This window comes from Mustela erminea, chromosome 10, assembly GCF_009829155.1.
Source record: "Mustela erminea isolate mMusErm1 chromosome 10, mMusErm1.Pri, whole genome shotgun sequence".
NCBI classification, from domain to species: domain Eukaryota; kingdom Metazoa; phylum Chordata; class Mammalia; order Carnivora; family Mustelidae; genus Mustela; species Mustela erminea.
The window spans coordinates 80,990,857-81,059,445 of NC_045623.1; the positions used below are offsets into that span (position 1 = coordinate 80,990,857).

The 68,589-nt window shown below is 51.5% G+C and overlaps 3 protein-coding genes across 6 annotated transcripts in view; 2 read left to right on the forward strand and 1 right to left on the reverse strand.

Annotated features, from left to right (window-relative positions):
• Nucleotides 1–3,472: 3,472 nt before the first annotated feature.
• On the forward strand, nt 3,473–42,980 carry EPHA10 (EPH receptor A10). Of its 2 annotated transcripts, XM_032302584.1 has the most exons (17): nt 3,473–3,648; nt 5,578–5,642; nt 6,368–7,046; nt 12,913–13,068; nt 13,634–13,984; nt 26,557–26,690; nt 29,222–29,393; nt 33,120–33,228; nt 36,366–36,427; nt 36,593–36,718; nt 37,376–37,561; nt 38,022–38,083; nt 38,296–38,499; nt 38,784–38,933; nt 39,121–39,314; nt 40,168–40,323; nt 40,451–42,980. In XM_032302584.1, exons 1-17 carry the CDS (start codon nt 3,543–3,545, stop codon nt 40,563–40,565), a joined length of 3,027 nt encoding a protein of 1,008 aa, XP_032158475.1. In that variant the 5' UTR covers nt 3,473–3,542; the 3' UTR covers nt 40,566–42,980. The 2 variants fall into 2 exon arrangements, with proteins under 2 accessions (XP_032158475.1, XP_032158477.1); XM_032302586.1 differs by lacking the exons at nt 36,366–36,427; nt 36,593–36,718; nt 37,376–37,561; ... (4 more) ...; nt 40,168–40,323; nt 40,451–42,980 and adding an exon at nt 33,505–33,621.
• Nucleotides 42,981–47,843: 4,863 nt separating this feature from the next.
• Nucleotides 47,844–63,085, reverse strand: CDCA8 (cell division cycle associated 8). 3 transcript variants are annotated; one of them, XM_032302488.1, is made up of 11 exons: nt 62,986–63,085; nt 62,706–62,818; nt 62,458–62,586; nt 60,621–60,661; nt 57,221–57,293; nt 54,974–55,056; nt 53,484–53,548; nt 52,324–52,419; nt 51,096–51,222; nt 50,240–50,326; nt 47,844–49,213 (listed from the first exon to the last, which is right to left on the reverse strand). In XM_032302488.1, the coding sequence occupies exons 2-11, from the start codon at nt 62,800–62,802 to the stop codon at nt 49,169–49,171; spliced, it is 843 nt and encodes a 280-aa protein (XP_032158379.1). In that variant the 5' UTR covers nt 62,803–62,818; nt 62,986–63,085; the 3' UTR covers nt 47,844–49,168. The 3 variants fall into 3 exon arrangements, with proteins under 3 accessions (XP_032158379.1, XP_032158378.1, XP_032158377.1); XM_032302487.1 differs by having other exon boundaries at nt 62,706–62,843; nt 62,986–63,081; XM_032302486.1 differs by having other exon boundaries at nt 62,706–63,084.
• Nucleotides 63,086–63,096: 11 nt separating this feature from the next.
• Nucleotides 63,097–68,589, forward strand: part of C10H1orf109 (chromosome 10 C1orf109 homolog) — a 5,565-nt gene continuing 72 nt past the window's right edge. Inside the window, exons 1-5 of the mRNA XM_032302489.1 lie at nt 63,097–63,554; nt 63,731–64,005; nt 65,941–66,120; nt 67,682–67,800; nt 67,962–68,589. The exon at nt 67,962–68,589 is cut by the window's right edge and continues 72 nt beyond it. Coding sequence (XP_032158380.1) covers nt 63,731–64,005; nt 65,941–66,120; nt 67,682–67,800; nt 67,962–67,999 — 612 coding nt within the window. The 5' untranslated portion in view covers nt 63,097–63,554 and the 3' untranslated portion in view covers nt 68,000–68,589. The remainder of the gene's footprint in view (nt 63,555–63,730; nt 64,006–65,940; nt 66,121–67,681; nt 67,801–67,961) is intronic.

A 68,589-nucleotide genomic window follows, 5' to 3' on the forward strand; every position in this document is an offset into this window, starting at 1 on the left:
AGAAAGTAGAGTATCATAAAATCTAAATGGTTGTATTTGATAATGAAAGGTTTCTGCTGCTTAATTTTCAAAGTCAATAAATTAAATGTTTTATCTTTCCTTTATCTTAGAAAAATACAATTCAAACATTTGTATATAACCCCCATCTTATTTTTGCCTGTGAGTGTATTGTCCTAGAAAATAATTCACCTTGGGTGAATTATTAAGCTTTTCTCAAGCTTGGAAAAAGGTGATAGAATGGAAGAGGAAAGAGACAAATTAGAAATGTCCCTTTGAGCAGTAGTGAGTAGTGCTCACCAGTGCTCTTTGCTCCCTCTTTGTCTTCTTTGTCGAGGACAGGACTTGACCCTGATTTCTCTGAAGAAATCTTAGTCTTCTCCATGGAGGAGATGACCTTTTCTGTTCAGCCAGGATGGATGTACTTTCTGGATTTGTGCAAAAAGAAGAGATAAAATGTTCAGCCCTTTAATTTGTAACCTCCAGTAGCTTGGAGATGCTGTAAAATTGGATCTGCTCCTTGGAAGATCACTTCAACTATTTGGATGTTGAATGAACCTGCTCAACTCCAGCAGATAGTGAAGTAGAAAAAGAGAGAAGGATTCTTTCTCTACTACCTCATACGGGGTTTGGGAGGAGAGGAAGAGAAAATAGGAGTCTCCAGATGGGTTCCAGGTCCCTCCACTCCTACTCCATGGAGTAAAGCTGCTTGTCTTCTGGAGGCTCACATGGTTGGATCTGGGTTATAGGCTGGAGCAACACACAGCAAGCCCTGGACTGAGGATTGGAGCAGGGCAGCAGACAGGTCCCAGGTCCGGTTAAAATGGAGGGTCCAGACTTTAGTGGGTTTGGTACCATGGACAGAAAATTTGAAAGGCTGAAGCTGGCCACTGTCTCACAGTTCAGCCCTTCGCCAGAACACCACCCCCGCCTGACTCCCGACCTCACTATTCCAGGAAAGGATCTAACTTAGCTCTTGGTGGACTGGACCCCAGCACTTAAAGTTAGTAGTAAAACCATGGCTTAGTTTCCTTCTAAGGCCCTTTTGAATATCTTCACATAGGTGTTTATTCCACTGTCACCTAGTAGAGAGTCTGCCTTGGAGTATCTCTTAAAGTTTTGCTGATTTGCATACATCCTCATACATTGAGGCTTCTCCATTCTGGTTTTATTATAAATGAATTGCTCAAAGGAAGAAACAAAAGAATTGTTCCAATTCTTCTTTTCCTCTTCTTTCCCCCATTGCTGGGCTCTTGATGTGGCAAATTCCCCAAGGCGCAAGGAGCTTGCATGTATGTGTGGTGGAGGTGGTGGTGGTGGTGGGGAACCAGACTCCTGGCAGCCAGAGGTTTGTTGGGGCATTCTATATGGCTTTCCCCCAGATAATTTCCCCCATATGCTTGGCTCCTGGAAGATCCTTTCGAGGCTCACGAGGAGTTTGCATTTTGTATTAGCACATACGGGTCAGAAGCTCCGGTTTGAAGTCCCTGATGCTCGGGTAAGAAGCCATGACTGGTTCCTTAAGACTGCATAGGGGATGGGGCCTTGTTTTGAAGAAAAGGGTGAGGGGTAGTGGAGTGAGGACTCATTTTGAAATGAAAGGAGTCCTGGGTCTCTAAGCAGCTTCTAAAAATACCAACTCCCAACGCTGGGGGGTAGAGGGGGAGGGGAAAACCAATCGTGAGAAGAATGAAGATGGAAAGAGGTGGGGGTGTGAGAGCCTTCTTCAGGTAGATCGATTTCAAAGACCCCGCCTGCATCCAAGAACCTGCTGGACGCCACACCTCCTTCTGCTTCCTCAGCCGGCTTGGGGGCTTGGGTCTCTTGCGGTTTCCGAGCCCCAGCCTCTCCTGATAACCTTTCTTTCTACCTACAAAGGAGTCCAGCGCCTCCCAGCCACTCCTATTGGGGCTGTCCAGCAAGTATGTCTGTGAGTGAACAAGTGTTCGTATACACATACTAGACGCGCATGTGTAGGCACACACACACACACACACACACACACAGAGAAATGACTTACGAAAGCGGCTTGTAAGTGAATAGAATTCCACGATGCCACGTGGAATTAGATGCCACGAATTTTCATAATTCTCTGTGCTCAAGGAGGTATGGACTGTGGCAGAGAAAGAGATTCACCCAGATATTTTCAGCACAGAGCATGGCACTCAGGGAGTCTTGGTTGGGAGGGTAGGGAACACACATATACAAAACGCACAGTCAAGCCACGCAGGTCATGGAGACACAGCACTCAATGATTTTCAAGGGTTTTCCAGGTACTTTAGCTTCCAAAAGCAGAGGGGCTGGGTCCCCCAAGAAAAGAGCACTGAAAAGCTACAGGGTGGGTGGAGCTTTGTCTGCTCAAGTTCAGCCCAGATGGTGGCGCTCAATAGCCGCCTCCTTCGTCCTGGAGGGCTTCAGCCCTTCCCACCACCAACGCCTTAAACCCTCAGCTTGCACATAAATGACCTTCACTAGATAGAGGTCGTGTTCCACGTTTTCTTGCAGCTTCTCCAGCGCTGGTTGAACTCTGTGAGGCTTGGTCCGCCTGTCTCGCAGGCGCCTCGGAATCTCGGCCACTGAGCTCTTCACCAGTACCCTGGGATGGGCGGAGAGGGATTGTCAAAGGCGGGGGTGGGGGGGTTGGGGGGGAACTCCAGGCTCCGAGCAGACCCGGGAAATGGGTAGTTGTGCAGAGTGCTGCCTGTGTGCTGGCAGCAAGACCAAGAACCCGAGGAACCAAACGTTCATGCAGTATCTACCACCAACCCCATCCAGGCGTCCACATGTTTTCCCAACCTTGGAAGCGCTGCTGGTAGGGTGGGACTCCGTCTCCCACTTTGCTCTCCTTTCTCGAGTAGCTCCCAGGGTCGGGCTTGGCCCCTTCCTGCAGCCGGTGTGTGTGTTTGTGTGTGTGTGTGTGTGTGTGTGTGTGTGTGTAGGGAGGGGAGAGAAGGGGGCGGGACCGAGCCGGGGGACGCCAGGAGCCGCAGACGTAGGAAGAAGCCAAGAAGCCAAGAGCTGGGAGATTGAGGAACTCCCCTGAGCTTGGGGTCAGGACATCAGGCTTCAAAATCCCTTGCAAGTCCTGGGAACAAGGGAGCTTCCAGGCTAGCTTAGAGGCTGCAAGTGTCGCTGCCTCCCCGAGGTTCACCCGTCCTTAAGCCACGCCCATATTGTCTACTTCTCGGGAATGAGAGGCTAAGGTTTCGAGCTCTGGGCCATCGCCGCGGGCTCATCTTCCTCCCCAGGAGCCAGGCTAGCGCTCAGCGCTGCCCCACCCCCACGTTTGGAGACTGGCGGGACCCCTTCCTTCCCCCTTCCATTTAGCTGTTCCGCCCCTGGCCTATGAAACTCCACCCCTCTACCTTCTGCTGGGGAGGATTGGTGGACCTCCCGCGGCGGTGCCTGGTGATTGGTCCCCGTGGATGATGGTAACCAGCGAGATCCCGCCCCCAGAAGGCGCTAGGGTCTGGGGGCACTGCTCAGCGGTGCTGGGGCTGGCGCGGCTTGAGCCGCCGCCGCACTGACAGCTCGGTCTGCGGACCATGGAGACCGGCGCCGGCCCATATCCGCTGCGCCTGTTCGTTTGCCTGATGCCGCTCTGTCTGGCGTTGCTTTTGGGACCAGGGAGGCCCGGGACCGCTGAGGAAGGTGAGGAGAGTGGTGGCTGTTCTTGGAGCTTGGGATGCCAGAAGATAAGGGGCTGGAGAACCGGGGTTCTGAGGAAAGGAGTCGTATAGAGAGACTGGAGTCAGTATTGGGATTTGAAGCAAGCGGGCAGCAGGAAGCAAAGAACTAAAGAGACAGAGAAAACGGTAGCTAAGCAATGGGAAAGAGAGGGGTATTGAGGAGATCGGGCTAGAGACCTGCGAGGCCAGGGAAGAAAGAACCCAGGAACCGTGGGAGCCAGAAGCGGCGTTTCAGGGGCCGGTGAGACGGACAGGCTGAGCGATTGGAGGTGGGAGGTGTGGGGGCGGGGAGATGAAGAGAGCAGAGGAGACAGGGAGATGTGGAGGTGAGATCGAAGTACGGGACGACGGTATGGAGCCCGAATAGCGAGGCAGGAGGTGGGGCGCTCTGATCGGGAAGGGGTGGCTGGGGTCGAGAGCAACCCGACTTGCTGGCGGGGGAACTGTCCGCAGTGCTGAATTTGGAGCGTTGACTACCCGACGCGGTCCGCGTTGCTGGGCTTGGGATTGCTTGCGGTACCAGAGCCCGCGTCTTGCCTCGGATTCTGGATTTGGGGGAGCTGCACACTGAACTGAATCCAGAGGCGTCATATCCAGGTGCAGAATCCCGAGGAGCTGGAATTTGAAGCGCTGATCAGGGGGTCGGGGAGCCGGATCTCTGAGGCTTTCCACTATGCAATTCTGATATGCTGTCAGTTATACCCAAATCGGGAGAGCTGTCGGCGGTCCTGCTTACAGTCTCCGATGCCTCTGAAGCCAACCCTCTTAGAGACCCTCTCCTTGGAGCCCCGCCCCCTTGTTTAAGCTCCAGCTTTGTAATCTTCCAAGACTTCAGGATAGCCTGGGTTCCTGCCTCTGAGCTGTTGTTGTGCCGTCCAGACCAATGCTTCTTTGGGACTGACACTGATAGCAGAGGAGAGAAGAGATTTTTATTTCTCCTGCTACTGGCAGAGTCTCTCCACTCATTTCCCCCAGAGGCTCTGGGAGTCAAACTAAGAAGGTTCAAGCCTCTCCCATCTTTGGTGACTTCAGATCTCAGAAGAGCCCCTGAATATGAGTGAATTCAGGATGTATGCAGAAATCCTTTAATATATTCACCTTCTCCCTCTTCTTGGCACTCTAGTTGTAATTTAGGGAGCCTAGGAAGGCAGGAAGAGGGCTCACTGACACCACCACCTCCATCTCAGAGACAATCTTAGAGTACTTCCATGAACTTTGTGGCAGGCTGAATAATGACTCTCCAAATATGTCCACACCCTAATCCCCAGAACCTGTGAATGTTATTCCAAAAGGCAAAAGACTTGCACATATGGGTAGGGATCCTGAGATGAAGAGGTTATCCTGGATTATTTGGATAGCCCCGAGGTAATCACAATGGTCCTTAGAAGAGGATGCAGGAGGAGTCAGAGCCAAAGGAGAAGGCAATTTGATCACTAAAGGAGATTAGAGAGATGCAGTTTGAAGATGGAGGAAGGGACCTCAAGCCAAAGAATCTAGGGGGCTGAAAAATTTTAGTGGAAATGGATTTTCCCCTCTGAACCTACAGAGGGAGCCAGTCCTGCTGACACCCCGACTTTAGACAGTGAAACTGATTTCCAACCTCCGACCTCCAGAACCGTACAAAAATAAGTTACTGTTATTTGAAGCCACTGAGTCTGTGACAATTTGTTACAGCAGCTACAGGAAACTAATACAGGTTCCTTCCCCAATAGTCATGGCTACATCTTTCTGGATTTGAGCTAACTCACATCCCACCCCCTCATGGGAAGATAAGGAATAGGAAAAATTGGTCTCTGTCCCCTCAGCAAATTTACAGTGAACTCACAAAAGGGTTCCTCCCACCTTCCTGACCTTCTGGTTTTCTGACCTCTCTGTTCTTCCTTCTCTATAGTTATCCTCCTGGATTCCAAAGCCTCCCAGGCTGAACTGGGCTGGACTGCACTGCCAAGTAATGGGGTAAGTGTAACCTTTCTCTCCCTGTGCCAGGAATCTTCTGGTGGTCTACTCAAATCCTTTGGTTCCTTGTGGTTACAGCAGCACAAAATGCTCCTCAGAGCATGTGGTCTTCAGCAGCACTGGCTTCATGCCAGAGTGGCCTATTAGGAAAGGTTGTTTTTAGTCAGTCCAAGAAGAAAAGAAAAGGGAAAAATATATATAGCAAGGGTTAAACTACCTGTGTGTAGCAACATAAATGTGTCATCTATATGATCCAATGCTGGACAATACCTTGCATGTAGTAGACCCTCTAAGCAGTGTTGATTGATGGATTGACAGAACAAGCAAGACTTAATATCCTAAAAGAGGCTTAGAAACTAGGCGTGGGGGTTGGGAGATATGGCTCTGTGACTGAAGCCTGGTCACTGAATGGGCACCTGGTGGAGAGCCAGGAGACTTCAGGCACCATTCCCCAACTTTGGGGCTAAATCACGTTCATATCCAGTCAAATCACTCTCTCTCACTCTCTGGAGCCTCAGTTTCCCCACATATAAAATTATAGATTGTGCTTCTTGTCTCCAACGTCTCTCCCAGCTCTGCATCTTACAATTTCAGGGGTCGGAGGTGGAGGGAGGGAGAATGAGGGATGATGGGGAAGGGGGTTTTCAGCTTTCGTCACCGCCAGGACTCGACCTCCTGGGGGCGCCTTGGCTCTGAGCTTCCCGCATCTTTGTTCTCCTCCCCAGTGGGAGGAGATCAGCGGCGTGGACGAGCATGACCGTCCCATCCGCACATATCAGGTGTGCAACGTGCTGGAGCCCAACCAGGACAACTGGTTGCAAACTGGCTGGATCAGCCGTGGCCGCGGGCAGCGCATCTTCGTGGAGCTGCAGTTCACGCTGCGCGACTGCAGCAGCATCCCGGGCGCCGCTGGCACCTGCAAGGAGACTTTCAACGTCTACTACCTGGAAACAGAGGCTGACCTGGGTCGCGGGCGTCTCCGAGCAGGTGGCAGCCGGCCCCGCAAGATCGATACAATCGCGGCAGATGAGAGCTTCACGCAGGGCGACCTGGGAGAGCGCAAGATGAAGCTGAACACAGAGGTGCGAGAGATCGGTCCGCTCAGCCGGCGGGGTTTCCACCTGGCCTTTCAGGACGTGGGCGCATGCGTGGCGCTGGTCTCCGTGCGCGTCTACTACAAGCAGTGCCGCGCCACCGTGCGGGGCCTGGCAGCGTTCCCGGCCACCGCGGCCGAGAGCGCCTTCTCCACGCTGGTGGAGGTGACGGGAACGTGCGTGGCGCACTCAGAAGGGGAGCCCGGCAGCCCCCCGCGCATGCACTGTGGCGCTGATGGTGAGTGGCTTGTGCCCGTGGGCCGCTGCAGCTGCAGTGCGGGATTCCAGGAACGTGGTGACATCTGTGAAGGTATTCATCGGATGAGGGGGGTGTGGCGTGGGAATGTAGCGCGCAAGTGGCGACAGGGAGAGAGTGTGCGCTGGCTGAAAGAGGCAGGAGGGGGAGTGGAGAAGCTGTGGGCTGTGAAGCCCAGAGTCCTGGTCTTCTGTGGAGCTTTCCAGTGAGTCCAGCCAGGACCATTGAATGAAATTACTAGGAAGTAAATTTGACTCTATATAGGGGGGCATTAGGGGCGTGCGTTTCAGGCACTATGATCAGCACCTCACAAAGAACGTCTCATTTATTCCCGACAATAAAGTAAGTCGCCAGTATCCCTGTTTTGTAGATGGGGAAACGGAGGCTCAGAGAATTATTAACACCTCATTTGCGAAGTTAGTAAATAGGGAATCAGGATTTGAATCCAGATTTGCCCAACTGTCAAGTTCCTTCTATTACACCATACTGCCTCCCTTGGGCATAGGGAAGAAGGATACAGCAACCCACGTCTACTGGATGACGCATTGGTTTCTTTATAGAGTGACCTCCCATTCCCTGACCATACGCAAATTGGAGGCTGGCTGTGGGATTCTTGAGCTGGAGAGAGAGAAAGAGGTCAGGAGTTTGCACTAGATGACCCAACTCTCTGAACTATGAGTCACTGTGCCCCCAAGGGAGACCCTGGTCATGTGCAGGTTTGGTTGGGTTCTCAGGTTTGTAGGGCACCAGGACCAGACCTCTCCTTTTCTTGCTGATCTCTGGCTCTGAGGACTAAGGGTAAGGATGGAGTATGGATGCTTGCCCTTAATGTAAAAAGAGCAAGGGATGATTCTTCTAAGCCACATCCTTTTGTGGATGGCAGGACAACAGAAATGAGTCAGGTATAGTTTCAACTCTTCAGCAGCTCTACAGATGAAAATGTAAAAATTGAAAAACCACGACAAGGTATTACGTGATCTAACAGAGGGATTAATACAGTGGTGGGAAGACAGAGGAAGAAATGACTAAAGGTATTCTGTCCTTTTTTCAATCGTCCATTCGTTTTGACCTGAGAACTTACCAAATGCATTTAGGAGGGCTTATTTTATTTAGATGTTGTCACCATCTCTTTCCTCAGGGAGAACTTGTGGATTAGTAAGGGACTTGGAGGCATGAACCTTCCCAAGCTCTCTAATTAGGGTTAGGATCCACTTCTGCTCTCCAGCACCCATTGCAACCTCTATTTCTTGCTTTTTTTTTTTTTTTTAAATTGAAGTGTAGTTGATGGCAACCTCTTTTTCTGCACTCACCCCATGGTACACAGTGATCTACTTATGTGTGTTTCCACCACTGGACTAGAAAATGACCTCAGGCAATGACTGAATCAGTCTTGCCAGCCTCAGGGTCCATAACAGGATATGGCAGGTGCCCAGTAAAGGAGTATTGGGTGAAGGAGTGGTTACCATAGAGTGTGACACATATGAACAGAGTTGAGGAAGCCTAGAGAAGGGAGAGGCCAATTCTAAGTGTGGAGAAGGCCTTTCTTCCAGGCAGCTAAAAGCATTCTCAGTTAAGAGATTGTCTGCAGAAACATGGAGGTAGGAAAGAATGTAGCATGATTGGGGCTAGGAGCAAAGGGCCTTTGGGGGTGTAAGGGGTGTTGGGGCTGGAGGGGGGGGCAGGAATAGATCATGAAGGGCCTTGAACTTTAGAATAAAGAACTTAGATTTTATGCTGAAGACTGATGCGGAGGATATAAAGCAGGAATCTGACATGTTCAGATTTATATTTTCAAAAGATCACTTGAGTTGCAATTACAAAGAAATGATTGGGGGAAGGAAGGATTAAAGACTAGAAAAAGATGGCACAGTAGTCCAGGAGAAAGAGCACAAGGTCTGAACTGAGGCAGAGATCACTGAGACATGAGGATGGGTGGGAAAACGAGTCGCATCCACAACCCCTGGTGACCACGTCATGAGGGAGGAGAGAAGAGTCCTTTTTGATCTGTATGCTTCTAAGAGGACTGAGTGGACAGAGGATCATTCACTGGGGTAGAGAACACGGGACACTGACGGACCCTGAATTTATGATGTCTGTGGTGCGTTCAAGGGGAGGTAGCTAGAAAGTGAGTCTGGACCTCAGCAACAGAAATATAGGTACCACTAGAAGCCGTGGGTGTGGCTGGGACCGACCAAGGTGAGGTAGGAAGCAGGAGGGCCAGTGATGGAGTCTCACACAACAGCAGTACGTAAGGGGGCGTAGAAGAATTGAAACCCATAAAAAAGGACGTTGAGGGAGAATCAGACGTTGGAGGAGATCCAGGAAAGTGTGATCTCATGGCAGCCCCGGGCACGTGGAGGGGTCCAGGAAGGAACAGCTTATAGCGTGGGTGAGCACTCAGGTAAGGCGAGCTTTGGACAGTGTCTGCTTGGTGGCCCAGGCAAGAGCAATGGAGAGAGAGAGAGAGAGTAATGGAGAGACAGACAGACAGACCGGGCTCAGTAGGTTGGGGGATGGAGGAAGATGTGGAGTGAGAGTCAGGGAATGTGCAAAACTCCTGGAAGGCTGGATTTGAAAGGCGAGGAGAGGGGGTGGTATCTTAAAGAGGAAAACGGATTGAGAGAAGATTTTGGCTGTAGATAGGAGCCTTGTTTATCTGCTAAGGAAGGAGCGGGTGGGGGGGGGTACCAAGTGGGGTGTGGTGGGAGCAGCCTGCCCCAGGGGGATGTATTTTATTACTGACATGGTTTAGAATTGCTGATGCTAGCTGCTAATAAAGATCAGGCCATGTTTTAGTCAGCTTTATTGTTTTTAAAAAATATATATTTCTATTTATTTATTTGAGAGAGAGAATGTACTCACGGGGAAGGGGGGACGGGGAAGAGGGAAAAGCAGACTCCCGCTGAGCAGGGAGCCCAATGCAGGGCTTGATCCCAGGACCCTGGAATCATGACCTGAGCTGCGGGCAGATGCTTAACCGGCTGAGCCACGCAGGCACCCCAGTTTTATTGTTTTTTAATACTCTATAAATAATACCCTCACTGTGTGCACCCGAAATGGACCACTCTTACTGCAGCACTCCCTTGTTCTGTCAGTGGGAAGAATAGGTAGAGAAGGAGTGATGTAAGAATTAGGAGCCATAAGACTGATGGGATATAGTCTGGGAGGCGGAGAAGGGGCAGGACCCAGAGTGAGGAGGCTGGAGGCCTTCAAAGGGAGGTGGCCCATCCCTTCCTGTAGGCCTGGAAGGAAGGAGGAGAAGGAAGGTGGGTGTAGATGGAAGTTTGTGAGTTTGATGGCCAGACCTTGAGGGAATTACCAGCTGACAGCCTCTCTTCTCCCTGTGAGGTGGGAGCAGGGCATCTGGGCCAGTGGGCAGTAGGATCCTGGTCTGTTTTACGCAGTCTATCTCCAGAGCACCTGGCTCATAGTAGGTGCTTAAAAAAAAATCATCCGATGAATGGATCAGGGTCTGGAGGAGAGGGTTTGGATACACATTGAGGGCAATCGTGCAGTCACACACACACACACACACACACACACACTCAGAAACCCAGTCCCACTTCTGACTTAAGCTGAGACTAGACAAAAGTCACTTAAAATGGCATCGGCTATGCCTTGAGGAACAGGCAACTGCGGAGAATGCCGGGGAGTGCTTCACAAGGGAGGTATTATTATTTTGAGCTGGGGTCTGGAGAAATATAAGAGTTTACCAGGAGAGAAGGGGTTGGGGCACCTGGGTGGCTCAGTTGTTAAGCGTCTGCCTTTGGCTCAGGTTCTGATCCCAGGGTCTTGGGATGGAGGCCATGTTGGGCTCCCTGCTCAGCAGGAAGCCTGTTTCTCCCTCTCCCACTTCCCCCTGCTTGTATTCCCTCTCTTGCTGTGTCTCTCTCTGTCAACTAAATAAATAAAATCTTTAAAAAAAGGATAAAAATAATGTAAAAATTTGTAAAAAGAAAAAAAGAAAGAAAGGAGAGAAGGAGTATAAAACCTTATAGGACAAGAGTCAGAAGTGTGAAAAGAAGAGTTTAGTGTGGCATGGGTGGGGTGGTTGGCACTGAGGAGTTGACCCAAGCAGACAAGCTCTCTAAGTCTCCACAGGGCACACGGATGCCCTTTGATGGGGTGGCATGAGGGGTATTCCAGACAGAGGAGCCAATTTGGACTCAACATAAGGAAGGCCTTTCTCACTGCCAGTACCATTCAGCAGGGGCACAGAAGAAGGTGGGCTCTCCATTTCTAATCAAAGATTGTGGCTCCTGCTAGGAAAGCTGCTGGAGGACCTGGTCAGGGGAGTGGAGCTAGGTGATCTCTGACACTTGATTCTGACCTTGAGGAAGAGAGGGAGGGGCCAGCAGTCTGGAGGCTTTGTGAGCCTGCCCCTCAAAGCGAACCTCCTCTATGGCAGGCTGTGGGTATTACCCCCACCTGGCTGATGGTTTCTTGAGGCCAGAAAGGCATAGGGAGTGGCAGAGCCAACACGGGAACCCAGGCCACCTGAGTCCCAGCGGGGGCTGCTACCACCCGCCAGACCAAGATGTTAGTGAGTCCATGCTCTGTTCTGAAGGCAGATAGTTCCAAAGCCCCTGGAGCTTCAGAGACCCTGCCCAAAGCTCTGCTGCCCAAGCAAGACTGAGCCTCCAAGCCTAAAGGCTTCCAGATCATGGAGACCCTCAGCCCACTCCCCTCTTCCTCACACAGCCCAAACATTCTTCCTGAGGGCTCCTGTGCATCCCTTCTACTGTACCATGTCTTCTTGGGGCTTCTTGGGGCCAGCCTTCCAAAACCAGCTGAACTAGAAAGAAGGCCAGGTGGGTGGGGGCAGAGATCAAGGTGAGAACCACTGGGACTCCCAGAGGAGGGCCCCGGAGCCACTGCCTCCCTCCCGCCTGGCCCAGCTGGTGAGCAAAGTTTTCAAGTGGGCGTTAAGCAATTTCCACTTCAGGCCTGTGATAGAGGAACAGTAATTACTACCACGGTTGTGATCGTGTTGTCTTTGCTGGGCTAAGCGGCTTACACTTCATCTCAGCTAATCCCCCACCAGCCTTTTTGAGGTGGGTCGTCTACACAAGGCTCAGAGAGGTCAAGAGATCTGCCCGAGGCCACCAGCAACTAAGGGGTAAAAGCCCAGCTGCAAACCCAGGTTGTCCAGATACAAAAGCCTGTGCTCTCAACAGCCTGTGTCCTGGATGAGGCCAGAGAAGCAGAGAAGTGAGAGAAGCAAAGTCACTGAGGAGGGTGTCAAGACTAGAACTGGGGAAACTTCACCCTCCTCCCTCTACTCCCCTCCATCTGTCTGGCTCCATTTCTAAACTGCAACCAAGGGTGTCAGTTGAGGATCTGTGATGATGAACCCAAATGCAGGTGGTGGGATGTTGGGCTCCGACAACAGCGTGAGTGCGGCTGTGCGCGCATAACGAGAAACCTGTGGGTGTCTGTCCCTGGGGAGCTGTGACACACCCCTCGGAGGCACCTGTCTTCTGGCCTCACATCAAGACTGGAAGAGTCTGGCTTATTTTCTTTCCCCAGTGGGCATTAGGGTAGGATCGTGTCTGCTTGGGTTGGAATCCCACCATTCACCAGCCATGGGACGTTGGCCAAGCTACTGAACCTCTCTGAGCCTTAATTTCCTCATTTTAAAAATGAGGATAAAATACATGCCTCACAGGCTGTTGTGAGGGTTCGGTGAACTACTGAAAGTAAAATAGTGTTGAGCACACAGTAAGCACTTCTTAAGGGTCGGCGTAGTACTGGGCGGTTGGGTCCGGAGCTGCTACCGCTTGGGGCAGCGCTGGAAGAGCGGAGACCTCCTTTCTCCGCACAGTTCCGGGACCTAAACTCCCCCTAATGGGGCAGGCAGGACAGTGGGGGAGGGAGGAGCTGTGGAGGAGATCCCTCCTCACGTGGCTTTGCCCCGCAGCCTGTCCCCCAGGGTTTTACAAGTTGTCCTCGCGCCGGCTGCTCTGCTCCCCGTGCCCAGAGCACAGCCGGGCCCTGGAAAACGCCTCCACCTTCTGCGTGTGCCAGGACAGCTACGCGCGCTCGCCCACCGACCCGCCCTCGGCCTCCTGCACCCGTGAGTGCCCCCCTCCAAAGCGTTCGGGGGGGGGGTGGGGGGCGGATCAGGAAAGGCCTGGTGGAGCGGATGCCGAGGGCAAGGGGCTGGCACTGGAGAGCGTGGGGAGCCTGGGGACCAGCGACCCAGACGGCGGGGTGGCGGGAGGGGACCCTGGGATGGGGTTGGGGCCGGGGCCTGGGATTGGAAGAACCAGGACGAGGGTCCCGAGACGGAGGTCAGTCTTCTTGGCTGGTCCTGGAGTGGACTGCCCCTCGTGCCCGCCCCCCACCCCGCCCCCGCCGTCACCTCACCGTGCGCCCCAGCCAGGAGGGGACCTCCCGCCCCGCACACTCTGTTCCGTCGTGCATCCTCATCCGCTTCCCCTCACTACCCTCCGCGCGCTGGCCCCCACGCGCCCCTTCCCTGTCCCTCCCGCCTCACTGGCCCCACACCACCCCGTCCCTCCTCCCCACTCCCCCCAACCTGCGTCTCCTCCTGCCCTTCCCCCTTCACAACCCCCCGCCCCGCCTCCCCCCGCTCGCCCCGCTGACTGCTCCCCCTGCCCCCCCTCCCGTCCCCTCAGGGCCGCCGTCGGCGCCGCGGGACCTGCAGTACAGCCTGAGCCGCTCGCCGCTGGCGCTGAGGCTGCGCTGGCTGCCGCCGGCCGACTCGGGCGGCCGCTCGGACGTCACGTACTCGCTGCTGTGCCTGCGCTGCGGCCGCGAGGGCCCGGGGGGCGCGTGCGAGCCGTGCGGGCCGCGGGTGGCCTTCGTGCCGCGCCAGGCCGGGCTGCGGGAGCGCGCCGCCACGCTGCTCCACCTGCGGCCCGGGGCGCGCTACACCGTGCGCGTGGCGGCGCTCAACGGCGTGTCGGGCCCGGCTGCCGCCGCGGGAGCCACCTACGCGCAGGTCACCGTGTCCACGGGGCCCGGGGGTAAGGCCGCCCGCCCGCCCCGCAGCCTCCCCGCACCGGCCGCCCTCGCCCTCCGGGTTTAGAACGCGCGCCCCGCGTCTGTCCAGGAGGCGAGGCCCCCAGCCAACCTCCGGGACCGCGGGGACCCCCGCTGACTGCCGGCCCTTCCCGGAGACCCCGGCGGGGGTGGGGAAGGGAAGGAACTGAGGACGCGGTAACTCGAGCCGTGGCGGGCGCCTCGGGGGAGGGTGTGAGAGAACCCGCGGGCGCCCCGGCTCCCGACCCGGCAGAGAGCCCGGCACCACGCCCCCCTCGCAGCCGCCCTGCCTCTCCTCTCCCAGGGCAAGCAGGCGGACAGCCCGGCAATCTTTTGCCCGCCCTTTTCAAACATTTCAGCGGGAAAAGCAGAATCGTCCCTCCTCTTGTTCTGTCTCAGCAAAAGGGGTTCTGTCGTGTGTCCCCCAGCCTCCATCCCTGCCGCATCGGTCACCTTCTTCCCTGGTCTTGGCAGAGAGCAAGGAGGCACAGCAGGGTCAGACTCTAGGGACGCCAGAAGTCACTGGCCAACCCGTAGCAGTCTCGTTTCTGAGTCTGGGATAGAGAGGAGGAAAGAAAGACCTACACTCCTTTCGTGCTACACCTTCCCCTTTACTGAAACTGACTTTTCATTTGTCTTTAATCCCAGCTGGGCTACAACACCTTCAAGTAATCCTTCAAGTATCCTTTGCAAGAAAGATAAGTGAGTGGTAGGGTTTCGGGGTCTTTTCCTGTCTGAGACCCGACTGGTTTGTCCTTCCCTGTCTTCTCTGGTAGCTGTGTTGCAGAAAGGTCTGAGGCCAGGATAACTTTTATCCTTGTGTGAGTAGCTTGAGTGTGTGCATTTGTAGAATTCTGTCACCTACTAGTGAAAATAAAATTTAATCACTATTGATCTCTTTTCATTGAGTTTGGCTGGTACCTAGCAAAACTTTTGATCTGCACACAGTTTTTTATTCCTAGAAAAGAACTTTTTTTTCCCTGTTATTGCTTTGACTAGAATTTCTGATAGCTCCAATATCTCTCTAAGAATCTCTCTAAGCCTTAGGTTGTACATCTATTTTCTGATTCTTAAATCTTGTCACACCCTTTATCATTTTTAGCTCTTAATCCATTTTCTCTGCCTTTTGGGAGAGATTTCCAATGTGTCTGGTTTTCTGGAGTAACAGTTTTGTTCTTTTTTAACTATCTCTACTGTGACTTAACATTTGCTATTGCATTTACATTAAAAAACATTCAATATAGGAAAAGAAAAAAGCACCCATAATCCTGTTACCAAGAGCTATACAACTATTAATATCTTGGAGTATATCCTTCCACATTTTTTCCCTATCTCTATATCCATATCTAGAACCATCTAATATAAAATCCCTTTCGTATAATATATGTGATATGAGATTTTTATCTGGTGTTTCATATTAGCAATCCTGTTTTTGATATAGATGGATTTAAAAATTCTGTTGAGGAGATGCTGTTTCCATTTTACTAATAAAAATACTAAGCTTCCACTGATTGAGTGCTGCTCTGTGTTTGGCATTGACCCTGTGCAGTATGATTTTCTACATTCATTCATTTAAATGGAATGATAATCATCTTTCAAATAATGAAACTGAGGCCTGAGAGCCTCAGTGAATTGTCCAAGTGAATTGTCCAAAGTCACCCAGCTAGGAAGTGGAAATCCTGTGCTTTAGCTCCTTGGCCATATAATGCTTTCACTTTTTACTGAACTTAAAAAAAAAAATCAGGAATGGATGCTAATTTTATAAAATGCTTCTTAAGCATCTTTCAAGATGACCTCATGTTTTTTTCTCCTTTGACCTATTGGCATGATGAATTCTATTCATGGATTTTTCAATGTGAGCTCTTTTTGCATTCCCAGATTATACCCTACTGGATATGAGTGTATTATTCTTTTAATATTTTGCTGAATTAATTTGCTTATATTTTACTATTTTTTTCACATACATTTACAAGAGAGATTAGTGCTTTTTAAAAAAATCGTATTCTTTGTCAAGTCTTGCTGGCTTTGGAAAAGGCATCAGGAAAAATTTCTTCTTTTTGTCTGTTCTGCAACAGTTTAAATACCATAATTATCATTTTTTGAAGATGTACAAAACCACTTTCGGGGCCCTGTACCTTCTCTGGGGAAAGCTGGATGATATTCTCAACCCTTTCCATACTTTCTGAATTAGTTTTGTTAATTTGTATTCTTGTAGCAAATATTTTGATGACCTTTTTCTTATTCAGTAACTTAGAAATGTACATTTTAAAACTTTCCTCAGGGGAACCTGGTTGGCTCAGTCGTTAAGTGTCTGCCTTCAGCTAGTTCATGGTCCCAGGGTCTTGGAATCAAACCCCACACCAGGCTCCCTGCTCTGGCGGGAAGCCTGCTTCTCCCTCTCCCACTCCCTCTGCTTGTGTTCCCTCTCTCATGTGTCTCTCTGTCAAATAAATAAATAAAATCTTTTAAAAAAAGAAAAAAAGAACTTTCCTCAGTATCTGTAGCTAACTTTTCTTCTTTCTTTATGTTTTATGTTTGATATTTCCTTTTCATTAATTATCCTTGCTAGAAGTTTATTTTACAGGTTATGATAAAGAATCAGGTCTTGAATTTATCAATTTCAGTGTTCTGTATTTTTGTCACTTATTTTTTGGTTTTACCTTTATTGATACCGTCTTCTTATTTCCCTGAAGTCTTTTTCTAGGTGAGTTTAGTGCTTAGTTTTGTTTTCATATTTTAAGCCTATGAATTTTCCTCTGAGTATAACTTTGGTCACATCCATATGTTTTTATACCTAATATAACACATTCTTAGTATGATCATTTTGGGGGGGATATATTCACATACCCTTAAATTTCACCTATATTTTAAAATGTTCAATTCAAAAAAATAAAAAAAAATAAAGTGTACAATTCAGTGCCTTTTCATATATTCACATAGTTATGCAACCCACACTATTTAATTCCAGCACATTCTCATCACCCCCAAGAGAAATCTAATAATAGTTACTCCCCATTCCTTCCACCCCCTCTAGCACCTAGTAACCGTTAATCTACTTTCTGTCTCTATAGAATTGTCTGGTCTGGGCATCTCATATACACAGACTTAAACACTATGTGGACTTTCGTGTCTGCCTTTTCTTGTTCTTCAGCATAATGTTTTCAAGGTTTGTCCATGTTGTAATGTGTATCACCACCTCATTCCCTTACGTGGGTGAGTAATATTCCATTGCATACCACAATTTTGTTTATCTATTTATCAGTTTATGGGCAGTTTTTCTACTTTTTGGCTATTTTGACTAATGCTGCTATGAATAGTCATGTACACGGTTTTGCAGAAACATGTTTTCAGTTTTCTTGAGTGTAAATGTAGGAGTGGAATTGCTAGGTCCTATGAAGTTATAGACCGAATTATATCTCCCCTAAATTTGTAGGCTGAAGCCCTAACCCCAGTGTGATTGTCTTTGGAGACAGGGCCTTTAAGGAAGTAAGATTAATGAGAGCATAAGGCTGGGGCCCTAAGCGCAGAGGACTGGCGTCCTTCCAGAAAGGGAAGAGAAACCAGAACTCCCATGCTCTCCCTGTGCCTACGCAAAAGGAAGGCCAAGACAGGACACAGCCAGAAACAGCTGTCTGTAAGTCAGGAAGAGAATCCTTAACTGAATACTAAGGGTACAAATCTGTAAACCTCTCTAGCTGGGAGTTCTAGCCTCTAGAACTGTGAAAAAAATCCATTTTTGTTGTTTGTGCCATGGAGTCTGTTGTGTCTGGTCATGGCAGCCTTAACCGACTAAAACATACAGTGGCTTTTCATCTTTCGAGGAACCGATGGACTTTCTGTGGAAGGGGCGCAGTCTTCCAAAGCGGCAGCTCTACCCCACGTTTCTGCGGGGGAGGGGCACAAGGGTTCCAGTCTCTCCACCTGGCCCTCGAGACCGGTTTCTGTCTTTGTTGGTTGCAGCCATCCTCGTGGGTGTGAAGAGGTATCTCCTTGTGGTTTGCGTTTGCATCTCCTGACTAGCGACCTTGAAAGTCTTTTCATGTGCTGGGTTTTCTTTCTGTCCTTGAGTTATGAGCTCTCTCTCTTTTTAAAAAATCTATGTATTCTGGATATTAGGTCTTTGCATTTTTCTAAGTTTTCTAAGGCCCTTCTAGTTTTCTAAGACTGCTGTAACCAAGTACCAAACATTAGATGGCTTAAAACCAAAGCAATGTGCTGTCTCACTCTCAGAAGTCTGCAGTCAAGGCAGCTGCGGAGCCTTGAGTGCTCTGGCTGCTCTGGGGGAGGATCCTTACTTGCTTCCAGGCTCCTGGGTTTGCTGCCAGTCCCTGTTCCTCGTTGGCACATAGATGCACGTTCCAGTCACGTGACCTCTTCTCCCTGAGTGTCTTCGTCTTGTCTCCCCTCTGTGAGGGTCTTCCTCTGTGTCCAAATTTCCCTTTTCCCAAAGGACATCATTCATAGTGGGTGAGGGCCCACTTGAGTGACCTCATGGGAACTTGATTACCATTGGGAAGACCCTAGTTCCAGAGGAAGTCACATTCTAGAGGGGCTGGGACTTCAACATTCTTTTTGGGGGACACAATTCAACACATAATAACCCTGACCAGATATAGGACTTAACAAAATTTTTCTCCTACTCTGTGGATTACCAGTCACTTTCTTAATGAATTGAGATATAATTGACAAATAATATTCATTTGGGGTGCAACATCATGATTTTTTATTTGTATATGTTGTGCAATGATCACTGTAGGAAGTCTAGGAATGTCCATCACCGCACATAGTTAGACATTTTTTTTTCTTGTGATGAGAACTTTTAGGGTCTACTCTCTTAGCAACTTCCAAAGATGCAACATGCCTGGGTGGCTCAGTCAGTGAAGCGTCTTCCTTCGGTTCAGGTCATGACGCCAGGGTCCTGGGACTGAGTCCTGCTCAGCAGGGAGCCTCCTTCTCCCTCTCCTCCCAGCTGTGCTCTCTCTCCCTATGTCAGTCTCTCTCAAATAAATAAATAAAATCTTTTTTAAAAAATATTATTTATTTATTTATTTGAGAGAGAGAGAGAGCATGAGAGGGGAGAAGGTCAGAGGGACAAGCAGACTCCCCATGGAGCTGGGAGCCCGATGTGGGACTCGATCCCAGGACTCCGGGATCATGACCTGAGCCAAAGGCAGTCGCTTAACCAACTGAGCCACCCAGGCGCCCCCAATAAATAAAATCTTTTAAAAAGATTGCTGCTAAGCTGGGAGCCCAACGCGGAATTCTATCCCGGGACCCTGGATTCATGACCTGACCTGGGTCTCTCACCGTGAGTCATGTCTTTTGAGGCTCCGAATTTTACGTTTTGGTGAAATCTGGAGTTATCTTTGCCTTTGGTTTCCTATCTAAGAAACCACTACCTGGTTCACGGTCATGAAAATTTAGACCCATGGTTTTGTTCTCGTAGTGCTGTTTTGCCTGAATTTATTTTAGAGAATGTGTTTCAATTTCTGGATGATTTGCTTTTTGTTTTTGTTACTGATTTTACTGCTTAGAGAAAGAGGTTTGTACACGTTTTCCTTTTTAAAGTCACCGCTGAGGTTTTCTTGGTTGTGAAAGGTAGGGTCAACATCTTAATTGCCTCCTGGCTCCTTAAAGGCGATGTCTATCATTTCCATGCTGCACGCTTGCTCTCAGGGTTTCCATGAACCAAGTAAACTTACTCTTCATTTCTACTGCCTTCATCTTGTCTACCTGATGTTCCCATCCTGCATGTGATTCGGTCAAAATTCCTTATGTTTGCAGCACCTTTTCTTTTAAATATTTCCGTTTTGCTTATGCACCTGTGGTTTCCCCACAGGCCTTGCTCACCCTCTCTGCTTGTACCCACCCCCCATCTATTTTTCTTCTCTGCCTGTTGTCCCTTGGTGACCTTCTGCTCCCCTTTTCAGGAGGCTGTGTTTTTCTCTCCTCTCCTTGCAGACGCCAGACAATCCCTCACTTGTTTCTCTGTCACACTAAATCCCTTGGAAGAAGCTGCTCCTCCTGGAGCTTCAGAATAATTTTGCTATTCATTTATTCTGAAAGGTTTTCTTCACAAGCCCGATTTCTTGGTGTTTTCTGTTTCCCTGTTCTTGAACAAGGAGATAACTAGCGTCTGCCAAAAAAGCTCAATGTGTGACTTGTCCCCTGGGTTGGTTTGTAAGGCTTTCAGGTGCAAGTAATGATAAATCTCAATCCAGCTAGTGTTCACCTAAAAATGATTTCTTAAAAGATTTTATTTATTTATTGAGAGAGAGAGAGAGAGAGAGAGAGAACAGGGGGAGGGGCAGAGGGAGAGAGAGAGAATCCCAGGCAGATTCTGTGCTAAGCACAGGGCTCCACACGGGGCTTGAGCTCATGACCCTGAGCCAAAATCAAGAGTTAGACACTTAAATGACTGAGCCACGCGGGTGCTCCCTAAAAATGCTTTCTCAGCTTACCTGCGGGTGGAGGTAGAGCATGGTTACTTCAGCAGTTCTCCAGGGTCCTCAAGAACCCAGGTACTTTCTGTCTTTCTATACGCCTTCCTTATCACATTGGGCTGACTCCCTCGTGGTGGCAAGTTGGATGCAGCAGCTCCGGACATCACATCCTTACCATCCAGAGCAGAAGAACTGTTTCTTCCTTGTAGGTGTCATTTAAGAGCAAGAAACCTTTCCCAGAATCCATCCTCCCCTTAGCTGATTTCTCTCGTGTTGGCCAGAACTGGATTACAAGCCTGACCCAGTCACTGGCCTAGAAAATGAGTGTGCGCAGATATCTTAGAACAATCAGAATTCACCTGAGTCCCACGGGGGGGAGACAGTGTACCCTGAATCAAAGGTTGGGCTCCACAGGCAAGGAAGGGGGACATGGCTGTTGAATGGTTTTCCAGCAGCATCTGCCGTGCTCTTGGTCCTGCTTGGACACTGGCCGAATTTCCTCACTGATCTGCAGCGGGAGAGCAGGTTCCTGGGCTCGGTTTTCAGCTCCATTCTCAGGATTTATCAGGCTTTCATCTAACATATCTCGTGGGGTTGAAATGGAACCTTCTCCTACCTCTGTATCCTGGCCCTCTGATGCTTTCAACAAACGTAGTTCCAAAAACGGACATTCCTAGTCTCTTCCTATCTGTGCTGTCTGTCTGTATCTGCAGGGGGTTGTGTCTCCTCCTCAGATGCTTCCTCACTCCTCCCCTCTTGAACCCATGTCTTCTCTGCGAGCTACCATCTCCAAGTAGATTTAGGCTGAGAGGCACTCCTGGGGATAGGGAAGAACACTTCTCCTCTGGAGCAACCATGCGGGAGAGTGATGGCTGTGCATTGTCCGGTTGACAAAGACCTTGCCTTTTTTGAAGGGTCAGACAGTGGGAGGAGGGATAAAAGATCTTTCAAGTTATTTTTAGGTTGGGAGGCAGGGTCACTCTGTGGGCAGCATAACCTGGGGGTCCACTACAATTGCACTTTCAATCTAGTTCCACTGGTTTTTCTCCCAGGTGGAGCTGTGCCCCTCCACCCGCCTCCCCCATTCTGGCAATCAGCTGTCAAGACTAGGTTATGGCGACGTTCTGGGTTTTCGACTCTTTCTGTACCTTTATGTTTGAGTTAGAATTTGGGAGAGATGGGAGGTGGGGACTGCTAGATGGTTGCCATTTAGAACTAGAAGCCATGTTCATGCACTTTTTAAAGAGTGAGTTACATACATCCTGTCTCTCCTTCCTTGGCCCCTTCCCCCGGTATCTGCTTCCCTCAGTCCCCTGCAGTCACCAAGACCCTCCACATCGTTAAAGCCAGAGGGCACTTTGAATGGTGGTCTTACCCTGTCTCTTCTCAGCATACGACACTGCCGCCCGCCATCCACAGGTTCCTCTTGTGGGTTAGCTTGCACAGCATGCATGCTCTGTGTCGGGTATTGTTCTTTTTTTTGTTGAAGATTTTATTTCTTTATTTGAAAGAGAGAGTGAGAGCATGAGAGGTGAGAGGGGAGGAGGAGGTCAGAGGGAGAAGCAGACTCCTTGCGGAGCTGGGAGCCAACCCCACGTGGGACTTGATCCCGGGATTCCAGGTTCATGATCTGAGCCGAACCAACTGAGCCACCCAGGCGGCCTCTGTGCCAGGTATTGTGCTAAGGTCTTCATGACTTCATAAAATTCTCACAGCCAGCCTACTGAGGTCCTCATTCTTCCCATTCTGCATGTGAGGAAACAAAGGCTCTTGTTCATGGACCAATAGCTCATGACCAGAAGAGTCAGAAGGGAACCTTCTTAAATGCTCTTTTTCCTGGGCTTCTGGGATCTTATTTGCTCCTGATTTTCCTGCTACCTTTCTGGATCCTCATTTTTGAGCTTCTCCCTCTTCCTTTATGTGCCTCTTGAATTACATGCTTGTTTCCTAAATGCTTTTCTTTCTCTTTCTCTGATGGCTCTTGGGTCTCCGTCTCATTCCCAGATGACTTCTGTGAGCCCCGAAACCACCTATCCAGCTGCCTGTCCGGTATCTTCTCTTGGAAACCCCTCTGCTCAACACACCTAAAGTGAGGCCATGATCTTACCTCCCAGTAACTTGGTGGTCCCTGCCTCAGATCAGGCATTATTACAACTTTTTTCTTTAAATTCAGTACTGTCTATTCAACATGATCTAGACACATGGTTCTCAAAATTGTCTGCACATTGGAATCACCAAGAAGATTAAAAAAAGAAAAAGATACCAATGTCTGAGTCCCTCTCTACAAAGATGATTTCATTGTTTTGGGTTGTGTGACCCAGGCATCAATACTTTTTTACTGTAGGAGGAAAAAGCATATAAAATTTACTACCTTAGCCATTTTTAAGTGCATAGTATGCAGTAGTGTTAACTATAGGCACATCCTTGTGCAACAGATCTCTGAACGCTTTCATCTTGCAAAACTCATACCCTGTACCCACTGAACGAAAACTGCTCCTTGCCCTCTTCCCCTCCATTCTACTTTCTGTTTCTAAGCTTGAAGACTTTAGATGCCTCATATAACTGGAATCATGTAGTATTTGTCTTTTTGTGACTGACTTATTTCACTTGGCGTCAAGTTCATTTATGTCATAGCCTGTGATAGGATTTCCTTTTTTTTTTTTAACTGAATGATATTCCATTGTATGTCTATATCACATTTTCTTTTCTTCCCCCTCCAGTTTTATTGAGATATAATTGACATGTAACTTGTGTAAGTTTAAGGTTCCAGTGTGATAGTTTGGTGTATGTATATATTGTAGAATGATTACCATGATACATCTGTCACCCCACAGAGTTACCTTGTGTGTGTGTGATGAGATCACTTTAGATCTCTCTTACCAATTCTGAAGGATACAAAACAGTATTGTTGGCTAGAGTCACCCTGCTGTATATTAGATCCCTAGAACTTTTTCAGCTTCTAACTAGAAGTTTGTATCCTTTGACCAACTTCTCCCATTTCCCCCAACCCCTAGCCTTTGGCAACCACCAGTCTACTCTCTGTTTCTATGAATTTGGCTTTTTCAGATTCCACATATAAGTGAAAACGTACAACATTTGTCTTTGTCTTTCTTATTTCCCTTAACGTAATGTCCTCAGGGTTCATCCATGTTCTCGATGATGACAGGATTTCTTTCTTTTTTATGGCTGAATAGCATTCCTTTATATATATCATTTTCTTTTCTTTATTCATTCATCCATCAACAGATACTGAAGTAATTTGCATATTCCGGCTATTGTGAATGATACTGCAGTGGACACGAGTGTGCAGATATCTCTTCAAGATAGTGATTTCATTGTCTTGGGATACATACTAGCAGTGGGGCAGAGGGAGAGGGAGAAGCAGACTCCGCACTGATCAGGGAGACAGATATAGGGCTCTATCCCAGGACCCTGTGATCACGACAGAAGCCGAACGCGGACACTTAACCAACTGAGCCACCCCAGGTGCCCATGTCTCTCTACCTATTTTTATTGGGTTATTTGTGGGGGCTTTTGTTGAGTTGTAGGAGTTCTTTATATATTTTAGATATTAACCCCATATCAGATATGTGGTTAGCAAATATTTTCTCCCATTTCATAGGTTGCCTTTCATTTCGTTGATGGTTTCCTTTACTGTGGAGATGTTTTTAAGTTTGATGTGGTCCCATTTGTCTATTTTTGCCTTCGTTTCTTGTGCTTTTGGTGTCATAGCCAAGAAATCATTTCCAAGTCCAATGCCAGGAAGTTTTTCTATGTATTTTCTTTCTTTTCTAAAATATATTTTTAGGGGTGCCCAAGTGGCTCAGTGGGTTAGAGCCTCTGCCTTTGGCTCAGGTTATGATCCCAAGGTGCTGGGATCAAGCCCTGTGTCAGGCTCTCTGCTCATCGGGGAGCCTGCTTCCCCCCTCTCTCTCTGCCTGCCTCTCTGGGACCTTATGATCTCTGTCTGTCAAATGAATAAATAAAATCTTAAAAAATAAAATAAAAAATATTTTTAAAATTTATTACTTGAGAGGGGAGAGGGAAAGGGTGAGGAAGGGAGAGAGAGAATCCAAGCAGACTCCTGGCTGAGTGCAGAGCCTGTTGTGGGGCTCCATCTCATGACCCTGAGATCTTGACCTGAGCTTAAATCAAGGGTCAAATGCTTAACCAACTGAGCCACCCAAGTGTCCCTTAAATATATTTTTATTATTTCAAGTAGGCTCCATGCTAGACATGGATGCGGGCCTCAAACTCACAAACTCAGACTCACAACCCTGAGATCAAGACCTGAGCTGAAATCAAAGAGTTGGACACAAGGGCACCTGGACACAGTTGACTTCACCTCAGGTCATGATCTCAGGGTTGTGACACAGAACCTTTCATCGGGCTCTGTGCTCAGCAGGGAGTCTGCTTAGGAGTCTCTCCTCTCTCCCTCCCTCATCCTCTGCCCTTCCCCCTGTGCCCCCCCCCCAAATAAATAAATAAATAAATCTTAAAAAACAAGTAAGAGTCAGACTGAGCCACCTAAGCACCCCTCCGGTATGTTTTCTTCCAGGAGTTTTATAGTTTCAGGTCTTACATTTAGGTCTATAATTTATTTCATGTTAGATTTTGTATGTGGTATAAGGTAAGGGCTCAACTTCATTATTTTGCATGCGGATAATCAGTTTTCCCAGCACTGTTTGTTGAAAAGACTGTCCTTTCCCCCTTGTGTCGGCTTGGCACTCTTGTCCAAAATCATTTGGCATATGAGAGGGTTTATTTCTGGGCTCTCCATTCTGTTCAGTTGGTCTGTATTTCTGTTTTCATACCAGTATCAAACTGTTTTGATTATGGTAGCTTTGTAATATTTTTGAAGTCAAAAAGTGTGAGGATACTGACCTTGTTTTTCTTTTTCTTTTTCAAGATTATCTTGCTATTCCTGGTTCTTTGATTTTCCATATGAATTTTAAGATTTCTTTTTCTATTTCTGCTAAGAACATCTTTGGGATTTTGGTGGGAATTGAGTTGAACTTGTAGGTCACTTTGGGTAGCACGGACATTGTAACCATATTAAGTGTTCCACTCTATAAACACAATGTCTTTCCATTTATTCGTGTCTTCTCTAATTTCTTTCAGCAATGTTTTCTCATTTTTCTTTAACTTTAATTCTAAGTATTGTATTCTTTTTGCTACAATTGTAAATGGGATTGTTTTCTTCATTTCCTGTTCTGATTGTCCATTGTTAGTGTGTGGAAACACGGCTGATTTCTGCGTGTTGACTTTCTTTCTTTCTTTTTTTTAATTAACATATGATGTATTATTAGCCCCAGAGTTACAGGTCTGTGAATCGCCAGGTTTACACACTTGCGTGTTGACTTTATTTATTGCATCTTTGCCGTCTTTGTTTAACAGTTCTAACGGTGTTTTTGTGAAATTTTTTAGGATTTTCTATGTATATGTCACCTGTGGAGTGAAATAATTTTACTTCTTTCCTTCCAGTCTCAGTGCCTTTTATTTCTTTCTCTTGCCTAAGCTCTCTGGCTAGGACTTGGGTACTGTGTTAAACAGAAGTGGCAAGCGTGGACATCCTTGCCTTCTTGGTCTTGTTCTTCAAGGGAAGGCTATCAGTTTTCCACCTTTGAACATGCCCGCTGTGGCTTTTCATACATGGTCTTTATTAGGATAAGGTAGTTTCCTGCGGTGCGTCCAGTGTGTCCTAGTGCGTCCAGTGTATTACCTCTTAACCAGACCGTTAGAATAGCAAAGTAGGTTGTTTTTCTGCCTCCTATGCTCTTCAACGTCTCCAAACCACAGAAAGTGTAGAAAGAACCTAGGTGGCTGATTAGAACCAGCCACCACTAGGGCAGCTGGAGGGCAGGGGGTGGGCAAGAAGCAGGTGGCTTGGCCTTTCCCCGCTGCAGAGACAGGAGAAGCTGACAGCTGCAGGGTGAGAGTGGTCTCTCTCGCCTCCGGTCTCAGGACACCCCAGCTCAGGCCTCGCCCCGCCCCTGGCCCCGCCCCACTCCCTGCATGCCCCGCCCCGCCCCTCTCCCTGCATGCTCCGCCCTTCCAGCCGGCCCTGTCCCACTGTGGGATCCCGTGGAGAGCCCCGCGTTACTTACTTTCAGCGCCTTGGGAGGAGGATGAGATCCGCAGGGACCGAGTGGAGCCCCAGAGTGTGTCTCTGTCGTGGCGGGAGCCCATCCCCGTCGGAGCTCCGGGGGCCAATGGCACGGAGTACGAGATCCGATACTACGAGAAGGTGAGACGCGGTATGGGCGGCACCTGGGGCTGGGTTCTGGGCTGTGGTCTGTCTCCATGCAGCTGCTTCCTTACCTACCATCTCGCCGCAGAAGTCCTCCTTACTTTCTTCGTGAACATATCCACGACCTTCTAAGGCCTGAGTTCCTTCCTGTCCCCTCCACTCCATGCCTGCACCCCAGGGCTCCTCCTCAGTCCTCGCTCTCTGCTTCCTCACCAGTCATCAGCTCCATTGTCGCCGCTTTTGCCTGGTGTTTGCAATTGACTCAGAGCGTTCCCTGGGGGCTGATCCAGATCTTGCTGTGGCCAGACCGAAGACTTAGAATTTGCAGCCCCTTTTAAGAAAAAGAATGCAGAAATACCATACTGTTTCAAAATTTACAAATTTTGATTTGTAAATTTACAAATTTGATTACAAAATGTCTGACCTAGGTCAAGTAGTCCACTGGAACTTAGGTGCTCCTAATATTTAACTGCCTGCTTTCCCGAGCAATGCCTGGATGGATGAATTATTGTTACAGTTTTACTGACATACGGGATGTGTAAAGCATGGTTTACAAATAAGAAGAAAAGATATACAGTGTCCTTATTGTAAACTGCATCTAGCTGAATGATCCGTATAGGAGGTTTTTGCCGATTTTTTCTTACTGCTCGTATCTGTTGTCCATCTGTGGTTGCAGTTCAGCCTTGACTTGACAAATGGAAAGATGTCCCAGTCCACTATCTCTTTTCCCCATAAATACATTGTCTTTAAATGTGATTTGTAATCTGCTGTTAAAATGTTTCTCACCTTGGTGCAAATTTTATTCATTCAAGCGAAACTTAGCTTTCATCTTCAGCATGTCATGTCAGAACTTCACTCACCCCTTAGTGACTCAAGGGACTTCTTGGCTGAATCAGATAATAGTTTTTGGATACTGGAAGTCTACTGAGAGCTGTGGGTCGGGGGTGGGGATGGGGAGTGAACACTGAAGAGGAGGGCCTCCTGAGTCACTGCTAGGTGATCTAGGGTATGGGGAGCCACCCACGGAGGAGGAGGACCAGGTCTGGGCTAAGAGGGTGAGCTTGGGTTGGTCCATGCAACGTCCAGGGAGTCCCTGGTATATCTAGGTGGGTTTGGGGGTCTGGACACTCAAGGGAGAGGCCTGTCCTGGAAAAAGAGAGGTGGGGCCTTTCAGCATAGGGCTGGGAGCTGATCGAAGCCAGGGACTGGAAGGGATGGCCAGGAAGGACCATGAGAGTGACAAGAGCAGCAGAGACAGAGCTCTGAGGAGCCCTGAGGTTAGGAGACAGTAGAGGAGGACACAGGGAAGGAGCTGGGCACGCAGTCACTGCTCACAGAGGGCTCACTGAACTGACACCCCGGGGGGGAGGGGTCAGATTATAAAAGTCAGAGTCCCTAAGCTGAACTGGGTGGGTGCTCCAGACCCCAAGGCGGTATGAATTTGCAGGGAACTGAAACCCTTGAAAAGAGGAGCCTGTGCAAAAGGAGCTTGGTTTGAAAGCCGTCCGGGGTATCGCAGATCCAAGTCCTGGAGGCACGGTGCTGCTCATCTGCCCGTATCTGTGCACACCAGTCCCTCATCCCCTGCTCAGGGCCTTGCTCAGGGCATCTGATGGCTGCTCTGCCCTGCCCCTGCCCTTCCAGTCTCACTGCCTTTCCCTGGGTCGTTCAGATACCTGGAAGAGATATTCCAATTGGCCCAGTTTGGGTCCGAGTCTGCCCCATTCCTGAATACCATGACCAAAGAACAGGGCCACATGATAATCAGCTGTGGGCATGACGGGGGCTCTGATAAGGTGGGAGGGTGGGCAGAGATGAAACAATGGCCACATCTCCAGTACATGCCATTATCAGACGTGCTGGGGAGCAGTATGACATAGAGATAAAGCACAGGGCCCGAAGGAATCAAGACGGTGTCGTTCTGATCCTTCCTTGATGTGACCATCACCTATAAAAGAATGAAATGCTACTGCGAGCACTGTAGGTAGCGAGGCCTCTGAAAGGGTCTAGCACAGCAGCTGGCAGTGAGCCAGCCCTCACTCCATGACAGCTGCCACTGTCCCCGCTGTCCAGCCTCGGGCGAGTCTCTCCACCCCTCTGTGCCCGATTCCTCATCTGTGAATCTGTGCCTTGCAGGACATCGTGAAAACCAGATGACAGAGAGAAGGAAAAACTTTGTGAGCTAACAGGGGCCAGGCAGGTGTCAGGGGTTATTCCTCTGAGGCATCAGCCCCAGCTCACCCTTGGGACCTCCCAAGAAGGGGGATCTAGCGTCGTCTCTAAAGTTTCTCTTACTGTTCTTAGCCAGAAGTACCACTGAGTGCAGGAGGGAACTGGGTGCAGAGAGGGGTTGGAGAGCCTGTGGAAGAAGCCTTCGGGGTCCTCCCCACACGGTCCCAGTTGTGCTTTCCCACTCGGTCCATGCTCGCCTCAGGGCACTTCTCCAGCCGCTGACTCCTTGCCCCGCATTCTTCAAGGAGCTCAGGTCTGGTGCTGGATCTGGGCCTCACTTCTTGGTCCTTCCTCAGGGTCAGAGTGAGCAGACTTACTCCACGGTGAAGACAGGGGCACCTGCGGTCACTGTCACCAACCTGAAGCCAGCTACCCGCTACGTCTTTCAGATCCGGGCGGCTTCCCCGGGACCCTCCTGGGAGACCCAGAGCTTCAATCCCTCCATCGAAGTGCAGACCCCAGGGGAGGGTAAGTGATGTGTATTCGGGGAAGGGTTGGGTAGGGAGACCAACTGGGGATGGGGTGCTTATCCGTGCCATTAAGGGAACCTGCAGAACAGTTTAATTACAACCTAAATAATTTATGAATTTGGAATCCACCACCGAGGGCCTATTCAGTGACATGAATTAAATGTGGGGGCCTGTCCTGGGGGAGCTCACGGGGAGGGGCTCGTGAAGAACCATAAGCAACGTCTCAGCTGGGGTCTCCCAGCCTCCCAGGACCTCCCGTGTCTTGTAGAAACAACCCGTGCCCTCTCCAAGATTCTCGGCATTTTCCTTGGGAGGAGCTGTTGTCTCGTGGACACTCCTTGCTTCAACGGGTCAATTCTTTCCCATTCTGCTTCCTTCTCTCTGTCCTGACGGAGACTCAGATGTGGGTTGGGCTGCCGTCCCTTTCCCCACTCGGCCTCAGAGTGAGAAGCGCACTTCACTGAAGCTTGGGGACACAAAGGAGTTGCACCAGAGCAATAAACAAAACAAAACAGGGCGAGCTGTGCACGTTTTGGTGTGGGAGGGATTTGTATGGTACGGGAACCATTTCTCCAACAAAGCTGATACCAAGACAAAACAACAAAACAAAACAAAAGCTGAACATCAGATACCCTGATTCTAAACCAACTCTGGCTTGTGCCCCCACCCCACCCCCCTCCGTGGTATCCTGCTATCTATCCGCTTCCTCCCTTTCCCTCCCTCCCCTGGCTCCTCTCCCCCCAGCACCCCCAAAGTCCCTTTCATGATGAGAGATGAGCAGCTTAGCTGTGGCTTGGGCGGTTTTGCCTGCTGCTAACCCTGCCCTCGGGGTCTCACCTCTATCTACCCTGAGCAGTTCACGAAAAGTATTTTCCTGGACAAAGGCAGTTCCCCCTAAGAGGCGTTCTGACACCAGCTGTCAAGATAATAATTCTTTCCAACCTGCTACACGAGTCTAATCCAAGATAGGAAGAGCTCGGAGCCCAAAGGGAGGTGGAGATAAAATGTGGAGGGAGTTTGGGTTCTGGGAAGAGAGACAGCACTTCTTGCTCGAATGCCTGTCTGTGCCAGGCCCCGGCCAGGTGCTGGCAGGAGGAGATTAGAGCTCTGTGTTGAAGGCTGGGGAGCATTTGAATGTGTGGAGATGGGCAGGGAAGGCACGTGGGGTAGACGAATCCATCCGAACAAAGGCTCACCGGTTTGGCTGGAGTGAGTGCAGTGGAGGCGGGAGCTGGGATGGGCTGGTGATTTCTGTTCATTTGGTGCTTCTCAGTGAGTAGACCCTGCTTGGTCCCCCGGCCCCCTTGGCTGTTGCCCAGGCTCTGGGGGGATCGGTCTCCCAGTCTGCAGAGCTCTCCTTCTGCTGAGCTGTGACCCTGACTCAGGAGCATGACAAAGGACCCCGTATCAGCTACCCATTGCTTGTAACAGATTACCCCAAAGCGAGTAGCTGTGAACAGCCAACACTTGTTCTCTCATGGGTTTTGTGGGTCAGGCACCTGGGTGCTGCTTAACTAGGTGCCCTGGGCTCAGGGTCCCTCCTGGCTGTGGTCCCTCAAGGCTCTGGTTCTCGCCGGCTCTTTGCCAGAGGCATAGGGTTCCCTGCCTCTTGGGCTTCTCCCTAGAGCTCCTCATCACCCAGGAACACGATTCTTTCGGAGACTGTGAGTGAGAGAGAGAGAGGAAGCCCAAGACAAGCCGCAATCTCCTGTCTGTGACATCCCGCCCCTTCGGAGGCATTCTCTTCATTAGAAATGAGTCCCGGGACGCCTGGGTGGCTCAGTTGGTTGGGCGACTGCCTTCGGCTCAGGTCATGGTCCCAGCCTCCTGGGATGGAGTCCCACATTGGGCTCCTTGCTCAGCAGGGAGCCTGCTTCTCCCTCTGCCTCTGCCTGCCATTCTGTCTGCCTGTGCTCGCTCTCTCTTCTCTCCCTCTCTCTCTCTGACAAATAAATAAAATCTTTAAAAAAAAAGAAAAGAAAAGAAAAGAAATGAATCCCTATGTCAAGCCCATGCTCAAGGGGACTGAATACCAGTTGGTGGGGAATCCAGAGGGCACATCTCGGATGCCACCTGGCACCACCGCCCTGTCTCCGTTTCCGTGTCCATGTGGACATCTCATTTCAGACACTTCTCAGCAACTCCGCCCGCCTCTGTCCCGGCCAGACCCTGGGTCCTGTTCCCACCTCTGGGAACCACGGGCTCTCAAATCCCCTCATTGACCTTGGCCTTGTTGGCCTGTAACTCTCCTTTCCTCCTCTGTCTCTTGTCACTTGACTGTGACATCCTCTTTACAGGCCTGGGGATCCGACCTCATCTCCGAGGCCGTGAGCCCCTCCTGGCCGCATGTCTCCCCGGCCACTGTGGATCCTCCCCGGGGAAATGCTCTCCAGCCGTGTGGGTCCCCCACTCCCTGGACACTGCGCTGCACCCGCCCTGCTCATCCCAGAGCCTGGAGCCGGGAGCCGGCCTGAGTCCTGTGTCCCACACCTCGCCTAATCTCAGCTGAGTCTCTGGGGCTGTGCGGCATCTCCCCCACTCTAAGTAGTTTTCCCAAAAGGCCTCCTCTCTCAGGCACTTCCTGTCCATCCCTGCTCCCAACAGATGCCTTCATTCCTTTCCCCCAGGCAGGATCTCTGTCCATCGTTCCCTGTCACCCTCAGGACGAAGTCCCTGCTCCTTGGCCTGGCATCCCAGGCCTTTCAGGTGCTGTCCACCCACCCCCCCAACCCCATTCCCTTTTTCCTCCTACTTCCATCCAGCTTCACATCTGGCCCCTCTCAGCCCCACGCGGTCTGTTTCCCAGCCCCATGGGATGGCTTGCCATTTCCCAGACCCAGCTTGTGCTCCCGAGCAGCACCAAGACCGTGCCGAGCTCCGAGGCCCGGTGCCGATGCCACGGCTCTTCTGTGAGGCCTTCCTCGCTGGCTTTAGGAGGAAAGGAGCCTGTCTCTGTTCAGCCGTCCGCTTCTGTTTTCGTTCTACAGTTCGGAATTCTGTTTCTGTCTCCCCCACTGGTCTGTACACTTCCCCGGGGCCGGGATTCTGACTTATTCATCTCTGTCTTCTGAGGGCTGGTGGCAGCCTGTCATACAGGTTGAGTGGAGGGATGGACAGATGGATGGATGGATGGACAGATGGATGGACGGATAGATGGATGGATGGATGGGATTGGGAGTCTGGGGTCCTCTTGGCCCCTCTCTTGGGGAAAGAGTTCACAGTAGAGGCTTTTGGAATCAGGTTCGAATCTTAGGTTCACCACGTATTAGTTGTGGGACCCTGGGCAGATCGCACAACTTTTCTCAGCGTCGGTCTCCTCGGCTATAAAATGGAGACACCACTACCTTACCCGCTGGTTGTGACCGCGAGCGGCGTCATTTAGTTAAGGCACGTGGCACAGTGTCTTGAATGGAGTAAGCGTGCATTCGGTGTTCCCTTACTGTGATGCCAGCCGGTCTGGATGGGGCTGGCGAGCTGCAGGGAGAGGCTGTTCCCCTTGCAGAGCTCCATTAAGTCAGTGCCCAACGGAAAGGCACAAAGGGAGGCCCAGGCGTGCCTGTCTGGACCCCGGGGGGTCCTCTCTCTCGCAGAGCTGGACTGCAGGGAGAGCAGGAAGCTCCGGGTGCCACTGCGGGCCCTCGGCTGTGGGGGGTGGGCGGCAGGGGTCGGCCCTGGGGCCTGGGGCAGGCCCTCTGCCTGCCTCAACCTTGTGCTTTACCCCCAGCTGCCTCAGGGTCCAGAGACCACAACCCTGCGGTGGTCGTCACCGTGGTGACCGTCTCAGCCCTCCTCGTCCTGGGCTCCGTGATGAGCGTGCTGGCCATGTGGAGGAGGTAGGTGGCTGGTCCCAGCCGGGCTGATTTCCGGGGGGGTGGGGGGGTCGGATCCCTGGGCACCCTCATGTGCATCACAGTCCCTCTGTCTGTACCTGCGTTTGCACGTGTGCAGATCTGCGCACGCAGACATCTTGCTGTGTAGACCCAGGCTGGGTTGGCGAGCTCGCAGCCCCTCCCCCCACTTCCCGCTCCTTGCGGCAGCAGCCGGCACCGCAGCTGGCTCAGCCGCTGGGGGATGAAGGGGATTTAGCTCCTTAACTCATTAAATGTCAGAAGGCATCACTGAGGATGGAATCAAGCCCCGGCTGCTCCAGTGTGATTAGGATTCTCCCGAGGCGCTCAGAGGCCCCCAGCCCCGGCCCGCAAGGGATCCTGAGGCCCTTTAACACAGGCAAGGGGAAGAAAGGCAGAAATTGTGTGTGGGAGGGGGGAGGACAGGGAGGGGAACGCATACACCAGAACCCCCCACCCCCAGCCCCAGCAGGAGGACGCTTGCAGGAGAGTGGGCAGAGAAAGGGAATGGGAGGAGGGGGAAGGATGTGGAGCCTGAGTTTGGTTCCGAGAAGATTCCAGTTCTTTTGCACGCGGCAGAAACCTCATAGCATGTATTTCCGCCGTCTCCCCAGGGCCACACTCTGCTGCACGCAGAGGTACGAGGCTGGGGCTGAGGTCAGCAGACTTGAGGGGTGGAAAGTCTGCATGTGACGGGCTGGCGGGTGGCGGGGGGTGGGGGGGAAGGGGGGGAGACAGTGGGGGGTGCAGAGGAGAGTGATGGCTGCTCCGGGAGCTGCATTCCCTCCCAGCTCATCTCAGCATCCTGGAACTGCCTGTGGGCAGAGGGGCAGGGAGCATTCACACGGCACTGTTTTCTTGGCCTTGAATGGAGCGCTGAAAGTGACTGAGGAGGGGAGAGCCTTGGCCTGGGGGTCTGGGAGCCACTCTGCCTGGGCCAGGATGGTAAGGGAGGCCTGACAGGAGTTGTGAGCTTCTTTCTGGTGCTTAGACGCCTGCACTGGACCTGTTAGGAAAATAGGACAGGATTGGACAGGAGCTGAGAGCCTCTTGTCCTGGCTGGGAGCCTAGGGACTAGGGGAGGCAGGAGGAGGATGTGGGACAGAGGGGTGTGAGGAGCACACAGGGGTTTGAGGAGCACCCCTCTGGGGAGGAGCTGTGCAGGACAGGGTTAGCCGCCCAGGAGCACCTCGGAGCAGATGTGCGAGGGCAGGGGGAGTAAGCCAGGGCTCACTCTTAAAACCTGCTCAAAATCCAGGGGCACAGAGACACGGAGAAGCTGCCCATCAGGTGCTGACGGGCTTGTCCAGCCAGCCGCACTGCTGACTGCTCTCGGGGTCCCTCCGTTCTTGCCTTCTGCGGGGTCTCCTCCCCTCCGCTCTCCCTCCCCACCCCACCCTGACTCATCCTCATCCCACTTCTCACCCGAGGGGGTTGTCCAGTGGAAACCTCTCCGTTTCTCTGCCCTTCCTCCATCCAACCGGCCTTGCCCCCTTCCCCTCAACCCCCCTTTCCTGGATTTCCCCTCATTCATGGGAAGTCCAGTCCCCACACTGGGTGACTTCAGTGACCCTTGGATAACCTCCCATCCCTTGGCTTCTTGGTCCTTTGACTTGCTCAGTCCCAGGGACCTTCTGTTCCGTTCCGCCTCCGCCTCCCTCTCCCGTGTCCTGCCATCGAGCTGGCCATCACCCCAAATACTGTGTCCGACTGGCTCTTCCACTTACGCCCTGCAGGTGTGCTGGCCTTACGGCTTATCCCCTCGGCCATGACTGCTGCACCTGCTCCTTCGTGCACACCTGCCTGTCTCTGCACCCATCCTCTCCCTCCCTCTGCTCTACAGTAGGTGCCTTCCTCCCAGTCCTTCCTGCTGTGTTGCGGACCCTGCCCCTTCTCACCATCTCAGGAGCCCTCCTATTTGTAACGTCCCCCTCTGCCTCGCATAACAGCTGACATTTAGTGAGTGCTTTGTAAGCTCTGTGCAACCCTGCTGTATTGCTGTATTGGACGGGGCTGTCTTTATCCTGATTTTATTAAAAAGAAATCCAAGCCCACCCAGCCCTGCTGCTACCAAGTGCAGGAGCTGGGAAGCCGGTTCCTGCATGAGGTTCCAGAGCCCGTGCTGCTAACCACCATCGTGACTACTTGAGCTGCCTTTCCCGTCCATATAGAAACATCTCCGTAACTGCCCCCTCCTCTGAGCCTCCATTGCCATCACTCTCCCCTGTACCACTTTTTCTTTCCTTCCTTCCTGTGCCATGGTCACCCCTGATTTTCCTTCTGCTTCCCTTTAACTTGTGATCTCCTCTGTGGCCTCTTTCTCCTCTACCCGGTCTCTCAATGTCGGGGTGCTCAGACTTGTCCACAGTCCCACTTCCCAGGCTCTGTCCTCTGCCTGAACGGTGCTCACAGCTCCCCAAAGCAGACGTCTTCTCCATCCGCCCCTCATTTCTAACTCCCTACCCCGCACCCCTCCCTGCTCACCCCGTGAGCTCTGCAGATTCCCACCGGCTCAGCGCAAGCCTCTCCTCTCCCCGTCGTCCTGGTCGATGGCACCACCGTCTGCGGCTGGGCAATCCAGAACATGAGAAGTCATTGCTACCTTCTCCTTCCCCTTTCTGCCTTCCAGCAGTCCTGTCACCTAAACATCCCTTGAGTCCTCTTGCTTTTCTCCAGCTCCGTGCTCCCCCTGCATCCCACGGCACCACTGCCAGCTCCTGTGGGTGCAGCCCAGCAGGATCTTTTTAAAAGGCAGCTTGAGTCATGGTCTCAGCTGCTCAGCAGTGCCAGGGGCTCTCCTCTGGGCCAGCAAGGCCCTGCCTCAGGGCAGCTTGGGTTCAAAGTCAGGGGTATGGACTTGGGTGCCTCTGGAGTTGCAGGAACGTGCATTGCGTCTCTGATGCAAAAAATAATTAGGAATGGAGTTGGGGATGAGGGGTTAGGTCTGGGGTTAGGGTTCTGTGTCAGCTGTGGGGAGGATCTTTCAAAACAGGACGGGAAGGTCCCTCCCCAGGGCTCAGATCTTCCTGGCTTTGAAGGGCTAAGGAGCTGCCACCCTGGGTGTGGTAAGATGGGTGGGGCTGGGGCTGCCTCCATCCAAGAATGCCTCTGTGCCTCCCCAGGCCCTGCCCCTATGGCAAAGGAGGTCAGGACGCCCACGATGAGGAGGAGCTGTATTTCCACTGTGAGTTGTCACCTGGCCCCTGCTTAGCCCTCTTCCTTGCTGTCCTTCATAACCCCGCCCCCTCTCCCACCCCCACCCCCCACCCCCGCTGGCCACGGAACCCCTTCCCCTCCACCACTCCCCACCCCCAACCCTGGCCCATTTCTGTCTCTCTCTGCGTTCCAGTCAAAGTCCCAACACGCCGCACATTCCTAGACCCCCAGAGCTGTGGGGACCCTCTGCAGGCTGTCCATCTGTTTGCCAAGGAGTTGGATGCAAAAACCGTCACCCTGGAGAGAAGCCTCGGAGCAGGCAAGCTGGGCCCCCGGGAAGCCTTGTCCGTCCCAAGAGCCCCTTCTTCCCTACCCCACTTCTACCCCCCAGGCCTTCCCCATTTCTGGAAGCCCTGCCTTACCCCAGTCCCAGCCTGCCCAGGAGGCCCCAGCTGCACCCCAGATGGGACCTCTACCCACCAGGTTCCAGGGAAGGGGATGGCGGAGGGAGTCTATGATCCTGCCTTCCTACCCTCTCCCCGACCCCATGGTCACCGAGACCCGCCCACCCTAGCCCTTTCCCCACTGGCCTCTGCAGACTGCTCCTGGGGGGAGTGTAGTCCCGCCATGGAGGGGGCAGGGGGGAGGAACATTCACAGACCTGGGGACCAGACACCCCTGAGTTCTAGTCCTGGCTCTGCCGCCGACCAGCTGTGTGACCAAGGGCACATGGCTCTCCTGCTTGGAACCTGTTCCTTGTCTGTGAAATGGGCACGAGAACTGCCTGGTCGGGGGGACTGCGAAGCCCATGTCACATGGCTGATTCTCAGTTTAATCGTGATTTGAACTTGGGAGCCCCGAGCCCCAGGCCAGAAATGGCCCGTGATCCAGAAGCTGCTCTCTCCGCTGCTCACCGAGCCTGGGTTGGCCAGGGGGTGACCCCCAGGGGACTGTCTGAGGAGCTCTCTTCTCACAGGGCGGTTCGGGGAGCTGTCCCTCGGCTGCCTGCAGCTCCCTGGCCGCCAGGAACTCCCCGTGGCCGTGCACATGCTCAGGGACGGCTGCTCTGACTCCCAGAGGCTCAGCTTCCTGGCTGAGGCCCTCACCGTGGGCCAGTTCGACCACAGCCATATCGTGAGGCTGGAGGGTGTGGTCACCCGAGGTAGGGCCGTGTGTTCTGCAGCTATGGGGGTGGAAACAGGGTGGAAGGTGGGGTGCTCCTATGTCCCTAGGCCCTTTCTCCAGCCATGGGAGGGAGCTCCTGAGCTGCCCAGTATGGTGAGAAAGCCTCAGCTTTTCTTTCACTGATTCAGGGAGGCCCTTTTGACCTTGAATGACCTTTCTGACCTGTCATGATACTGTTGGAGGTGGATGGCTTGGACCTTGGGTGATTTTTCTTAGCCAACTTATTGCAGCTCCTAGATCTTGGTCATTGTCCTCCTCCCTATGCCCCCTCTTTTGTTCTTTGGCATAGAGGGTCCTGGGTCATGCAGGAGGGGGGCCCGGCTGGGGAAACTTCTTTCTGGCCATCCTGGCTCAGGCTGGGGTCCAGGTTGGGGGAGCATGTATGCACGCGGAGGGGAGCAGGCAACTTAGCGTGTGTATCCCCCTGCCTGGCACAGGAAGCACCTTGATGATTGTCACTGAGTACATGAGCCACGGGGCCCTGGATGGCTTCCTGCGGGTGAGTGGCCTGGGTCCCCGGCTGGGGGTATCGCTCACCATGTGAGTCTTCATTCCTCACTTTTCTATTTGGTGGGGCTTGTACTTGGCATCATTCCCTAAAAAGAGGCCCCTTGGCCAGGCCCACCTGGTGGGTCCCAGGGCAAACCCAGAGATGGGTAGGTGACTTCTCTGGGATCCCACAACCCCCAGAACTGAATGTTCCTCCCACAGCGGCATGAAGGCCAGCTGGCGGCTGGGCAGCTGTTGGGGCTGCTGCCCGGGCTGGCGTCAGCCATGAAGTATCTATCGGAAATGGGCTACGTTCACCGGGGCCTGGCGGCCCGCCGTGTGCTGGTCAGCAGCGGCCTTATCTGCAAGATCTCTGGCTTTGGGCGGGGTCCCCGAGACCGAGCAGAGGCCGTCTATACCACCATGGTGAGGATTCCCTTCTCCCAGGCAAAGCTGCCCATCAGACCGCACCAGGTCTCCATCACCCACTCCCGCCCTCCGCCCTGCCTGGTCAGGGCCACTCTCCCTACAGCCCCGCCCCTCCCCCCACTTGGCCCCGAATAAATGCCGGTGTGGGCATCCTTATGTGCCTTGAGAGGTGCCGCTGGGAGGAGGGCAGGCAGGGCTGGATCTGGGCTCCATGGGGTGGGGAGACCTGGGTGTGCTTGGGCCAGTCCCTTCCTGCCCCTGACCTGCTTGTGTGTCCGCAGAGCGGCCGGAGCCCAGCGCTGTGGGCCGCCCCTGAGACCCTTCAGTTCGGACACTTCAGCTCTGCCAGTGACGTGTGGAGCTTCGGTGTCGTCATGTGGGAGCTGATGGCCTTTGGGGAGCGGCCCTACTGGGATATGTCTGGCCAAGACGTGAGTGACTCAGGCCCCAACTCCCTGACCTCTGCCCATTGACCCTTGACCTCTCAGCCCTAGTCCCCTCTTCACTGTCTCCTTGCTCCCTGTCCTGCCTGGTCACATCCTCCTGGGGATGGGATGCTGTGTGCATGTGCTGGAGGGACTTAAAGCTTCCCGTCTGCCCCTCGCCCCCATGGCCCAGGTGATCAAGGCGGTGGAGGACGGCTTCCGGCTGCCCCCGCCCAGGAATTGCCCCACCCCCTTACACCGGCTGATGCTTGACTGCTGGCAGAAGGACCCTAGCGAGCGGCCCAGGTTCTCCCAGATCCACAGCCTCCTGAGCAAGATGGTACAGGACCCAGAGCCTCCGAAGTGTGCCACAACCACCTCTCCCAGGTATAGCTGATGCCCCATGTGCCCTGGATACACCCCCACCCACCCCACCCCAACCACCAGATACAGCCAACCTCTCCCCTCGCCACGAGTGGCCTCCCAACATGGCCTGAACATAACTGCCCCACCTGCCTCCACCTGTCCCCCACCCCACCTGTCCCCCACCTGTCCCACACCATCTGTCCCATCTGTGCCCCCACCTGTCCCCCCACTTGCCCCACCCCACCTGTCCCTACACCTGTCCCTCCCACCTGTCCCTCCCACCTGTCCCACGCCACCTGTCCCACCCCTACCTGCCCCACCCCACTTGTGCCCCCCAACTACCCCGCTCCCAGTCCTACCCCACCTGTCCAGGTAGGACTGCTCACGCAGTTGCCCTGGATAGATCTGCTACTCCGCCTGCCTTAGACACATGGATATTGTCCTCCATTTTAGTCACTCTATTTGTCCTGGGTTTTGCCTCACACGTCTCAGTAAAATGACCACCAACTGGGTGAATGCGTGTGGAAATAGTTCTAACAGGTTTGTAGTTGCAATAAATAAGTGAAGTGAGTATTGTAGTTGTCCCAAATATGACACGGGTCACCCCCCAAATCATCCTAGGTGTGTCCTATCCCCCAAGACTGTTCCAGATACTCCCAGTACCTTTAGCTGGCTCAGGTGCAACCCGTTCTCTACCTAGCTGCCTGCGTATCCTGAAACCCATCCCTCTGTTCTGATGATGTCTCGTACTCCGTGGGGCCAGGTCCGCCCTGGGGCTCGGTTGCTTCCCCTTCTCCTGTCCTTTCTCAGCTGGCCTTTCCTCAGGAGGGTGGCCAGGTCTGCTGCTGACTGACCATAGCTCCTCTGCCCCCAGACCGCCCACCCCCCTGGCGGACCGCGCCTTCTCTGCCTTCCCATCCTTCGGCTCCGTGGGTGCATGGCTGGAGGCCCTGGACCTGGGCCGCTACAAGGACAGCTTCACTGCCGGTGGCTACGGGAGCCTGGAGGCCGTGGCTGCCATGAATGCCCAGTGAGTCAGAGGAATGTGTCTGGGAGGCCCGAGCCTGTCCCAGTTCTGGGCCCTTCCCTGTCCCAGCGGAGGGAGGGAGAGCAGAAGACGGTTGGAGCCAGTGGGGTCTGACCAGCCCTTCTTTCAGGGACCTGGTAAACCTGGGCATCTCGTCGGCAGAACATCGAGAGGCCCTCCTCAGCGGGATCAGCGCCCTGCGGGCATGTGTGCTCCAGCTGCAAGGCCAGGGGGTGCAGGTGTGAGCTGCGCCGGCCCTCGGGGGCCAGGACCCCAGCCCTCACAGGGACCCTGGCCCGCCGCGCCCCGGCGGGGTCGGAGTGAGCGCGTGTTCCCTGCATTCGGGGCCTGGAGCGTGTCTGGGACCACAGTTCCCCTCCTTTCACTGCCTACTCCTCCCATTTTCCCTGGTCTGGACCCCTTGGCTGACTCAGCCCCCCTGGCCAGAGGGTTCAAATCCCTGGGGAGAACCCCCGAGATAACACAGGGGAAAATGCAAGGTCCCAGAGACCATGGCGGGTGGGACGGAGAGGGAAGATGTAGCTTTAAATTGCCTGGTTCATGTTTTCCTGTCTTCCATACCCACTGGGGCCTGAGGTCTACCCCAGTGGGTGCCCCTTTTCCCCACAGACCTATTGGCCAGTTGGCAGCATGGGTCCCTAATAAGCTCCCAAGAGACCTGGCAGGGACCACTGCTTTCTGCCTGTCCTGAAGGGTCCGGGAAAGGCGAGGTCCTCAGCTTCCTGCACGAGAGCTCGGCCCTGTCCGCACACTGCTCCGGGGGCCCAGGCAGCAAAGGTGGTGCTGAGCTCCTGGCCTGGACCCTAAGGGCCCCAGACTTGGAATTGATTTCTGCCTCCCCTGGCCTTGGGCTGGGAGTTCAGGGTAAGGGAGAGGGTCCTGGCTAGGCCATTAAGGTTCTGGTGCTCCCCTGAGGCCCAGCGAGGCCTCCCCTTTGCATTCCTTTTATAAATTCACTGGCCTGGACATCTGAGACAAGCATGAGGGGAGAGGCTTTCTACCTGGAAGACCCATGAGCGTTGCTGTCCTGCCACGGGGGATGGCGAAGACGTCCTCAGGGTGGACCTTCTCTCTCCGACAGGCTCTGAGCCACACTGTGCAGAGAGGAAAGATGGAGCCTGGCGGAGGAGTGAGGGCCGGGGCTGGGGTTGGAACCCACGGGCCCACCTCCCAGTCCGGGGCAGTCCAGAGTTTGGCTCTGGAGAGAGAATCCCTGGTCCTACCTGTACCCCGTGGAAGCCCAGGGGTGCTCTGAGGTAACCACCTCTCACAAGTGCTGTCTTCTGGGCGCCACTCAGCCCCCTGGAGAAGGTTCAGCACCTTCTCCCTCTGGTTTCTGTGGGGCTCCAGCAGGAGCGGCCACACTGAACTAACTCCAGAGTTCCTTATCCGGAAGGGCTTCCCGGAGGTGGTGGTGATCGTGAGGCCAGGGCTTTCATAGGATGGCAGGAAGGCAGCTGGGTCTGGACAGGATTCCAGGGGCTGTGTTTGTCCAGGTCACCCTTGCCATATGCCTACTCTGGGGTTGGCTGTGGGGTCGGGGTCGGGGGGAGGAAGAGCCGAGGGGGAGATGAAGAGGGTGGATGAGACATCGAGCTGGCCCGTGGAGGGCTCAGCCTAAGTGGGGAGACAAGCTCAGGCACTGAGAAGGATGACAGGGGTGCCATCCAGCAGTGTTCTGGGCCCCAGGAGACCTGTGGGTCTGTGGACTGGTGGGCCCGAGGGCAGGTGGACACTTGTGATTTGTGTATATGGAGGTGTGTCTGGAAAGACTTCTTGGCTGAGAGGCTGATGCATAAGCTGAACAAGGCTTTGAAGGTAGGAGTGGGGGCATCTCTCCTTGGGGTGGGCAGAGTTTTGCACAGGCCAAGATGGAGGGCCTAGGACAAGAGGCATCCAAGCAGACGGGCTAGCACCTTCCGCCCGGAGGGTGGAAGATGCCATGCATTTTTGGGGAGCACCCGTGGTGGGGGACAGTGCCTCACATCAGTGCCTTTGGCCTCACCCTGCCAGCAGCAGCTCTTCTGTCCTTGGAGCCCCTCCCTCTGCTCCCCACCTCCTAGGCACCTATCTTAGTGACTTTGAGGGTACCGGGGGAGCTCGAGATGCTGCTTCCACTTTTGACAGGAGCTGCCCTCCAGGCTCGCCCCCTCCCCCCACCCAAGCTTGGAAAGGATGTGTCGGGGAGGATCCGTGTCCTGTCTTGGGCGGAGGGAGGCTCAGCCCCATCTCCAGCACATCAGTCATGCTCTGAAGGCCCAAGTTCCCTCCCCATCCCCTGGCTGTTCTGCAGAGGGGGCTCCTGGCTGTACTGGCAGGATTTCGGTGTCCAGGGTAGACCCCCCTCTATGGAGGAGTGAGGTCCCAGAATCCTGAGGGGTCCCAGTCCTCTGCCCTGCACGGATGCGGGCTGATGGCTCTCTGGGAGCCCTCTACAGATCTATTTTTATATGGAACTTGTTCACTGGACAGAGGGAGGTGGCCTGCAACCCTCCGGCTCCCGCATCTGAGCCCATTTGGGGAGGGAAGGGGCTGGTGGCGGGGAAGGGGTGGTTCCTTTGACTAATTCTGGAGATGTTTTTATATTTCGTGGGTTCTATATGCAGAACAAAGTAATAAAAATTTGTCTGTGATATGGTATCTCTTTCAGTGACAATTGCTTACCCATTAAGATTTTATGTGGGGGGGGGGTTTCCACCATCCCCCACCTGCCGTGGGGTGTCTCCAGAGTGTGTGTCTGAGGTCTCTTTGTGTAGACATGAACTGAACGGCCCTTGGCCATGAAATGTCTCCCAGTCTAAGGAGGGTGGCCTGGGAGCAGAGACAAGGAGGTCTCAGAAGTAGTAAACCAAGGAAAGCTTCTCCCTAGCAGGTAGCACTTGGGCAGTGGTGCTGTTTTCTGAAGTAGACAGCACACGGGGAGGGGAGCAGGCTGGGTAGGCGTTGGGGCGAGGAAGGCGGGAAATGACGCGCTTGGTTTTAGATGTGTTTGAGGCGTGCAGGTGGAGAGATGCCTAGGAGATGGGTGGCTTCTGGCTCTGGAACTTGGCACAGACACGGGCTAGAGATGGAGCTCTGAGAGCCGCGGTGAGAAGGTCGCCCTGGGCTAGCCCAGGGAGCAGAGGGAGCTCTGGGGTGATCTCCGGGTGAAGAAGAGCAGGAGACAGAGCCTGAGGGGAGCCGTGGAGAGATGCCAGGAAGCAGTCAGCCATCTAGGCCAAGGAGCACTGAGTGTGGATTGAAAATCAGAGAAGCCTCGGGAGCCTGGCTGGGGACAGCTGTCAGGGGCTGTTATCTGAGGCTGGGCTGTTCCCAGGGAACCGAAGACTCCTGCTTCCCACCTCTGAGCTCATCGTCCCACAGTCCCCGGGGCGAGAAGTCAGAGATCCAGGTGTTGGCACGGTTGGCTCTTCCCGAGGACTCAGGGAATGACTCGTCCCAGGCCTCACTGCTGGGCACTCAGCTGCTGGCTTCTCCCGGCACAGGAGTCGCCCCAGACTAGCCCATCCGAGTGACCACCCTTGAACTCGACGAGCCCTGTAAAGACCTTGTCTCAGAATAGTGACTTTCGGAGGTCCCAGGGTTAGGACTTCCACACAGGAATTTCGAGGGGACATAATTCAAGCCCTAACAGTGGCCTTAATGGTGGGGGGGCAGAAGCCAGGTGAGAGGGTTGAGGGCTGGAATATGGGAATCTTTTTGGACCAGTGGCAGAGGGAGGAAGGCGGGTTAAGACTGTGAGGGGGGCAGGGTGGGGGGAAGCAGGCTGAATGCTGGAGCGCTGCCTGAGGGCTCACACGTGTGAACGCTCGGGCACGCACGCACGCACACACACACACACACACACACACACACATGCACCTGTACCTCGGAGCCCTTGCTGTTTCCAGCTTGCTAGTGCTTCCACTCTCCCTGGACCGGGCTGTTCGTGTTCACAGCTTGGAGGTGTTGTATTTATTTGCTTAGTCAGGCCAGGGGGAGTGCTTGGGGCTGTGGCTGAGACGTGGCGGGGTGGGGATAACCCCCCTTTCCTCCGTTCCTGTGTTCAGAATCAAGTGAGTGCCATTCCCTGTGACCGAAGGAGCACACGGTCCCGACTCCTTGATAAGGCTGACTGCAGAATGTTGCTTACCACGTTTCTTCGAATCTAAGATGCCGTTGAGTGTGAGATGCGCCACGAAGAAAACATCACAGCCAATTCAACGGTGTCACGCCATCTGGTTGGAAGATGCATCCCAATTTCCGAGACGTTAACGTGTATGAAATGTACATCTTTGCTAAGTGAGTTGTGCGGTACTGGGATCGAAGTGCCTTTCCCTGCATTAGTCCCATCCGGTCCCAGGCGGATCCAGGATGCGGCAAACTTGCCCTGCCCTGGCAGCTCTGCGGGGACCCAGCGTCCTGTAGGGTGGGGAGCAGACCAGCGGGCACCTGCTCTGAGCAGGCGCACCTGTGGGACAAGCCAGGGGGCGCCAATTCAAGCAGGTTATCCTGTTCAGTGAGTCACTTCTTAGCCAGCGTGCTGGAGGGAGTCAGTTGGGGCCTTCCGAGGTGTGGCTTTGTGGAGGGTGGCCTCAGTGGAGGCAGAGGCGGAGGAAGGGGGCCCCCCCCACCAACATTTCACACTGCCCGCACACAGTAAGTGCTCACTAAAAGTACGATTAGCAAGCTGTAAGGCAGCGGATAGATGTGCAGTATGTGGTGAGGGGTTGGATGAACATTCCCTGCAGCAGGGCTGCTGACGCTGTGACCCGCTGTCTGGCCATTCAGGGAACCCAGCTCCTAATCTGTAGTGCACGCTAGGAAGTTAGGACCTCACAGCCTCATGGGGGAGTCAGTTAAGTAAACAGCAAGAAAGGTACAGCCATAGGGATAAATCCTAGGTGTTGTGGGAGTTCAGTGGCCTTCCGCCCGACGGAGTCCCTGGGGAGATACAGGAGGGCGCGGGGTGGGGAAGGGGGAACCGTGAGGTGTCTTCACTGCCCTTGCCAAGCATGACTGGGTTCTGGACTCAGCTCTTCCCCTCGCCCCCCTCACGCCGCCCAGGACTCCGGTCAAACTGCTCACTGTAAGGAGTGCTCCCTTTCAGTTCCTTGGTGCCCTTCGCCATCTTGACTCGGGCTTCTGCCAGTATCTTGAAGGAGCCCGGCCGGTCTCCTCAGGGTTCCTCCCTGATACCTACCAGCATCTTGCGGGCAGAGTATAGTTACCTCAAGCCTCGCTCCAAGCAATGTGCACTAAGACTGCTCGTGGACGTTGAGGAGAAAAACTAGAAAACCAAAATGAGATGTTTTCCCACTGCAAGTACCTCCCACCCCCTCCCAGACAGGCTGCACTTTGCCCCTTCCCCTCCCTTGACAGTCTGCTGGGGCGTGGGGAAGAGAGCTGAGACACCAGACCTTTGAGTCCCAGTTTAAGGGATGTAGCAGTGTCCTCCACCTCCACCTTGATGGCCCTTAGCCCTTGGTGGTGTGGGGTTCTGAGAGTTAACAGCTGGGGAGCTGGGCTTTCCCCAGGATCTTGGTGCCAAGGGCGTCTTCTGGCCTCCACCATCTGCATCATCTGTGGATCGGAAGATGCCTACTATAGAGACCGAGAGATCAACTAAGGGAAAGACGATGGCAGAGTGTAGAAGGCAGGTGCAGATTACAGCGGAGGGAGGGAGGGGCCGATCTTGCGTAACCGGGGAGGTGATGCGGGGGGGGGAGTGGGGGCTGGGGGGAAATGTCTCATCCTGTGATGGGGGAGGCACCCGAGCCAAAGCAAATTGGATTCCAGACTCCCCTGGAGCGCAGAGCCCAATGTGACCCCAGTTCGGATCACGCTCTCTTCTAGCGTCTCCAATGCCTCCCATTTCGGAAGCCTCAGGGATGATCTGCTAGTAAAACCTTCAGCACGTGTGTCATGTTGTATTTTAGGTGCGGGTCAACAGCTGTCAGTGTGTGAAATTAGAAAGGAAAACACTTCCCAGAGCTTGTGCACGCGTGGGCACGGAGAGTTTTCCATCACACGCAAACTCATTGGTGGGAATGGGGATCGCAGTTCCTTTGAGCTACAAAGTGTGTCTGACGCTGTGAATGAGCAACACTTAGGTGAAGTCCTACCATTCACACCCCAAGAACTAGCTCTTCGTAAGAATAATTTAATCTAACTCTTTGTAAGGCCGTACATTTGGAATTCTTTCCACCGGAAGCCCCAGGTAGGGCTTCTGGAAATATCAGGAAGCCTGCAGGGCAAAGAATGAACCCGGTATTTATCAGAACTCTAGGGCTCTTCGTGGCTGCCTCAGGTGCCATAGTGAAGGGGAGGACTCCGTGCTCCATGCTCCCTTCAACCCAGAGCAACTCTGCTTTTCTTCCGAATACTTCATCTACACAGTAGAGGGTACAAAGTAAATTGCCTTCCAGGGTGAGGCATGTAAAAAAGGGAAGCGATCTAGCAGGGGCTATTTTGAATGGGGAAAGGATTCTTTAAGGAAAGCTGCTCTCAGCTCCAGCTGGCTGTGTTACCAGATCTTATTTTTTGGAGGCTAGCAATCATTTTTGTGAAATCTCACAATTTTAAAATTGTAACTAATTTGAAAAAACAAAATCCAGTGAATGTATATCTGTTTGGTTTGTGCACTGGCAGTAGAATTTAAATTTTCTTTGCCACATCCCAACTCTGTGATAGTTCAGCCCATGCTTTCAATCCTGGGATGGAGCACTCATTACCCTCCACGCTCACCCCTTATATGGGACGAAAGACTACCGATTTTCATCGCATGAGTAGCATCTATAAGGCACCTGCTACATACTACACATGGCCTATACCTGGGTTCATTTAGGCGGTGGTGCTAGTGGGATAAAATAGGATGAGGATGTCTCCGGCTCAAGCAGGTTGGGTCCTAAGTGTTTCCTTGATGCCAGGCTCTTCTTTACACCGCACCAGAGGATGAAGGAAAGGGGAGAAGCCTCAGGCTTGGTGACGAAGTCCCTTGAAATGAGTAACCTTTATTTCAGAGCTGCCACTGACCACGGGACCCCTCCCCATCCAACAGTGTTAGTGCCAGATGAAAGGGCTAGATAATGACCCATTCTGCTCTTCTGCCATCAGGTCCATGTGGATCATTTTCAGTGCAGAAAGAATTTTAGGCAGGCAGATCTGCCAGATCTGGGAAGGGAGAAGCATGGAAACTGTATTATCTGTGCTCCTGCTTTGTTCCTGACCAATAAGCCTTGACTCAGTGTGTGAACTACGCATAGCCTAGATTTTGTCCTCCCATGTGTCAATTTCTTGTGAACAAAGGTGTCGAGGGAAACCTACTTGGGATAGGTTACCTATGGCCTGCAGGTTGGGGTGAGGGGCCCCTTCTTCAGGTATCACAGAGATTCTGCTACGGGAGAGGTTTCTGTATCTTCTGAGGGAAGCAGCTGCTCAGAGGCCCCACTCCAACAGCTTCAGCTCCCAGACGGCCTCTAATTCCAGGTAGCGCAGCTTGCAGAGGACAGAGAGGCTGAATATTGATTAAAAACAAACCAACCCACAATTTATTGAAAACGGGTACCTTTCAGTAGCCCTAATTACAACAGCTTAAAAGATGCCATTAATCAGGAACACAATATGCACAAAAGTCTCAGGAAAGGGAGAATAAAACAACTTGAAAGGAATACAACTGCAACAGGACTGGATTGCTAGGAGGGTCACAGAGCAAAGTGACACGGAGTAGAACACAGAGCCACACAGGAGAACACGGGGCCCTCGAGCGTGGGGCAGGACCTCCTGAGTTTCCGTACTTTTGGACCACATCTCATGATTCGTTGGGGCGGAGGTGCAGGCTGGAGCACAGGGACCATGGGGCGGACTCTGAGTTAACTAGCCAATGCCCGGAGCACAGGCCAAACATGTGGAATGAGGCCACCAGGCAATTCACACCTGCCCCCCAGTGAACCCCATAAGAGGAAGTGCTCTCTGTGAAGTCTGTGGACCTGGCAGGGACCACTGGACCACGGAGAGCTTAGAGATAGTTTCTCTGCAGCTGGTCACGTAAAACCCTAGACTAAACTAAGCCCTAGAATTCTCTATCCAAATTCCTACCATCTAGAGAGGTAGAGGTGCCAGACGTGGAAGCTGCCTCCAAACCAGTTTTTGGTCTTCGGTAAAGAGATAAATACAAACCCCAGTTCCATAGTCAGCTTGGAAAAAACTACTGCGCACAGCGGGCGTAAGATCCTGAAGCCCCACTGAATACCCACCACCGCAGAAAGCAAGGCTGGGGCTGGGCTGAGATGGGCTCTGCTGTGGCTACTGCTGGGACACATCCCATTCTGCTGTCCTGTCCCCATTTGCACGGTTCCTCCCATGGCCCAGAGCTCTCACTGCTTTGAGCCTAAAACTCCCAGCCTCAAGCAACACAGAGCAGAAATGCCAGATGCAGAGGGTACTCTGAGGAGGGGGAGCAGGTGGTCTTCCTGGGAACCTGAGGTTCTCTCCCGTCACCTCCACTGAAATAACGGCAGGATGGCGAGGAGGCTGGGTTACAGGAGGCAGACGGCAGCAGCTCTGAGAGCAGGAAGGAGAATTCTGCCAGGAGAGTGACAGGAAGTTTCGACTGCATGGATGCAGCAGGCAGTCGGGTTGGGAGGCGTGAACAGCAAAGCTTAATCTAACCGATGGGGGAGCAGTGTGTCTCCCCGCTTCCCGAATTCTCCCAGAAGAACACCACTTCCTGCTCTGGAACTTCACACTCAAATAAACAGTAAGCTGGAAGGGAAGAAGTCTCTTCAGGGTCCTGGAAGTGTCCGCAGAAAGTCCATCCCGTCAAGCTCGGTTCCTTGGGGCAGCAGCCTCATTTGTGAGTCCGTATGCTGCTGCAGATCTGGGCAAGGCGGCTCTACAAAGGAAAGGGGCAGGTCACTGAGAGAAAAGGCCACTGACCATGCGTGCCTGGTAGCCACTTGATAGTCACCTGTGGGACCCGGGATTTGGGGTGGGCAGGTCTGAGTGGATCTCAGCCCTCCGCAGCTCTAGCTGGATCACAAACTAACTGTTCTGAATGCCCACTCCTCATCTGAACACGGGAGTAAAACAACACCTCAGATGAGCCAGTCGTGCTATGGGTGCAGATGAGAGAATGAACGTCACTGGATCTGGGCCACTAGGTATGTGTGGGCCCTTGACACTGGGCCGTGTGCCCTGGATGTACCCTTCACAGATGCCCCCAGAAGGGGGGTCCCATCCACCGCCCGAGACGGTGCTGACTGGACCACGGAGACCCATCTGACCAAAGCTGAATCAATTTACGTTCCCTTCTGAGAACTGAAGGGGCGACAAGAAGGGGACAGTCAGTGCTGGGCATCAGAGCAGCGAAGTCAGAGTTGGGAGTGCGGCTGCCAGAAGTCACAAGCAAGCCAGTATTGAAGGAGAAGGAACGGAGACCCAGGGCCCCCTGGAGGAGGTTCTCTGCCAAGAGGGAGGGATGGAGGAGCGTCGCAGAAGCGCATGCGTGGGCTTCAGACAGAGAGGCTACGGGAGCACCAGAATGGAGCTCCACACACTGTCACTGACGGTCCCACGGCTCCAGAGGCCTGGCTGTTCCGCGGTCTCGGATTCTGCAGGACTCCTTGGGCAAGCCCCTCCCTCTCTCCCTCCAGGAAGGTTCCTTCCCCGGCAGTCAACCACGCCCTTGCATAGGGCACCAACTGCCCCAACTGAGGCAGAAGTCTGAGTCTGCGGTGGAACTGCAGCCCGGGAGACACTGAAAGGCAGCATCAGTCCAGGGACGCAAGTGCTGCGGGGTAAGGAGAACAGCTACCGTCCCTTGGGGGAAGAAGACAACACAATGCTAAGTGTGAAGCCCAGGCGGAAAGACAATCCAATGTACAGCTGAACTGAGCAAGGGGAGGGTTACGAGACTCACAGAGAGTTTCTTGATGTTTCCCAAGGCCTCGGGGTCCAGCTGTGCGATGTCCATCCTCTGCAAGTCACTAGCCAGCAATCGCATGCTCTGTGTGGAGAGCGGGGTACGCTCAGTTGCCATGTCCCCCGGGGCAGGATCCTGCACTCAAGGGCCCACTGTGCCCCAGGGGTCCCCTTGATACCCTGCACTTTGGGCAGGGGGAGCGGGGGCAGGCAAGGCAGTTAGGAGAGGTGCTTGCCCTGAGGAGATAACAACAGCAGTGTTTCTCACTGGCCCGCGGCTGGCTCACCCAGGCTGGGACTAAGGGCAGGGACATGAGCTTAGAGGGCCCTGCAGACACAACTGAGACACACCTTCCCTCCCTCCTGGGAGCTGACGTCTGCAACTTGTTCCACTCAGCTCAGGGCAACTGGGCTCAGCCCGAGTCAGAACCCCTCTGGCTTTTCCAGAGTGGGAGACACAGTTAATGCTCCCCTTTCTAGAACGCACACCCTGCTGCTCCTTCCTCTGCACTCCCTTTAGGGTGTCCCTTACTGTCCATGTCATGTGCCACTAGACTTGACTGTGAACCTATCTCGGCTACTGAACGCATTCTCAAGAGCAGGAAGCACGTTGTCTACACCTGGGGGGAGCCACAACGCAGGTGGGCAAATGTCAGCTGATGAACAAAAGGAACACAGAGCCCGGCAAGGAGCCCAGCCTGGGTGAGAAACCTGGTTCTGAGTCCTGTGGAAGTGTGCGCGTCAGGACCCATGCAACCCAAAGGACTGTGGGGATGAGAAGTGGGTGATGGGCCAAGGAAAAAAATGCCCAGGGAGCTGCGCGTGGTGGCCCGGCCGCCCTGTGAGACGCTCACCTCTCCACCGCCCACCGGCACCGTGAGGAAAACCTCTCTGCTGTCTGCAAGGGGGCTGCCATTCACAGAGACGTTGTAGATCCGCTCTCTGGCTGCTGGGGTCCGTAAGCCCGGGGTCTTGAAGACCCTGTGAAGTGGGAAGATCTCTGTCAAGATGGCTTGGCAGAGTGAGTGACACAAGGTGCCATGAGCTCTTCCAACGCCCATCTGGCCTCAAGCTGTAGTTTTCAAATCCTGCATTTCTAAGAAGGCGAGTTCTAAATTTAGGGCAAAAAGTCTTTTTAAACAGTAATGACTACACACAGCTGGAGAAGGGAGCTTGTAATGATCAAACACACATCTAGCCAAAGTTAGTTCTTATCCATGGAAATCTTAGGTCCCAAGCTCTGCATGGACACCAGTCATCCATCCATCCAGAGCCAGAAATAAACTATGGTTAATGCACTTCCAAGAGTGGCTAAGTGCTTCCAGCAAGAGGAATTTTCCAGGGTCAAAAAAGGAGGATTCAGAGATTACATCATTATATTAATTCCCAAATGAACTTTCTCAAGACAGTTAAAATCCTGCTACCTGTTTTTCTCTAAATGTCTCTTGTTTTACGTGCATATGAAAAAACAGTTCAAGACTGGGAATTAAAAGAAGTCTTTCTCCCTCCCTCTCCTCACCCCAGAGATTCTGACTTTCAAATCCTTAATGCCTTCCAGAAACATCCTCTGTATAAACACAAATGGGATCACTTAGGACACGCTGTCATACAGCACGCTGGGAGGGGCCCGTGGCCACGGCGCTGCTCCGTCAGCACATAGAGTCGCCTCTTTCTGGCCCCAGAGCATCTCCTGTCCAGTTGACCAGCCGGTGGAAGAGACTGGCTTCCAGCCTGGGTCACGTCAGTCTCCCCAGTGTGACGTGGTGCCCATCCACACTCTCACCAAGGATACAGGAGGGTACCTACCCATTTCAAAAAAGGGCTGAGCAAGAGTCCCTAGAGGCCTCCTAGTCCTCAGAGGCAGAATGTTCTCTGCCTCTCATCAAATAAAGACTTATTCTGTTGCTGAAAACAGGTGAACCTGCACTTAAGGGAGAAGCAGACGCTCAGAAGCCCAGACAGTTATCCTCTTCCAAGAGGCCTTGTGGGGCCAAGGAGCCGTGTTTTCCCATTAGCTCTTCTTATGGACTGAGGCGAACTGGTGGGCTCCCATCAGACGCAGGGGCTGCCCCCATTACTCACCTCGAGTCAAACCTGGGGGTTAGGCCTGGGGTTGGCTTCACCATAGACAACTCCAGCCGGCCCACAGCTGGGGTGACAGTGTTATAATGGCTTGACCTGTGGGTAAAAAGTGGCCATTAGGAGTGCCCGGGTGGCTCAGGAGGTTAAAGCCTCTGCCTGCAGCTCAGGTCATGGTCTCAGGGTCCTGGGATGGAGCCCCACATGGGGCTCTCTACTCAGCAGGGAGCCTGCTTCCCCCTCTCTCTCTGCCTGTCTCTCTGCCTACTTGTGATCTCTGTCAAATAAATAAATAAAATCTTAAAAAAAAAAAATTGGCCTTTACATCCACAGGTCACACCTGGAGGGCGCTGACCATGTGGCTATGTCTCGAGTGCCTCGCGTACACCAGCTTGTGCAGCTCTCCCAACAACCCGAGACACACAGCTGTGATCCTCATTTTCAGCCACAGAACTCGAGTGTACCGACTCCAGCAACTTGGCCAAGGTCACAGAGCCAATGAAGGGGGAGCCAGAGCTCTGAAGCTGGGCAGAAAGCCTCCAGAGTCCGGCCTCTGAGTCAGGATGACAGGAGGAAGAGACACCTTCTCCACACCCCGAGGGCCCCTCAGCCGGAGCTCCTGCCCTCTTGCTAGGCAGCCACCACTGCTCAGGGAGTGTCCTTCACAGACACACATCCCAGCCACTACTTTCTAAGCTTCTTGAGATGTGGCCCCCCGTTCCCTATCCCAAATGGTTTAGCAGGGCCCAGCATAATCAGTTAAAGTCCACGGTGATTCTTTACTGATTAGGAAACAGGTGGACCATCTCAAGGAACAACTGTAGGTAGATGAGTCACTTTGTGACTGGCCCCAGGGTTGGGGGGGGTGCTCTGCTCGTGGGCTGTCAGGCAAATGCACAAAATATACAGTCCTTATGATAGGTGTCTGGTCCTCACTCTCTCTGGTGCAATTAAAACAAACAAAAAAGGTAGGAGAGAATAGAGAACATGGGCAGAACTGGAGAACATGTTGGGTCAGATCATTTCTAGAGGCCCCTCCGGCTTGGAGATTCAAGTTCTATTCACGCACAGGCCACAAAAACCCTTGCACCCCGTCTCTGCCGTGATGGATGGGGCTCTCCAATAAAACCAAAACACACACGGACATTTGGAAAAGTCGTCACCTTTTGCTTTTGCCTCTTCCTTGTATGGACTGGGTTCTCTTCTTGGATGGAGGACACCTTTTGACCTGGATTCACAATCAAATGACACTGTGGTTATAAGAAGCCCCAAAAAGGGGAAAAGGAGGACAGGTAAGAATAGGAGGGGACGGGGGCCAAGTCTGGAAATGTGAAGTGATGAACATGAGCTCTATCTCCCGGAAGTGAGTGCCGTAAGTAAGACGGAACACAGCGGGTGAACTAAGGACGTCCACAGCTTTGGTCTTCAAAGTGGACAGTTTTGGCCAAGATTAAAGATAAATCTCTTAAACTGACTGTAGCCTGGCCAGCCCCCATCATTCCCCCATGCAATGCTGCTGTGAAGGTCACTCAGGCCATCCTGGAGTGCCCAATCTTCCCCGCTGCTCTGGCTGTCCCTGCACAGGCTGCTGTGTAAGCTTTCCTCCAGGGACCTGTCCTCAGCCTCCCCCTCCATGCCTTCCCCATACGACCTCATCGATGCCCACACTAGGAGTCAGTGTGCCTCTCAACCTCCTACTTCTCCCTGAATTTCAGGCTGAAATTTCAGAAAAGGATGGACCCTTCAACGTGTCAGGGAATTGGCACCACGGCTGCTCGCCTTCACCGGAACCCAGCACCCTCCTGTGGGCCGCCTTCCATGGACGAGGGGCACCTAGGCTAGAAACCGATCGGGTATCCCTGCTTCCTCCCTTCCTCCACCGGTCCTGCTCACATGTGTCAAAACTATCCCTTCTGGGGCGCCTGGGTGGCTACATGGGTTAAAGCCTCTGCCTTTGGCTCAGGTTATGATGCCAGGGTCCTGGGATCGAGCTCTGCATCGGGCTCTCTGCTCAGCAGGGAGCCTGCTTCCCTTCCTCTCTCTCTGCCTGCCTCTCTGCCTACTTGTGATCTCTGTCAAATAAATAAAAATCTTAAAAAAAAATCCTTTCTCTGTGTATAGCATGAGGGCCTCAGTTTAAGAATTACAACAGCCTCCCAACTAGTTTCCTTATCTCTGGTTTTTCCCCTCGTCCATTTGTCACTCAGTGTGACCAACCTGATGAAATGCAAACTTCTGAGCTCAGCACACAAGGTCATTCATCTTCGGGCCCTCCTGTAGGCAGATCACCCACAGCTTATAGCCCTGTCATCCCCAATGGCTTCCTGTTCTTTAAATGGAACTTGAGGGAACGTTCCTATCTATCTCCTCCTGGGCTTCCCCGCCCTTTCTTCTTCAGCTAGTGAAATCCCCCTCACTTTTAAAAGTCTGGGTGTACCCTAAGCGGGGAGGTAAAATTTGATAGCTTCCTCTTCTGCGTTCTATGTGCTGTGTACCCACTTCTCGGAGGGCTTTCATATGAGCCATTAAAGTGGTTCTTCTCTGCGAAACAGTGAACGCTGGTGGGTCAGGGTGGGGCACCGGGGACGTTAGGTATTTTTGTGTTTCCCTGTCCCCCGTCAGCTCCCAGCCCCAAACACAAGTGGCAATTTACTCTTGAAGTTTGAAGATTCTTTTTCTTATTTTCTTCTTCTTCTTCTTCCACTATCATTTCATCCAATTTCATTATCTTTCGTGCTGTAAGAAACAGTTTTAACAGAGTCATCTTTCTCATAGGAGTAAATTTTCATGCATTCATGTTTCTTGGAGGAAATAAAACGTATGAAATCTTTGGCTGTAATTAAGAAATAGACTTTGAATATAAACAAGATGACTTTTTTTTTTTTTTTTTTAAGAGAGTTTAGACAGAGAAAACTAACCAAACTGATTAACGAAGCCCACATGATGCCCAGCATCCCGCTGAGAGTGCAGACGCTGGACTCGGCTAGACTTGAGCGTGAGGCCTGGTCCTAGCACCGCCCAGGTCATGGGGCTTTCACTGCGCTGCCTCAGTGTCCTCATCTATAAAAGGGAGTAGTCACTTCACAGGGACAGTTCTTGCACACTCCGCAAGAACAGCATCTTTGTTATTTTTGTTCCTATTTCCCCAAACCCTAGAATTGTGCCTGTGAGTGTTTAAGTATCTGCGGAATGCATGAACATAGAGCTCTTTTTTTTAAAGATTTTATTTATTTATTTGAGAGAGAGAGAGAGAGAGAGCATGAGAGGAGAGAGGTCAGAAGGAGCAGCAGACTCCCTAAACAGCAGGGAGCCTGATGCGGGACTCGATCCTGGGACTCCAGGATCATGACCTGAGCCAGAGGCAGTCGCTTAACCAACTGAGCCACCCAGGCGCCCACATAGAGCCCTTTTGACAATACGGGACATGTGTCATAAGAATTATTTATGGGGCACCTGGGTGGATTAAGCCTCTGCCTCTGGCTCAGGTCATGATCTCAGGGTCCTAGGATCAAGCCCCTCATTGGGCTCTCTGCTTGGCAGGGAGCCTGCTTCCCGCCCCCCTCTGCCTGCCGCTCTGCCTACTTGTGATCTCTCTCTCTGTCAAATAAATAAATAAAATCTTAAAAAAAATTATTTATTACAATATTATTATTTACATAGATTAGAAAGCTTTCTAAGCACCATAGCTGTTTAGTGATGAAAGTTAGTGTCTCACTGCTAGCTCTATACAAACCCGAGCCAAACAATCTTGAGCAGGGATTCCAGAGATAATTCAGGCATCTGATCATGGGGGGTATGGTCTCAGACGGGACAGCTTTTTAGCTTTTTACTTTCTGACACATTAAATAATATATTTATCTTTTTTTTTTTTTTTTCCTTTTTGGAACTAGCTTATAACATAGACAAAGCCCAATGGTCAAGAGGGCACAAAGCCAAGTTTTACTGTTGGTTGACTTGGATCCTGTGTGTCTGTTCCCACAGGTGAGATCAGAAGACCCCCTCCCCCACCACTTGAGCAAGACTGTGGAATCCAGAAGAGAAATCAGTTTTCCCCAAATGTGGAGACAACCCAAACTGAACTAACACACTATAAATATGCAGCCAAGGATCTCCAGGCACACTCGAGCCCAGTTCTGTCGTAATCTCACCAAGGCAGCACTGGAGTGTGACACCGGCAAAGTGAAAGCTCCCGGTCTCTTCATGCTACGAGGTCATTTGACGGAAAGCAAAATGGACTAAGAACTGGGCCTTGTTTCTGGCCCTCCCCTGGGTCAAGATCCAGGCCCTGGGTCAGGCCTCGCCTCACAAGAAGTGGATGCACTGAGCTATGAAAGCTTAATGACAGTGACACAAAGTCTGTAGTAGGGCTCATCCTGTTCCTGCTCCATGATGCTCACGGGTCACGACTGGGTTTCCCAAACATGTTCCCTCTGGGACAGCATTTCTCAGAGTGTGGGGTGTGAGAGAGGGATGATTTTCTGCAGCAGGTCACTGAGTCCAGGAATGTGAGATGGCGCCCGGAGGATACTGGTCCTTTCACAATTCTCTCTCAACCCTTCTGATCACATGGGGGTGCCTTGGCGGGCCTCACCATGTCCCGTAACGCCTCTCAGTCCTGCCACCCTCTAACTGGCGGAGCCAGGGGCAGTCATGCTTCCCACACAGCTTTCCCTCTCCTTCCACTCTCACTCTTGCCCCCACAATGGCCGGCAGTTTGCTCACTATCAGTCCTGCATATGCTGAACTCAATGCAGCGGCCAAAACCACATTATCAGATTTGCAAGACCCAGGACTAGGCATTAGAAGGAAGAGTACCTACCACTGAAGCCTCCCTGAGCTGCCGGCCTGCCACCTGGCCTCCACTCTCCCAGTTAAACAAGGGGTTTTGAAAAGTACTCACTTTTGGCAGATTTCAAGGGTGTCTGAATAGCTTCTGCTGTTAGTCGGTTTATTTCTGTGATATCCAGGTCCGCCTGTTGCCAAGACAGCCAGAAAACACCAGGCATATTCCATCAAATATCGGGAATATTTTAAGACTCAAAACAATTAATTTCAAAAACACATTATTTATTACTTATAAGACTGTTACGTACTAGTTATAACATGATTTTAGTGAGCTCCTATAAATGCACTATACAACCCAAGAGCTAAAACATTGCTGACTACTTGCTTCTAGCTCTGTAGTCTTTCCTGTTCTATTTCCTCATCTTCTCCCAAAGGTGACCACTATCATTGCATCTGCTTAAAAGAAAGCATGTTTGTGTGGGTTTTTTTTTTTTTTTATAAAGGTATATGTGCTTAAAAAACATTTTATTTGGTTTCGCTTCTGCCGCTTCTGGCGTAGTTTGTTTTCACTGTCATGTAGCATCCCACTGTGTGACTCTTTCACAATTAATTTCTCCAATCTCCTGTCAACAGTCTTTTGCTACTCTAAACAACTTCTTCATGTGTCTGATGCACATGTCCAAGTTTCCTCTTGGCTGTACACTCAGGGAAAGTGGTTGCATTTGATTATGTCCCGTTGGCAAACAATACAGGTTGCTAATGACTCACGTTCTCTGCACTTGGTGCTGTACTAAACTTTTCTCTTTTTTAAAGTCTAGAGAGTCAATCAGGTTTTCTGTTGCACCCACAGGCCCTTCAAAAAGGCTTCTAGTTATCACCGTTCTAATTAAATGTGCTCCCATTGGTGACCACCTACGTGAATGAGAATAGCTACGAGCAGGCATGATTCTCTGCCTTTTCCTGCAGGACACATGTAAGTATCAGAGGAGGTGTTACAGACTAGGGATGACAGGTTTCATCTCCAGACTGGTAGGGAGTCCAGGGAGTGTTCGGAGGAGCATTCTGAGGCTGTCTAATCTTAGCAAGAGACAGTGCTGTAGGAGCTTAGTAAGGTCTGGAGTGGTCGATGGAGTGGATAGTGGCCAACTAGGTGCCATCTCTAGAAACAACTTGCATGTTATGAAGGTGTCGGTGGTGGCAGACCACTGATTATCTTTGCGTAGAAGAGTTAATAGGCATAAGACTGATATCCATAGAGAGGCCTATTTGCATGCATGGGCTTGCAGCTTGCATGAGAACTTGGATTTCAGGATTCCCACCATTCCCTGGTTAGAATGGCTGTCTGGGCCTAAGCTTTGTACAAACAACATGGCTTATGCTGCATACCTGTTTTACTCCTAGAAGTCTGGAATTTCGGTACATACTAGGCAGACGATGCCAATGTGACAAGCCCCCAGTGAAAATCCTGGGTGTTGAGTCTCAAATAGGCTTTTCTGATAGACACCGTTTCACGTGTGTTGAATTAAGGCGTCACATGTGACTCCACTGGGAGAGGACTCTTGGGAGCTTACACCTGGTTTCCTCTGAACTTTGGCCCAGGCACCTTTTCCCTTTGTTGATTTTGCTTTATATCCTTTCACATAATAAATCACAGCCATCAGGAGGACTATATGCTCAGATCTGTGAGGCTTCCTGGGAGTGGTCTTGGGAGACCCGCACATACCTAATCATTATGAACTTTTGTGCCAAAGTATCATTCCCTTCCTGAGTTCTTTTTTTTTTTTTTTTTAAAGATTTTATTTATTTATTTGACAGACAGAGATCACGAGTAGGCAGAGAGGCAGGCAGAGAGAGAGAGAGGAGGAAGCAGGCTCCCCGCTGAGAAGAGAGCCCGATGCGGGACTCGATCCCAGGACCCTGAGATCATGACCTGAGCCGAAGGCAGTGGCTTAACCCACTGAGCCACCCAGGCGCCCCCTTCCTGAGTTCTAATGCATATTAGCTAAGGCTACAATTCTCTTGACTTGGTGTGATGACACCGGCTATTTCATATTACACTAGAAGCCCTCTGATTTGTAGTTCTGTATGTCTAATTAATTAAAATGAGGGTGATACATTAGCTAACGAGTATAATTCATATCAGAGGTAAGTCCTTTGAAACACCAGAATTGGGTGTGTGGAGGAGGGAACATGTTACAAAGAAAGAGAAAGCCAGAACTAAGAATGTTTTACTAGCTCTTGATTTTACTTTTCAGTGATTCCCACTCCTCTCCTATAATATTCATCTCCAAACTCTTTCCTGACTGAACAACTGACTCTGAAACACCTTTAACTTCTGAGGCAGGTGGAGATCTGCCATTCAATGCTACCATGTACCCTGTGTAGTCAGGTCCCTTCAAACCCTGAGATTCCAAGAGATCCTAATAATGCAGAAAAGGAGGTAGATTTTTGGGTTCACTCTGTAAACCTGATGAAGGTTATAATAAACATTCTCTCCAGAAAGATAACAAATGCATGTATGTATGTGCATTGTTTTTGTCTGATTTTAGAGTGCCTAGGGTCTCTGTTAAGACCATTATGGACTAGTCCCCAACACTGTATAACAAAACTTTCTGTAAGGGTAGAAATGCTCTACTTCTGGGCTACCAATATGTAGTCACTAGTCACTTGTGGCTGGTCAATATTTGAAATGTGATTAGTGTCTCTGAGGGACTGAAGTTTTAATCTAATTAATTTTAATGGACTAATGATTTATTTATTTAATTGATTGATTAATTTAATTAATTCTAATTGATTGATTGATTAATGGTGGCTATTGTATTGGACAGTACAGATCTAAAATGTGAACTCTTTATTTTGCTTCCCCATCCGACTGTCTTCAATCCTAATGCTGATGCTGGGATGAAAGAGGTGAGAGAGGGTGAGGAATCCCGAGAGTCCCAAATAAGAGCGAAGCTTCTAGAGGATGACGTGATAAAACAACAGTCTCAGGGGACCTGGCTGGTGCGGTTGGTTGAGCGTCCAACTCTTAATTTTGTCTCAGGCTGTGATCTTGGGGTGGTGAGTTCGAGCCCCATGTCTGGCTCTGACTCAATGCAGTGTCTGCTTGAGTTTTTCTAACCCTCTCCCCCTCCACCCTTCTCTCTCTCTCTCAAATAAATAAATCTTTATAATAAAATAAAAATAAAACAACAGTCTCTGACACCTAGCAGACCAGGCTGTCAGGTAATGACCCAGGGGCTTAGAGGGACTGGGCTTGAGGCTTTTGCTTTGCCTGAGAGGTCAGGGCGGAGAGCTACAAGGAACCTGCCCAAAACAGAATGCCTCCCTCTGCAGAACTTGATAGTATTTGGGCTTCACAGACTCAGCCTTTGACAACCATAGTTTTGCAGTTGGCACAAACAGGTCATGTTCCCTAGGAGCCCTCTTCCATGGTAAACACCCACTGGTTGGATTTTGTGATGGGATTAAACTTAAAAACTAACCATAGTTCCAAAATGGGACAGATCACTTACTGTTGCGGCCTCTTCCAGCGCCTGTTTGCTTCCTCCAAGGGCTTTGAAAAGAACATTTTATTTAGTTACTATCAGATCTTAATGATAAACCATCTTCCCATTAGCTGTCTAAAACTGGACTAGATTAAGCCCTGGCTTCAACACTCAAGGCCCTTTGTAACGTATTTTTTCTCCACACCTGACTGGCCGCCTTATAGCATATTCTAGGTCCCACCACACCAAAGTCCTTATTTCCCAGATGTGCCACCGTCTCCCGTGCCTCTACCTCTCCTCACTTATTATTATTCTCTTTACTGGAAATGCACCTCTGCACCCAGAAAATTTCTAATTTGTCTTTCGAAACTCAGTTCAAACCCCAAAGTCTTTATTTTTCTATGACAACAGGTTGCGGCAAAGTGCTGAGCTAGTTGCTCAATTCTCATCATACCAAACAACTACTCAGAGCTGTTTAAGCATCCTGCCATCTGCTGCCTTGAACTAAACTCCTTGAAGACAGTTTTGGGCAAAATTATGGCATAGGGTGGTTATGCAGCTAGTGTGTGTTGAACGAAGAGGTCTGTGCAAGATTTAGATGTAGAATAAAGTTAGGTTAATCCTCCTTCTAGAAACTCTCATAGTGTCCTGTAGAACTGTTAAGAATTCACGCTTTGAACCAAACAGATTGCTTGGGTTTAAACACCCTCTGCTACTCACTAGCTTATGAGACCCTGAGCAAAGTAACTAATCTCTCTGTGCCTTAATTCTGTCACCTGTAAAAGAGGAGCAATATTAACAATGAATACCTTTGTTGTGAACATAAAGTCAGTTAACATATGTAACACACTCAGTACAATACCTGTCTAGCTCATATAAACGTACAGCACTAGATAAATGTACCTACTGACCTCTACTCTTTCCCTTTTATGGTACCTATGATTTTGACTATCTAATCACATGTGCATTTTTAAAACGACCCTCCTCTACTAACTTGTAAGTTCCTGAGGGTAGGCAAGGTCTGTGCTATTTCCCAAAGCACTTTCAGCCCCTAGTACTGTGACTGAGACATGCTCAGTGAATATTTGTAGAAGCGTGCAAATAAAAGGGCAAGTCAAAGAATCATTAAATATCTATTATTTGAACAGAACATGCATTTCTATTCAGGAAGGAGTTGATATAATAGATAATAATTAGGAAAAGTAAGGGTAACCCAGCAGAAAGGATAGCCTCTTGCATGTCCTCGGACGTTTAACGAGGGAGTGGAGAACAGGTTGCAATTTTTCTCCGGCCAGAAAAACTTGAGCCCTTGCATGTCACAATTTGATTTGCTCTTTTTTTTTTTTTTTAATTGACAGGTTCCATAAGATGCAGAAAGCACTGCTTGGGGGTTATCCTCCCATCTGAGCTCTGGAAACAAACCAAGTTGTTCTTTTATTCGTCTTTAAATGATTGTATAATATAAAGAGAGAGTGTTTTGTGACACATGAAATTCACATTTCCATGTGTCCATAAATACATGTTCCTTGGACACCTACATGCCCATCCATTACAGCTGTTTTGGACCTAGAACAGCTTGAGGTGAGTCGCTGCAACAGAGAACCCTCTGGCACAGAAAGCCTAAAGTATTTACTAGGCAGTAAATTCTCCTTTGGAGAAGACGTTCGCCTACCTGGGCGGGGTGTGTGTGTGTGTGTGTGTAGATGACGTTAAGTTCTATGCACAAAGGTAAAGCAGGGAAGAGAGATAAGGAGCGGGGGAAGTGGTAAGGCTGCAATTTCCTAAAGTGATCATGAGGACTTCACTCAGGCGACCACAGAGGCGCCCCGGGGCCCAGGCCTGGGGGGACGGCAGCAGCTCTTACCGAAGTAGTCTAGCCAGTTCATCTCGCGCAGCGCCTTGGGGAGCCGCAAGATCTCGATGTTGTACAGGTTATCCATCTCCTTGAGGAGGTTCTGCCTGTCCGACTGAATTTGCTTGGATCGTATTTGCACTGCGAGAGGGCAGAGCCGACAGAACACGGGTCACCGGCCGGCGAACGGGACCTGGAACCCTGCTGCCCGCACCCCCAAGCCACCGGCACCCAGCGATCGCCCCGGGCTCCGCCCCTACCTTCGCGGTCGAAGTCCCGAAGAAAGGAAGCGAGCTTCCGGCTCCGAACCGAGTTCGTCTTGGCCACCCGACTGCCGCCCTTCCTAGCCGGAGCCATGGCGCTTGGGTGGAGACTGCGGGGAGCGGGGGATGCAGCCACTGGGAGGTCAGCGGCCGAGGTCGGGGAGGGAGAGTAAGGAGGCCGCGGAGGAGCGGGAGAGGGCGGACGGGCGCCCCACGGAGCTAGTGGGGGCGCCCTGCCTTCGAAGGCCCGAGCATAAAGGTGTCGCGAGGCACGTACCTGCGGGTCACCAAACGGGTTGAGAAAGATCTCGCCGCTCCAGCTGAGGGGAGGGAGCAGCTTCGTGCCTAACCGGACGTGCGGCCGCCGCCACCAAATTCAAACTGCCACAGGCTGACCAATGAGAAGTCGCCGTCTTAGGAGGGTCCCACAGCATCCAATCACAAGGAAGCTCCGCGGCCAGGCCGCCGGTGCACACGTAGGACTACAGGACCCAGAAGGCACTGCGGTCTACGACAGACGTTCGCGACTCGACAGCCGTACTGGGGGCATGCGCAGAGAGACCGCGGGCTCCTGGTGGCGGCACAGACGGGTCCTAGGACTTTGATGGCGTTAGCTTTAAGTTTTCCTGCTGGGTTAGGGAAAACGACCGGCACTTTCCAGGAAAGGAGACAAGAGTCCGGCTCTGGAAGTACGGGTTCGGAGACAGCGCTTCGGCCCGGGGAATCCGCAGTCTGAAACTGGAGACTACCCGAGCCGCGCGGGCGAACCGAACCGCCTCCGAGGTCTGATCAGGCAACCCTTCAGGAGGTGGGAAACCGGGCCCTGCCTCCGGAGCCCCCCTAAAGGTAAGACAGCACCTCGCGTCAGGACGTCCTGTGGGAAGGGATACACAGCCCGCATCGTGAGGAGACCCTGGTTTGGCGGAACTTCACCTGCGCCCGGTGATCACTGGACTCGCTACTTCCCCTGCCGAGTTAAGACCCTAATGCTTCCCGCCTCCTTTCTGTTTTTATCTCGGCAGATGACTCAAGACCAACCTTGGCTTGCTGTGCAAGAGGCCCTGAGGAAGTGCTTTCCCGTGGTGGAGGAGCAGCAGGGCCTGTGGCAGAGCACCCTGGGGGACTGCCAGCCCCTCCTGGCCTCCCTCAGCAACCTGGCCGAGCAGCTGCAGGCGGCACAGAATCTGCGGTTTGAGGATGTGCCTCCACTTCGGGCCTTCCCGGACTTAAAGGAACGGCTGAGGCGCAAGCAGCTGGCGGCTGGCGACACTGTCTTGGACAAGTTAGGGGAGAGGCTGTAAGAATTCAATGCCGCTCCTTCTTGGCGGAAAGATTGAAAAACTTGGTGTTTAATAAGTAGCTAGGATCCGTCAGAAGAGTATTTTTCCCTTTACTTGAGAACACGGTATTTGGAGGTGTCTCAGCCTTGCCTCCTTTCCATTTGTTGCAATGGGACCTCTTATCAAAAAGTCATTTCATGGGGTACCTGGATGGTGCAGTCAGCTGGCCTTCCGCCTCTTGGTTTTGGCTCAGGTCGTGATCTCCCAGGGTGAGTTCAGTCTCGATACTGGGCTCTGCACCCAGTGCGGAGTCTGCTTGAGACTCTTTCTCTCTTAATTAATCTTTCTTTGAAAAAGTTATTTTATGGCATTTCCCTTGTCATGTAAGGCATAACAGTGATGGTCTCAGTAGAAGTTACAGTGGAAAAAAGAAAAGCAATCGAAAAAGCGAATTAGTCCTCTGTAGTCTTCTTTTGTCAAAAGCAGCGAGGAATTGTACTTTAAACTTAGTAGTGCTAGAGCTAAGGGCTTTATGTATATTCTCATATAAAATATTTTCAACATCTCTGATTTAACCTCACTTAATCCCATTTTGCTGGTGAGGAAACTGAGGCTCAGATTGCCTATGGACACACAGCTAGTAAATGGTAAAGCTGGAAGTCTAACTCAAGTTTGCCCGACGCCAAGGCCAGAGTGTTCAACCTCCATTCTGTTCTGCTGTACGTTGGTGTCTCTGTGCCAGGCATAGTACGTCTCTAAACTCTTAGTATGCCTAAATGAGACCCTCTATTTTAAAATTATAAATATTGAGGATAGACAAGAGACCTGGCACTTAGGCTTGCTCTTTCTTTCTTTCTTACTTATTTATTCTAGAGAAAGAGCACCAATGGGGACGGGGGCAGAGGAAGAGAGAGAATCTCAAGTAGATTCCCCACTGAGCACAGAGCCCTACTTGGGGCTCCATCTTATGACCCATGATATCATGACATGAGCCAAAATCACAGGTCAAATGCTTAACCAACTGAGCCACCCAGACGCTTTGCATATAGGCCTTTCCTTGACCAGAACAAAAGAAGTTTCTAGTGTATATAGTCTGTGCTGTAGACTAAGGGGAAATGGGTATATATGGGGACTTTGTATATTCATTTGTACAAAATAAGCACCTATGGGATGCCAGGCACAAGGTGCCGGGAATATAATGATGAACCAGACTTAGTTTCTTAGTTGATTAGAAGAGAGATGATTAGCATCAATTAAATTACGTTGCAGTATGTTCTGAGGTAGTGAACTCTTATTTCAGCTGATGACCTATTTTTGTGTGAGTATTGGGCCGTTATTTTGTCTAATTTTTTACCTGTGAGTCAAAGCCACACATTTTGAAAGTCACAATTATAGGTTAGGGAATGCTTTGCCCTTTGGGAAGTTGTGGCCTTCTTGGTGGCTGGGTCCCTTGGAGTCACCAGTGGAATAATAACTATTGACCGTGAGTTAGGCACTTCCCTAAGCACCTTATGAGCATTATTGCATTTAGTCTTCATAAGAACCCTTTCATTGATTTATTCATTGTATTTGTCATTCTATGTGCTAGTCTCCTGTGTTCTAAGTACTTAGGGCATGCAGTGAGCAAAACGGATCATTTTTATACATGATTGAGAATAAGTAACTTTCTAAGGTCTGCAGTAGTTATGTGCACCCAGAGCAGTTTTTCCATTGGGACATTTGGCAGTATCTGGAGACATTATTGATCGTTACAACTTGGGGAAGGTGGGGGTGTGGTGTGCTCCTCTCATCTAATGGGTAGAGGCCAAGGATGCTACTCCGTGCCCTAAATGCACAGGGTAACCTCCCACCACAAAGAACCATCCAGGTCGACATGTGAGTGTGCTGAGGTTGAGGAACCCTGCCTTAGGCCTTTCTCATGATGTGGTCTAACAGGAGACTTTTCCCCTCAGAGCCACCCTCCTCAAGGTGCGGGACACCGTCAGCAGGCACGTGGAGCAGGTGTTTGAGATCTATGAGCAGCACGCAGACTCGATCGGCATTGATGCTGTCCTGCAGGCTTCGGTGCTGAGCCCGTCTGTGGCTGACATGTTGGAGTGGTTGCAGGATATCGAGAGACATTATCGACATTCGTATCCTTTGCACACGTTTCAGACAGTGTCCAGAGCTGCTTCAGGAAGTCTTTTTAATTTCAGTTTTCACGAGATACAACTGTATGGTAGGGGTCAGTTCTCCTTGGTCTCTGAGCTTAGAGAAAAATAAAGCAGGCCGAGTGGGGAGTGAGGGTGGAGTTGTGATTTTAAATAGGGTGGTCAGGAGAGGCCTCACAGATAGTGACATTTAAGAAAAGACCTAAAGGCAAGGGAGAGAATCAGGTGTTTTTTGGGGGAAGTGTGTCCCAGGTAGAAGAAATATCACATGCAAAGACCCTGGGGTAGTAGTGTGCCTGATATGTCCTGAAAATAATGTGGATGCCACTGGGCTAGACTAGAGTGAGGAGGGGGACCATAATAGGAGACATGGTCAGAGAGATAGGGCCAGACTTTGTAGGGCTTTGGAGGTCTTTGAAAGGATTTGACTTCTGCTCTGAGTGAGATGGAAAGCTATTCAGAGGTTTTGAGAAGAGGAGTAACATAATCAGCCTGTGTTTTTCACAGAGCTGCAGCCAACAATACTGAGCACTGACTACATGCCATGCCAGGTGCTGTTCTAAGAATGCCCTCATAGCCACTTGTGAGGTGCTTTGGTGTTTCCTGGGTGCTTCTTGGATTTTCCTTCTCTATCTGCACTACCTCTTCCATAGTTTCTCGCCTCTCATGTGACCTATTGGTCTGTGCAGCATCTTGATGGGGTTCTCTGTCTGGCTTCTTTACCTCTGAGCCAGCTCCAGCTAGTGACCTCACTGCGTCCTGCAGACATCTTCATTCTGCCTGTCGCTTACATCGAGTTTTCAGCAGCTTCCATGGCTTATAGGCCAGAAACCCCACTTTGGTCTTCAGTGCTCTTCCTGTTCTGGTTCAACCTGCCTTCTCAGCCACCTTTCCTACTGCTCTACGCACTGTTCCTTGCCGGCCAGATTGGAGGATTTCCTCAGCGCTGAAACCAATCCATGCTTCCCCACTTCTGTGCCTTCGATTATGCTCTTCCTACCAGCCAGAATCTTCCTGCTGCTCTCTAAGTGGGAGATATGCATCCTCTGAACTGCCACACGGTGTCCTCTTTGATGTCACTGACATTCTCTTTTTTCAGTTCCTGGTTTTTCCCTCACCGCAGTGAGATCCTAGGTGGTTGGGGCCATGTCTCATCCCTCCAGCCCTGGAGCACTGGGAGTGAGGAGGTGCTCAGTAAAGATGGGTGGCATAGGTGAGTTCTGCTGCCGGATAAATGGAATGATAGCCCCTCTTCCGCTCCTCGAGCTTCCTGTAGCTCTCCCCAGGGTATTTTCCCCCTTCAGCATATTGCATTTGCTTTTTTTTTTTTTTAAGATTTTATTTATTTATTTGAGAGAGAGATCATGAGCAGGGGGAAGGGTAGAGGGAGAGGCAGAATCCCCACTGAGCAGGGAGCCTGATGTGGGACTCAGTACCAGGACCCCAGGATCATGATCTGAGTCAAAGGCAGATGCCTAACTGAGTGAGCCACCCAGGCGCCCTCATTTGCTTTTCAAGCAGTTAGTCCTTAACTTCAAGGAAGTTACCTAAAGAGAAAGTACCTCCTGTCCTCGGTCCAGTGGGGAGACTTGGCAAATATCCAAGCTTTGCCCGAGGCCTGGAACCAAATTTCAGAAGATGAACACCAAAGCCTTGTACAAGGTACTGGTTTTCATTTACTCCATGTCTGCGTTCTGTCTGTGTCTCACTTCTTTAGAAGCATTACAAAGATGCCCTTGCAGTACCCCTGTATTTTTTATAAATCGGGTGTTTTATGTTCTCTGGAGAGGTGATATGCCAGTTTTTCTCTCTTCCTATTCCAGATACCCTGTTGAAGGTTTCCTTCTTCCTGGAAGAGTAAGGAAGCCACGTGTGTATCAGCAGACTAGGGGGACACAGTTGCAGACTGACATTGGTGCTTTCTGGTATGGTAACCTGACATACTTGAAAAATCAGTGCCTAGAGCCTGAGGACTGCCTTCTGATGCTGGGGCCTCCCTGTGACGTCACGGCTGAGGGCACATGGGCCACCCCTTGCCCTTTCGATGCTCGGCAGTGGAAAGAGGTAGAGAGAGAATGCAGGAAAGGTGGTGCAGGAGAACAACGGGGCAGGAGCCACCGCCGCAGAAGTAGTAGGGAAGGAGAGGGCAGGGAAGGGAGTGTGGCACCACCCTCGGCACCATCCGAAGCTCTGAGCTTGGTTGACACCCAGGCCTGTTCTGTGTATTTGTGCCCGTACCTGATTACTTGATGGAAGGTGATTATTCTTGATGATTTAAAGGAATAAAGGTGATAATTGATGGAAGACAGTACAGATCTTTCTGGACTTACAGTGAGGTTACATCCTGATAATCCCTTCGTAAATTGAAAATACTGTAAGTCAAAAATGCATTTAATACCCCTAACCTACCAAGCATTAGCCTAGCCTACCTTAAATGTGCCCCAGAACACT

Excerpts from the sequence above, each read along its gene's own strand:
- EPHA10 (XM_032302584.1), top strand. The coding sequence starts at position 3,543 with ATGGAGACCGGCGCCGGCCCATATCCGCTGCGCCTGTTCGTTTGCCTG. Across the intron at positions 7,047-12,912 it reads ACGTGGTGACATCTGTGAAG|CCTGTCCCCCAGGGTTTTAC; the intron begins GTATTCATCGGA and ends TTTGCCCCGCAG. Across the intron at positions 38,500-38,783 it reads AGGCCGTCTATACCACCATG|AGCGGCCGGAGCCCAGCGCT; the intron begins GTGAGGATTCCC and ends GTGTGTCCGCAG.
- CDCA8 (XM_032302488.1), bottom strand. The coding sequence starts at position 62,802 with ATGGCTCCGGCTAGGAAGGGCGGCAGTCGGGTGGCCAAGACGAACTCG. Across the intron at positions 62,587-62,705 it reads TCGGGACTTCGACCGCGAAG|TGCAAATACGATCCAAGCAA; the intron begins GTAGGGGCGGAG and ends GCCCTCTCGCAG. Across the intron at positions 49,214-50,239 it reads GAAACATCAAGAAACTCTCT|AGCCGCCTTGCCCAGATCTG; the intron begins GTGAGTCTCGTA and ends TTTCCTTTGTAG.